The sequence below is a fragment of the Schistocerca cancellata genome, chromosome 6 (genome assembly GCF_023864275.1).
Source record: "Schistocerca cancellata isolate TAMUIC-IGC-003103 chromosome 6, iqSchCanc2.1, whole genome shotgun sequence".
NCBI lineage: Eukaryota > Metazoa > Arthropoda > Insecta > Orthoptera > Acrididae > Schistocerca > Schistocerca cancellata.
This window is the reverse complement of record NC_064631.1, coordinates 453567049-453639137: the sequence shown is the minus strand read 5'-3', so window position 1 is coordinate 453639137 and position 72089 is coordinate 453567049.

Sequence of the window (72089 nt, the reverse complement as noted above, 5' to 3'; positions counted from 1 at the left end):
TTCATCCCTGCTGTGAGTGTGCTGATAATTATGCCTGTTAAGGCTATGCAGGACAGTCTCTGCACCTTGCCAAGCTCCTTAGCAGCCACCTTCTGTTCTACTTTGTTCCATCATACTGTAGGCGAATAAATTTTCATAGGTCTTATTACAGTGGCGTATATCCACAACAAACACTTTTTCCTCAGGCCCCTCTTATGCTCGTATGAGCACCTCCCGCTTTGGAACATTTATTCTTTATTGAGAGGCCCATGATAATTTACCATCCAGAGTTAGCTCTAGGTACCTCGGTATGCCTTCTATTGGTAGAGTTTCATCGAGAAGCTTAAGATTCCAGTACGTGTGCTGGATATGCTTCCTTGTAAATGGTACTAAAACAGTTTTCTTTGAACTGACCCTTAGATACTTTTCCCTGCACCACTTTTGCACAATGTTCAAGGAAATTGTGTCATAGTTACAACAGTATTAGCAAATTTTTTAAGTACTATTATAACTAGGTCACATGCCAATCCTTGACAAAAAATCATACAGCATTAGGTTCACAGTAGTGGGAACAAAATTTCTTCTTGTGGTTATCCTCTGACAGTGTTTATCACCATTTTTTCATTCATCATGGTGGCTTCTACATTTCTTCTGCTCAATATGGTCTTAATCCAACTACATTTCGTGATCTGAGTGCCGTACTCTTCTGCAGCTTTTAGCACTACGATCTTCGAATCCATGGTTACCATGGATTCGAAGATCGTATTGCTAAAAGTCCCCCGCGCTTAGGAATGAAAACAACTCTCACTGTCTTCCAAGCATTCGGAATAATTCCTGCTAATAGGCTGACCCTAAACAGAATACATAAGATTCTAATTAAATTCACTCCTGCCTGTTGCAGTAGAGCTGGAAAAATGGCATCTGGGCCAGGTGACTTGCATGGTTGAAACGTAGTACTGCAGTCTCAGCTTTCAGGACTTCTTTTAATCAATACATTCTCTGGTAATTTCCCAGTTCGTCCTTTGATAAGCTGTAAACCAGTGCCTCTACGGAATTGAAACTTGGTCTGCGTTGTCTGCCAGAGTGCATTGAGGGAAATGAGTCCTGAGAAGCTCATCCAGTGTCTCATTCGCTGTCCTTGTGTAATTATCATCCTGCTTCCTTGGAGTACCTTGTGTATTGGTTGGTATTCTGGCGAGGATTTTGTGAAATAAGAGGTCGTAATGGCAGACTGCGTCCGACGTACTGGAGTCCTTATCGAACCATAATTTCAGGTCCTGTTCTCACACTGCCATCAGGGATTTCTCGCCAACTTCCAACGCAAGGGTTTGACCGTCCAGTACAACCTTGCAGTTGATTACCCTCTCTCTCTGCCGAGACCTTCTGGTCCAGTGCCCATACCTCCTCCAACAGTCTTAGGAGGAGTATCCAAACTGACATCTTTGCGTTCTTGATGACCTCAGCTGCTGCCTTGACCAGAAGCTTCACCTCCTCCCATGGCGATATCTTAGGCACCATCTCATTAAGCCGAGCGACTGTGTCCACCAGCCCCTTACAGGCAAATAACAGAGCACCCTTGTCCAGACGGACGCCCCTGAATTTTGTGCCTGGACTTGCATCCTCCCCAATCTTTTCAAAGAAGCCATCTCAGCAAGCTGCACTTGCCGCAACGCTATGTTGACCATTTCATGTCCCTAAATAACCGCTGTCCTGAAAGCTGAGACTAGAGTACTACTGTTTCCCCATTTTCTGCCTCAGTTTTTTCTGGATCTGTCTATCCTGAGAAGTGGTACTATTACACTCCTCCCTTGTTCTCTTATTTCCTCTCTTCGACGTAAAAGAGTCTTCTTTTGGAGTTCCTAGATTCAACACTTTTCAGTTCCCTCTGTTTATGTTTAAGATTCTATCCTTTACCTTCCTTTTCTTTTTGTTCTTTGAGGAGTCTCCTCCTCTGAGCTCCAGACAAACATTTGATCCTGACCTGGTCCAACTTCTCAGTAACAGTTCTCGGTTCTTGAACTAGTCCATCGCCAGATCCAGTTAAGGAAACAACTTCCATAGGTTCCAACCCAGAAGCTTAAGTGTTTGAGGTATCATTGAGTCACATAGTTTTTGTTTTCCTTTCTGTGTTCTCCCTTTTGGTACCACGAGAATTGTGGATCTATTCAGTTGAGACCACAGAACCCCACATGGTACAAGGCTAATCACTCAGGGAGGTCGCCCTGTATGCCTGAGACTCTATTAATAACAAATCTTCTCATGCGCCACACACCTCTAGACATGGGTTCCATCACACCTTGCGTTGAGTATCTAGGGAACTGGGGAAGGACTGTGGAAGGGGATAGGGGAGAGATGGGGCATTGTGGAACTCTCTTTGTCTGGTTCATCCACTGAGGCCTGTCCAGCACGGGTGACCCTGCCAACAGCTGTGCTACAGCCAGCGCAGCCTCAGCTTCTTGTGAACACGCAAGCCTCTCAGCACACACGGTCAGTACTTCTACAAGACAGTGTCCCCTGGAGAGTATTCATCAGATTAATCAACTTCCTTTCTGCAGTAAGGGTGTGATCCGTGTAACTTTCCAGTCTTTCGATATGTATCTTTTGTGAGGCAGGCTGTTTTATATCATTGTTAAGTATAGAGCTGTTATGTCAACATACTCTGAAAGGAATGTGATTGGTATACAGTCTGGACCGGAGGACTTCCTTTTATTAAGTTACTCATGTTGGCACAGTTTTTGGTGAAGGAATTTAAGAATTTTGTCATTTGTAAAATTAACATTGCTATTGCGCAGTGAATGTATCGATTGTGTCTCCCTACTGGAGTACTTGATATGCAACCAGAATCTTTTTGGATTTTCTGCGAGATTTTGAGACAGAGTTCCGTTATGGAAACTGTTAAAACATCTCGTAATGAAGTGCACGCTAAATTTCGAGCGTCTGTAAAACCTGTCCAATCTTAGGGATTTTGCGTTCTTTTAAATTTGGCGTGCATTTCCCATTGCTTCATCAACAGTTTTCTGACCTGTTTTGTGTGCCATTCCGGATCAGATACGTCTCGTATTAATTAACTTGGTATAAATCTACCCACTGTGTCGATATCATTTCTTTGATGCGAGCCACATCTGGTTTACGGTTATATACCTAGTTCAGAAGGAATGGCGGCCGTCTCTTAGGAAGGTGTCAAGCGAATTTTTATCTGCGTTCTTAAACAGACATATTTCCGGTTAATTTTGGTGGGCTTTACTGTTCCGGAATTCAGTCTCGCTACAACTTACTTGTGGTCACTAATCCCTGTATCCATCATATATTAGGATTATTTGTATCCGAATTATTTGTTGCTGAAAGGTCGCGTATGTTTCCGCAAGAATTTGCAGTTCGACGGGGGATTTCGGACGACGTTTTATGCCTACCATCAATTTCAGACGTATTTTTTAGAAAACATTGAGGGCAGAATTTTTTCTGTAGCAATCATCATCTTGAAATTCATTTTACCCACCATGACACAAACAGCATCCATTTCGTATCCGAGGTTCACCCTTGCGATGCGGAACGTTGCCTTCAAATGGACCATTGCACTCCGGGGATCGGTTAAGACGAGTATTTTGCTTTCAAATAATTATTTTTTATCTGATAAGGTATGCTTTCTGTTGCAGATAGCTGTTGCTACCGGTGCTATTGCTTTGACCTTGAATTGCCCCCTCTGTTTATTGATTGGATAAACACTGAATTGCTATTTATTTATTTAATGGGATAATAATAATTATTAAAAGGTGGCAATACTAGCTAAGCACCGGTTTTTACTCTTTCAATTTTTGCGAGTCAGCGATAGTGCAATGCTGCTCGCTTTGGAGAATACACATTTTATAAGAATTATTTGGTCCAGGAAACACTTTTGCGATCACGGTTGCGATTTAGACGGTATTCGCGTAATTGTACTAATTAAAAGTTATCGTTTCCGAAAGACGCAGGTTCGATTAAAGCTGTATGCACTTTTGCGCGTATAATGAAAATATTCATAACACGTCGCGTAACAAAAAGAAACACGCGAATCACAACCGTGATCAAACGAAGAAAATATATGATAACATAAATGTTCTTCGCTGTTATTCAGGACAGGCTCAGATTAGACCTTGCAATTTTTAGTTGTAGGAAATGACAAGGCGTTACACCTTCGAGATATTTGTTTTGAACAAATTGTATTTAGCTTCTCTCTCTCTCCTTTTTACAGCCTTTATACCTTCACATCGATTAAGGATCTTTTCCTTCTCTACCGACCAGTACGCGAACAAAATTCAGACTCAACAAAATGCCTTACATCGAATTATTATATGCTTAACCCTTAACAATCATATATAGTTGCGTAGTACAAACAATGCTAATTTATTCCGTGCACTAGAAAGTCTTTGATATACTGTGCACAAAATGAAAATAATAAAATTATAATTACATTTTTAATATCATGAATACTTCTTTAAATCATGAAAATAAGGTTTGACATCGTCGTAATATTAGTTTTCATCGTTGTAGCACTACAACCTGGATTTAATGTAGGCTCCTGTGAAAGATCGCATTCATGCACTCCTTCAGTCATAAATCTGAGTTACTTCGAGGCATTTTTTGAGGACCTTGTATCAAAACAATTTTCAGGTACTTTATCAAACATTCATTTCGTAGACAATTAAGTATTCTAATATGAAATATCTTCTGAGCAATTCCACCTTGCAAAAGACTTTTGTCCCAGCTCTGTTGCGCATTTATGAGTAACTAGGTGGTCTCTCAAACTAACTTCGAATTCATATTAGCATTGTCCAATTGTTATTTTGGGGCTGCATTTCAGGGCAGAATCATTAGCTTCGGACTTTTACACGCTTGCACAAAAACCGAGCTTAGTTTAAAATAGGTGTACACCAAAAACAAGCACTTGAGGCAAAATGTATATCGGAATGACAAGGCAATCCATTAACGCCAAGATCATGGAACATAAACGAAATTGTAGGCTGGGACAGATAGAAAAATTGGATGTGGTTGAGTATTCATTAGTTGGTGCGACGTTGTAGAAAATTCACAGTAACTCTAGTTCTACCCACGAAACGATTTACCGTACTGGTTTGTTCCGATAAGCCATTGAGATCGAGGAACATGGTATCATCTTGAAAAAGAACGAGGAAAGCCTCAGGCTAAGCGTATGTTGAAAATCCAGTCTTACAGAAAACAATGACCGCAGGCATTAGGTGGGAAGGCACGCCGGTAACAACCAGGTAATGGCACACAGAGACTTCTGCCGTGGTACACAATAACCTTCAGCAGCAATCTCAGCTTTAGTCCACTACGAACAGTGGAAGACAATTCTCTGAGAGCAACAGCCATTCATACTGGCGGTTCACCAACTTACCAGTCAATCACCACCTGAAGACTCCAGACCACGCGCCCCATGCAATATTTGAATTTAATATTGCCATCTCAAGTCTAGGCCAGTCAACTACAGGAGACCATAAGAACCTGCAGCCAGACAGTGAAAGCAGCTACAATTGCTAATTGAAGCGCCATTGCCTGACAAAAATGGCAATTGCGTACACAGCTCGTTCCGCCAATTACAAGGATGCAGATGATTTGGAGAATAAAGATGTGTACAGCAGAGGTGACAAATAGACACGTCTACTAGATGTGGAGCTTGCGGGTATTAGACAAAATAAAACTCTCGGCAATGAAGAAATGATGGATGGCATATTGTCACAATTCCTCATCTGTTTGAATGTTTTAAGAATATTTATTATAACAGTCTCAGTTGCAATAGTCACACTTGACAGTTAGTTTCAATCTCATTTATCACATTGAGATTTAAAAATAAACTAAAACATTAGTAAATAACTGTTTAGTTACATACACTCATCAACAAAAGTTTTGCTTCACCACTAATTGGAAATTCATGGCACAGAAAACAAAAACTGGTTCTGTGGCATTCATTTATATTCTTTTGTAATGTTCCCAGATTACCAAATCCAAAAAAAAAAAAGAAAAGAAAATCTGTGCAACGAAAGAATCGTCTGTTTTCCATGAGGGATATTTGATAGCATTCCCGAGCAGCGTTAATACATCCCCGTCCTCGAATGCAGACTTGAACCCGTCGTGGTCCAAATTGTCCCACTCTTCAACGTAAGTGCAGCGTAAGTCACGCAGAGTTCGTGGTCGCTGTCGACGTCCAAAACAGCTTGTATAAATCGATTCCACACATGTACCATGGGATTCATGTCCGAGAAACAAGCAAGCCACTTTTTCTGGTAATCCAAGCATGATGAAGGAATGTATTTATGAGAACAGCTCGCTGAGCACACGAGTTATCGTCCATCAAGATTAAATTGTCATTAAATGTTGGCGATACGGTCCCACTAATCGTTGCAGAACCCCGTCCCAGTACCACTGAGCAGTGAGGTTCGCCCTCTACAACCACGGGAGGAGGACGTTGGCCCCATGTAATGCCACCCCAGAACATCGATACACCATCACCTTGCTGCACCTGACGGACACAGTGTTGGATGCGTTCGATGTTACCAGACTGTTTCCAAGCACTTGGTCTGTGGTTAGAGGGCGACAAACAGATATGAGTTTTGTCCGTGAACGACGCCTCATGACAACCCAGGCGCGTCCATTCTTCATGATTACGTGCCCATCTGTAACGGACTCCACGGTGTTATGATGCAGGACAAGGTGATTGCTATGGTTGTCGGGAATAGAGAATAACACCATGTAATCGTCTCCTAACAGTTCGATGCAATACATGACTTCTGTAGTCACTTCTAACGCCGAATTCAGTTCTGGAGCACTTAGTCCACGGTTCCTTTCACTCAAGAGTTGTAGCTATTGATCGCCCTGTGCTCCGGTCGAACGTGGACGGCGTGTGTGGTGTAAGCCCTCAACACTACCTGACAATTGGAACCGATACCATGTCCGCATCTCATGACTGACTCTGGTGCACACATCGGCAGACTTCCCTCGTTGCCAAGCCTTGTGCTCTTAACGTGATGATGTAGACCTCTTCATTAGTCGCGACTGTCCTTGGTGGCATGATGGATGTTCAATCCACTGTTCGACCGATGTCACTAATGCGTCCCTACTTATGATTTACTTTCAACTGAAATGCTGCAGTCCGTTAAACTGTGGCGTACTAACCGTGGGTAACACTTCTGGTAACTGTGTGTCTATTCACAAACAACTTCGGCAATGACCTTCATGAAGGGACAATCACAGTAGCAACATATTTGCACGACATACTGAGGTGATGCTAAACTTTTGTTGATATTTTAACTTTTGTTGATATTTTAACTTTTGTTGATTTTATTTTATTTCGTTTTATTTTTAAATTTGAAGATGATCATTAAATGTGATAGAAATTAGGTATGAAGTGTGACTATTTGAAACTTAGGCGGCTACAATGAATATTTTTTTTTAAATGAAGTATTCTTTTCAGAGAGGACCTCTCAGTGCGTGTGTGTGTCTTTTTAGCGTGGGAAAAGACGACATTACTGACCAGTCATAAAAGTTGCTGTCCAGTAATTCAAGTGCCAATGTGGTGTATGGGCACACCCAATAAGATGGTTCCAGAATGATGAGAGAGAGATCATCCTTACGTGGTTAGCCTTCATGAGAGATACTTCATGAACACTTTTAAATCTGGTTTCGCAGGACAGAGCGGATAAGGTTGTGGAAAAGAGCCAAGGTCAATTACTGTTAGTTATACAAGAACACATAACTTTATTCCTCAAACCATGTGCGCAGTTTTCTCTTTAAAACAATAACGATCAGTTCACGGCTGAAGGCCGAAGTAACTTCTCAATAATAAGGTGTAAACAATTCCTTTTAAAACACAAGGTTTTAGAGGAACGGCTGAAGGCCCTAATTAAGAAAAATTAAAATATCCTTAAATAATTCCTTTTAAGGCACAAAAATTTAGACAATCGGCTGAAGGCCTTACTTAATTAAAATTGAAATATCTTCTCGGCTAAAGGTCCTAATAATATTTCAGATCAACAAAGGAAATCCTTGAAAGGCAAACATTTACCAATTTTGGCTAAACCCATATTAAGGAAAATTCGATTTAATTTCTCGGCTGAAAGCCCAATAATATTTCAACATAATAAAAGGCAACCTTTAACAATAATACAACAATACAACAGAAAACCATCTTAAGAAAACTGAAACATCTTAATGGCTGAAGGACCAAACAATTATCCAAAATAATTAAAGACAAACTTTAAGATAAGCATTTACACAGTACGGCTGAAGGCCATTTTAAGAATTCAAGATAATTAAAGAGAAACCATGCAGACAGGAATTTACACAAATTTTAAAACAAACGCAGCTGAAGGCCTAAATACAGAGCAAACAAGAATTTTAAATAAAGCGTGGTTGAAGCACTAATTTCAACCAATTAATACAGCATTAATACACTAAAGAAGGCCAGGCACAGTACTTAAAAATTAAAAAAAGGGAAAAAACACAAATTAAAACAATCACAAGTGGTGTTCAGAAAATACTCCAGGGTCGGCCTGAGAAGGTCCCTTAAGGGTGTAGTGAAGTGCAACAGGCATCCAAGGCTTAAGGTCAGATAAGAGAAGGTAACACAACCTACGGACGGTTCACGACCGACCGACAATCTGACAGATTTCCAACCGTCGGGACCAACTGCACAACTAATATCGGCCGATGACAAGTAAACCAAGATACCTATAATTTCGGACACAGCCTCACCAAGATCAAGGCATCAAACACCACTGAAGACAAGTTCAAAAGAATACAAAAAAACACAAGTCACAACTGTCAAATCACTACGGAAGAAGGCTGCGGGTTCCAGGCAACAACACACACCACTTGTTATCACACGCGTCAACGGCTGAGGAAAGAACAATCCACAGATACGAAGAAATCGTAACAGTCGAGTTTTAAGAACAGGCAACTAATTACTCAACTTGAGGATCCTGCTTCGGAGGAAAGCGAAAAGTCGCTCGCAGCTAGGGTCTCGAAATGCGACAGCGCGCGCCCGCCGCCAAAAGCCCCTGCCTGGCTTCGTGCTGTGGAGATTACCTCGCTGCTCAGTTCCAACGAACCAGCCAAGGTCTAACCACATCCCGACTCGGAAAATGGTGTTCCAAGACGTCGTCGAGAGAGACGACCGGCCGAGCAAACGACCAACGGCAGCCCACTTTCGCCAACAGCGGTCCCGGCAAATACTAATACCATACGGACCCGACCGCTGCTGGTTGCTAACTCTTCCCCGACTGATACTTCTGTCAGTGCTCAGCAGACCACATGTCGCCATACGAGGACCAGCTGACCGATCGACCAACGGCTTTCCGTCTGCGTCGACCGCGGTCCCAGCGCATATTTGCACCTTGCTGACCTGCCTGTTACGGACTGCCAACTCGTCCAACAGCCGAGTAGCGACGGACCCGGCTCAGTCCACAACTCAGAGCTGACTAACATGCGACTGTCTGCCTTCCGAGTGACTGCCGAATCATTGCACCGACTCACTCCACCGACTCCCTCACACTGCCTTATTCCTGTCAGAGTAGAACCCGGAAATATTCGCGGTCGATCCACAGATAGTTACAGGAACCTACTATCGATAACGCTGGTGCTGCCGGTCACAGACAGCGAAGGTGAGCAAGGATAGTGGCGCCAGAAGACATTGACAGAAAATTAACAAAATATTCTCGCCGTTTCAGAATTTCAGGAAGGGTAGGTCACAGTCGTGAGCCACTTACGGCTCACACTTCAATGGCAGTTTGATGAGAGGCACTTTGTGGCAGCTCAGAGGTTGTTCAAGAAGGTTTCCGAGCGCAATGACACTGGGAGTCTTCGGCGCTACCACAGGAGGTATACACTGCCCAGGCCGTAGCCGCGGTCTTCACGGTTGCTGCCACACGTCGTCTTGCCCGAGTTTCACGAGTATTCAGCTAACGCTGCCAACAGACCAATCACTGCCTCGTGATATCAAGCAGCCCGTTTGACATAAAGTAACCGTAAATGATAAAAGGAAAGGGACACTGAGATACAATTATTAATATTGTAGGTAACTTGAGAATTTTTTTCACACGTGATTTATTTGAAACTGTGCTTTAAATTATTTCTTATACATTTTCCATGTTTACAGTTTTTTATGAAGACGTTTTCATCAAGCAAGAAGGATAATAACAAGTTTTTATAGTCCTTTTACATCGTAAGATTTGGTTAGAAGGACATCCGCAAATTAGTTTCACAGTAGCGTCACATAATTAACGGCTTCAGTTGTAAATAGTTTTACGAAATCGGTATCTCGGCTTCACATGCGGCTGTCGTCTACCCCCACCCTAGGTGCGTTCACATCTGTGCGACTTGTCGTGCGCACAGGCGCAGGCAGCCGTTGCACGAAGAGGCGAGAGGCGCATGCACCGGTGCAAAGTCACGTGTGCCTCTGAACTGTGCGCACTGGAGCACAGCAGTCTCATCATACCGCAATGGGAGGCACATGCCTCTACTTGCGTGTGGGGCAAGCACAGCCGCATGGTGACTAGCCGCAAGGCGCAAATGTTCACAGTGTGCTGCGGTCACGCACCACACGGTTCTTGTGCACCTGAAGACGGGCTTATAATTGCCTGAAACCGATTATGAACACTGAACACTGTCAACTAAATTCAGTGCAACACATTCGTGAGGCTTAAACAGAGGCAGAATGTGGGAATGATAGTGTGTGTCACTGTGCACGTGGGAGGACCAATTTCGATGCTCAAATCAGACCTGTATCCACATCTTTTTTGTACAGAATAGTGTTACGTATGTGTACACGAGAATTACAAACTACAGATCGACTCAACTTAGATTTGAATTTAACTTTGAAAGTGAACAGTAATTTTTACATATTTTAAAGCACTATACAGAGTGGTCCATTGATCGCAACTAGGCCAAATATCTCACGAAAGAAGCGTCAAACGAAAAAACTACGAAGAACGAAACTTGTCTAGCTTGAAGGGGGAAACCAGATAGCGCTATGGTTGTCCCGCTAGATGGCGCTGCCATAAGCCAAACGGATATCAACTGCGTTTTTTTTTTAAATAGGAACCCCCATTCCTTATTACATATTCGTATAGTACGTAAAGAAATATGAATGTTTTAGTTGGACCACTTTTTTCGCTTTGTGATAGATGGCGCTGTAATAGTCACAAACACATGGCTCACAATTTTAGACCAACAGTTGGTAACAGGTAGGTTTTTTAAATTAAAATACAGAACGTAAGTACGTGTGAACATTTTATTTCGCTTGTTCCAATGTGATACATGGACCTTTGGGAACTTATCATTTCTGAGAATGCATGCTGTTACAGCGTGATTACCTGTAAATACCACATTAATGCAATAAATGCTCAAAATGTTGTCCGTCAACCTCAATGCATTTCGCAGTACGTGTAACGACATTCCTCTCAACAGCGAGTAGTTCGCCTTCCGTAATGTTCGCACATGCATTGACAATGCGCTGACGCATGTTGTCAGGCGTTGCCGGTGGATCATGATAGCAAATATCCTTCAACTTTCCCCACAGAAAGAAATCCGGGGACTTCAGATCCGGTAAACGTGCGGGCCATGCTATGGTGCTTCGGCGACCAATCCACCTGTCATGAAATATGCTATTCACTACCGCCTCAACTGCACGCGAGATATGTGCCGGAAATCCATCATGTTGGAAGTACATCGCCATTCTGTCATGCAGTGAAACACCTTGCAGTAAATTAAAAGGAAGGTCAGCGTTGGCCGTAATATTGATGTTTTATTGTTAGCAGAATCGATTTTCGATCGCATAGTGATCATCTTCAGTGCTGTACAAATTAAACTCAGACACTGGTATCAAGTTATCAATAACCAAAACTGAGGTTAACTCTGTTATTGTGATCGCTTCTCAGTTTTGGTTATTGATAACTTGATACCAGTGTCTCAGTTTAATTTGACAGCACTGAAGATCACTATGTGATCGAAAATCGATTCTGCTATCAATAAAACATCAATATTAAGGTCAACGCTGACCTTCCTTTTAATTTAACATATATGGTCATTGCGCACACAGCACTCAGTGGAATCGCACATCAATCAAAAAATGTTCAAATGTGTGTGAAATCTTATGGGACTTAACTGCTAAGGTCATCAGTCCCTAAGATTACACACTACTTAACCTAAATTATCTTAAGGACAAACATACACACGCATGCCCGAGGGAGGACTCGAACCTCCGCCGGGACCAGCCGGCCAATCAATCATCGGTAGAACATTACGTAGGAAATCAGCATGCATTGCACCATTTAGATTGCCATCTATAAAATGGGGGCCAATTATCCTTCCCCCCATAATGCCGCACCATACATTAATCCGCCAAGGTCGCTGATGTTCCATTTGTCGCAGCCATCGTCGATTTTCCGTTGCCCAATAGTGCATATTATGCCGGTTTACGTTATCGCTGTTGGTGAATGACGCTTCCTCGCTAAATAGAACGCGTGCAAAAAATCTGTCATCGTCCCGTAATTTCTCTTGAGCCCAGTGGCAGAACTGTACACGACGTTCGAAGTCGTCACCACGCAGTTCCTAGTGCATAGAAATGTGATAAGGGTGCAATCGATGTTGATGTAGCATTCTCAACACCGACGTTTTTGAGATTCCCGATTCTCGTGCAATTTGTCTGCTACTGATGTGCGGATTAGCCGCAACAACAGCGAGAAAACCTACTTGACATCATCATTTGTTGCAGGTCGTGGTTGACGTTTCAAATGTGGCTGAACACTTCCTATTTCCTTAAATAACGTAACTATCCGGCGAACGGTCCGGACACTTATGTCGTCCAGGATACCGAGCAGAATACACAGCACACGCCCGTTGGGCATTTTGATCACAATAGCCATACATCAACACGATATCGACTCTTTCCGCAATTGCTAAACGGTCCATTTTTACACGGGTAACGTATTACGAAGCAAATACCGTCAGCACTGGCGGAATGTTACGTGATACCACGTACTTATACGTTTGTGACTATTACAGCACCATCTATCACAAAGCGAAAAAAGTGGTCCAACTAAAATATTCATATTTCTTTACGTACTACACGAATATGTAATAAAAAATGGAGGCTCCTATTTAAAGAAACGCAGTTGATATCCGTTTGACCTATGGCAGCGCCATCTAGCGGGCCAACCATACCACCGTCTGGTTTCCCCCTTCAAGCTAGACGAGTTTCGTTCTTTGTAGTTTTTTCGTTCGACGCTTATTTCGTGAGATATTTGGCCCGGTCACTATCAATGGACCATTCTGTATAAGATGTGGCAGCTGAGGTATTAATTCATAAAAATAGCTGGTTTCTGAAATGCATTAATCTCATACTGACTTGTGTGTAAGAGAGTTTCATTTAGATTATGGCACAATGCTATACTTAGTCAATGTAACTTAACATACAAATTTTATGCATATATACCATGTCACGATGGTGTTCTTTTTTTTTCCTGCTCAGAAAACTACTTCCATGTCAACTTACCCTGGCCACAGAAGCCTACGCAGTTTTATATTACTGTAAGTTATTCATCAGACTCGAAGAGATAAGCTTGTTATTTTTTGTTGTTGTGGTGAAAAGCATGCACTATTTACGGGGTGTGATTGGAAAGTTTAAGGAATGAATCCGCTACTGCTTATTGGTTTGGCGGGCAGCTACATGGAGGGTAGGGAGTGAGTCATTACCTTGTCCTTGAACGCCCTCTGATAGGAAACTGCGTTTCCTATATTCAGTTCGTTGTAGCAGCTGGTTGAGTGCGGGTGTGTTAGGGGTTGTTGCTGTATTCTGTCTGCTTGGAAATGGACGTAAAAACAGAGCACCGAGTTTGTGTGAAATTTTGCTTTAAAACCGGGAAATCAGCTTCTGAGACTTATGAACTATTAAAAACAGCTTTTGGAGATAATTGTATGAGCCAGTCAAATGTTTTTGTCTGGTTCAACACATTCAAAAATGGCCGTGAATCATCTGAAGATGAACCACGTTCCGGCCGTCCTTCCACCTCAAAAACGAATGAAAATGTTGCGAAAGTTCGCGACTTAGTGCGCTCTGATCATACACTTACAGTTAGGGAGATGGCTGATGAACTTAAGTTTCTATGCAGTCCAGTCAATTTTAACCGAAGATCTGAACATGCATCGAGTGTCAGCAAAATTCATTTCAAAAGTGTTGCCAAGTGACCAGAGACAATACCGACTTGAAGTGTGCCAAGAACTGCTTAATCGCACTAAAAATAACCCAGATTTGTTAAATAGGGTAATTAAAGGTGGCGAATCGTGGGTATATGGATATGATCCTGAAACCAAAGTGCAGTATCCACAGTGGAAGACTCCAGGATGACCACAACCAAAAAAAAAAAAAAAAAAAACACGGCAAAGTCGGTTGAAGGTGAAGACAAAGTTGGTGACTTTTAGATTCTACCAGTATTGTGCATCATGAACGTATCCCTGGAGGACAGACAATTAAGCAGGAATACTACAAATGTGTCCTTGAGCGTTTGCGTGAAAAGGTGTTGAAGAAAAGGCCTGCATTGTGGAAAGACAGGAGTTGGGTGCTATACCATGACAATGCTCCAGCTCATTGTGCCTCTCCAACGTTGAATTTTTGAACAAATTCAATACTCCTGTGCTTCCATAACCACCATATTCCCTTGATTTGGCCCCTGCAGACTTCTACCTGTTTCCTAAACTGAAATTTTTACTGAAAGGAAAGTGATTTGACTCGACTGAAGGCATCCAGGCAATTACGGAGAGCATCCTTAACACACTTCAGGAAAAAAATTTCCAGGAATGTTTCCAAAAGTGAAAACACCGTTGCAGTCGGTGTTTTCAGTCAGGAGGGGACTATTTTGAAGGAGATGTATCACATTAGCATGTAAGTACCACCATTGTACAATTAGAAGCCCATTCTTCCAATCGCACCTCATAGGTGCACATGGGGCAATTTGCAGAGTGGTCATTCGATTTCTAATGCCCTTGACTGCCATGTTTTGTCTACTAGTGCTTCTCAGCGGGTGTCGATAGAAGTGCAACTAACTGAGAGAAAATTAATTGAAAGAGAATTAATGCAGAGAAAACAATATTTTCAGCCTGCCGTAGAAAAATGGGTAGTTATCAGAATATTTCGAAACGTGTGTGAGGGCTTGCATCGTGAATTATCGCAACTTACACTACATCATTTCATTGTTAGTTACACGGAATAGTGTTAAAAATTACAACTTTTGGACTTACATCGATTTTTATCCATACTGACCTGCCTACCGTCATATTGTGTGGCTTTGTAAACTTCTGTATCAAAATAATTGCAAATGTTCCAGTCCAGTTGGCTTACTATTAATAAAATCAATCGAGATTAGTTAATTGGCTTCACTGGCATAAGACGTTCAACTAAATAAATCCATGGTTACAATATTCGAGACTCTTATCCAATATTTCCACCTACATTGAATGTTTACATGATACTTGATTGGTCTTTACAATCGTTCTTCCCACCTAATAGTAAAGCGTTAACAGGTTTTCCAGTAAGAAAATAAAATAAGAAAGGAAAATTAGGTCCCCGTTTATCTTGAATGCGAGTCCACTGCCTTCATCAGTTCATCTCATCACTCGGTTTTTCCGGCAAAACAATGTTCTAGCAAGGCTGTCACTCAACATTAGTGAAGCAATGTGGTTTTAACACCATTGATTGCCAGTAAATTTTACTGCTCTCATCCGTTATTACACGTACACTGCACTCGAAGAAAGTGGAGGCAGCCCAAACGCTTGGCATCCCCACATTTGACTGCTGTATACTTGTCCCTGGTAGGCTACATGGGATGTTTTAATTCAAAGATCCCTGTTCATCTTATGTTATATTGCTGTGAAGATTTCGAATGCGATGGGAACGTTTTACCTTCTCAGCGGTATGTTTGAACGAATGTTACCAGTCATTTTCCATAGTTACATTTTGTGTTAAGTTTACGGTGATTGGTATATCGAGCAGATTATATATTGGGCATGAACCGAACATCAATGTTAACGCTATTTTTAAACGTTATTTTTTTCTTCTAACAAGGAGCTCAATTGGTTACGAATATATATTCCTAGGTGAAACTGCATCCACTCCCTCCACTGCCTCTGGAGCGTGTGATAAAAATTGCTGACACCCTGTAGAAATAATTTGTCGGACAGTGGGAGCAAAACACACAGGCACAGGTGCAATTTCTGTTTCTACATCGACCTTAGAGACTAGCAAACTAACTACACTTCAGAATTTTTGTATGCACATTTGCTGAAAGAACTTTTTATCTTACTTAATGTCTGCATATGAGAACCAACAAGCATAAAATAACTGTCGGACTATCACAAACTTGCAGAAATTCTGAAACCTCTGCAGGTAAATATTTTTCATGCAATCATTTGCCCTAGACATGAGTATCAACTAAAAGATTTAACATTTCATGTTTCCAGTTCCTTGGATACAATTATTAAGAAGTAAATATTAAGTATTAATTAGAATATTTGTGTTGTATGTGTCGACCTTTGGGTAAAAGAGAAAGAAAGGATTCTAAATGAAATTCTTCCGAAATAATGGCTATAACGACCTTTCAATATGTTATTGTGAAATGGTAACTAAAGTTAAAAAATACTAGAATCTAGGGTATTGCAATGGGTTTTTCAGATTTATTTAGCCGCCACAGTAAGAGTCAAGACATAATGTTGATATGGAGCAGCAACTGGAGTTTAGAAAAAGAGAATGCGTTACAGAAACAAAACATGGAAACATCTACATCAAGTCTGCAATGCCTCGCAGAAGGTTCATCGAACCACCTTCAGACTATTTCTCTACCGTTCCGCTCTAGAACAGCACGGAAGAAAAACGAACACTGCTCTGAAATCACTTATCTTATTTCGATTATCACTTCTGCCTATGTAGGTAGGCGTCAACAAAATATCTTCGCATTAGGAGGTGAAGACTGAAGATTGAAATTTCGTGAAAAGGTCTCTCCCAACGAAAACGCCTGTGTTTCAATGATGTCTACCTCAACTGGTGTATCATATCAGTGCCCCTTGACACTTTCTCCCCTATTTCGCGATAATACAAAACCAGCTGCCCTTCTTTGAACTTTTTCGATGGCGTACGTCAATCCTATCTGCTAAGGGTCCCACACCGCGCAGCGGAACCCCAGAGGAGGATGGAACAAGCGTAATGTAGGCATTCTCTTTTCTCAGCTTTCTGCCAATAAAACACTGTCTTCGGTTCGACTTTCCCCACAACATTACCTACGTAATTGTTCCAATGTAACTTGTTTGTAATTGTAATTCGCAGGTACAGGGTGACACAGAAAAGCGGGAACATTTCCACAATCCAATAAAACTGGAAGTTGTAGCGATGCAAGAGGTACCAAATTTGTGACAAAAGTCCATAAATTACTCAATTGATAATATTTTCCATCACAGGTAATTCATTCATTCCAAGCAAGTATCAATTCGTGACGTCATCGTCCAGACACGACTTGACAGTAATCTGAATCCGTTTTAGCAGACTAATAGTTTCTTTCACGGCATAAAATTTTATTGATTATGAAATACAAATTCTTGAAGTTTAATTACAATAGGAAATGTTTAATTAGTAATTGCATGTCATAATTTGATTAATATAAAGGTGTTTTGATTTTTGTATGCATGTAAGACGTGTGAATTTATGTGCGGCTTTTACTCTTAGACGGGTTACCACTTAGAGAGCTAAAAGTGTGCGTGTACAGTTCGCTGATCTGTGCGGTGAATTTCATTTTGTGATTTTGAGCCGAATAGAGACAAATCCAGTTTCATTTAGACTTTATGTGAGATACACATCATGTTATTACAAAATGTCGTTTAGCCCATCAAGGAAAATTGAAACCTGCGCGCTCGATTTGAAACATGTTACACGCTAGCGCGTGACTGAGTTTTCCATTAAAACACGTATAATAATTGCAAACGTGCTTGGACCTAATGCACGAAGTATGAAATTACTTTCCGAGACAAATACTGATTTTTGACAAAAACGAACCGAAAATTTATTCAAAATATCGAGGTTCTGTTTTAATTAGGGCACACATCCCCTTGTTGATCACGTTGATTAGCAACACTGTAATGCAAATCAATTCATTCATTAGAACGGATTGCGACGTAATACGTCCCATTACACATACAAACTGTTATGCGGAGTTTTCTGATCGAATAAGAGTATAAGAGTGTTCTTTACCAGAAATGCCAATAAACCAGCGGTTTCAAAAGTTAAATTACCATCTGTTGTGTCATTTCATTGATATTGCATTTCACTGGCGAACACTATTGTAATTGATAAATGAACATTAACTGCAAGTAGATTTTGAATACTCGCCAACACTGCCAAGCAGCAGTTCACATCACAACCAGCAATAAATGTCAATATAACTGAACGGACATTACTTCATTAAAACAGAGCAATCAGCTTCCAATTCTAGGATAAACTGTACCAGATGGAATTATTAAAATCTTGTGGAAGTGTAATATGGTTTATCTGAACACTTCTATCATACATTATTATTTCACATTAAATGGACATATTACTAGTCGGAAACGAATTCACCCACAACAGATTGTCCCACGCCACTAAAAAACTTTTATTGTGACTCTTCACAAGAGATCTCAAGAAGCCAGGATCAAGAAACAAGAAAAGAAGAGACATCGGTATAAAGTGATGAAGAAAAGAAATTGCATTCATGGTAATTGAAACCTTACAACTTGGCCATTTACGAAACGTAGATGGCATTTATCCTTTTTTTTTAATTATGTCCTTTAGATGGCTTCTTCCTGTACGAATACATTCGTGAAGTCTGCTATTGAGATTCCTTATTGACCGCTGCAACATCTCAGCTGGTGTACTGTGAATTGCATCCCGAATTCTCTGTTTTAACTCATACAGGGTTCTTGCTCCAGTCGCGTAGACTTCACTCTTGAGGTAGCCCCACAAGAAAAAAATCACAAACAGACAAATCTGGCGGTATAGGGAGTCAGGAAATGTTACCGAACGTCAGATCACACAGTTGCCAAACAATTCTCACACATATGCCATTGACTGCCGTGGTGTGTGTGATGTCACCCCGTCCTGTTGAAAGCGGGCTCCTTGAACGTTTGGAAAGTTGTCCAATGCAGGTGTAACGAAACTTCGTACCATATCTACGTAACGATCAGCATTGACAGTTATTGTTTCCCTGGTCATTTGCGAAAAAATACGGTCCGATCATCCCATGTGATGAACTACAACACCATAGTAGCGTGTAAAGGACGCTCATGAACGTCATTAGGATTTGTGTTTGCCTAGTAACGGTAGCTCTGTTTACTCACATAACCTGTGAGATGAAAATGTGCCTCATCTTGACATGCACAACTTGTTTAGAAAGTCATCGTCATTGTTTATTTTTGTTATCATTTGTTGATAGAATCCTAATCGTAACCGGTAATCGTCGTCCTTCAATTGTTTCTCCGTTTGTAGTTTGTACGGATGAAGAATTCTGTGAACACTCTCCCGTGACTTTCCAACCACTGCTGCTTGCTTACGAATTGAACGCCGTGGGCTCCGTAAGACAGACTCGCGTAACACATCAGTGTTCGCTGGAGAACGCACACTTCTTGGTCGTCCTGTTGGTTTCTTCTTGAGGGCAGATCCAGTCTCTTCAAAGTTATTAACCCAATACTTTATCGCGTGTTTCGACGGAACGGCATCATGACGTCGCAAATTATAAAAACGTTGAAACTCCCTTTGCGCCGCTACCAAACTATCATTGTTTTTGTAAAACATTTTTATGGCTAACGCTCGCCGTTGTCCGTTCCACTGATTCATGATTACTGAAATAGCGGACTGTTTCCTCGCTAACTATCACGAACATGCAGTGCTTTCACCTGCCCATGACTGCCACCACTCATTTCAAACATTCCAGTTATTCTGTGTCACCCTGTATTTAGTTGAACTGACAACTTTTAGATTTGTCCAATAATGGAAATTCAACGGATTCCTTGTAGTACTGATATGGATGACCTCACACTATTTATTATTTGGAGTCAATTTCCATTTTTCCTACCATAGAGATATCTCTTTTAAATCATTTTGCAATTGGTTTTGATCTTCTGATGACTTTACCAGACGGTAAATGACAGCATCATCTGCAGTTTAAGGGGGCTTTTCAGTTTGTCTCATAAATAGTTGAAGTAGATTAGGAACAGCAGAGGGCCTGTAACACTGCTTTGAGGTACGCCAGATACAGAATATGTTTCGATTACTCTATGACTTTCCATCAGTTACTACGAACTGTGAACCTTCTGTCAGAAAATCACAAATCCAGTCACACAGCTGAGACGATACTCCGTAGGCACGCACTCTGATTCGAAGCTGTTTGTGGGAAACTGTTTCAAAACCCTTCTGAAAATCTAGAAACATGGAATCAATTCGAGATCCCTTGTCGATAGTACACATTACCTCGTTTGAATAACCCTGATTCCGTGCTAACTATGTGTCAGTACACTGGTTTTTTTAAAGGTATTTCACAACGTTTGAACAAAGCATATGTTCCAAAATACTGCTGCACATCGACCTCAGTGATGTGGGTATGTAATTCAGCTGGTTGCCCCTATTTCCTTTCTTGATGGTTGTTGTGACCTGGCCAACTCTACAATCGTTCGGTTCGGGTCTTCCGTCAAGTGAGCAGGTTTACATATGATTGCTAAGTACGAAGCTATTGTGTCAGCATGCTCTCGAAGAAACGTAATTGGTATGCAGTATGGACCGGAAGACTTGCTTTTAGTAAATGATTTGAGCTGCTTCGCTACACCATAGATATCTACTTATAAGTTACGTTGGTAGCTGTTCTTGATTCCAGATCTGGAATATTTAGTTCGTCTTCATTGGTGAAGGATTTTCGGAAAAACGTGTTTAGTAACTCAGCTTTAGAGGTACTGTCATGGTAACGTTACGATTGCTATTGAGCAGTGAAGGTACTGATTGTGTCTTATCGCTGGTGTACTTTACATACGACTGGCATCTCTTTGGATTTTCTACCAGATTTCGAAACAGAGTTTCGTTGTGGAAACTGTTAAAAGTGTCTCGCATTAACGTGCGAGCTAAGTTTCGAGCTTCAGTATAACAAAACATCGGCAATCACAGAGAGTTTACGTTCTTTTACATCTGGCATGTTTTTTTCGTTGCTTATGCAACAGTGTTCTGAGCTGTTTTGTGTACCATGGGGGATAAGTTCCGTCTGTTATAAACTTAGTATAAATCTCTCAGGTGCCGTCGATATTATTTCTTTGCATCCAAGCCACATCTGGTTTACGCTTACATAGTTCGGAAGGAGATGAACTGGCAACAAATACAATTCTTCTAAATTATTGACAGACAAAAAGGTAAAAAAAAACATTGCATACACACTTAATAGTTCGTAAATGAAATTGTTAATTGATCATCTGGTTGTTCGATGGCGATGGCTTCCATAAGTTAAGGACTGGGTAATACGTACGCATAGCAAAAGTCAAGTGAATTTGATGAATCATTTGTCTCTTAAACTAGTGCTCCAAATCTCAGTGATCGTTAGAGCGGTGCGACCTAGAAAAATATTACTGCGCAGTCTCCTTGTTTGAGGCTATCCTTACACGTAAACAATCGCACACTAAAGGGATGGAAACCACATTGCGTTGTGGCTGACAGGTGCTCGTAACAGATCCTTTTCCTTTTGACAATATATATCGATTACTGAATCCATGCAGAAGTGCATGCGAAATATGAATCAGCACTCACCTTATATCCCGATTCAGGGGCAACAATTTAGCAGTTCCCGGACAAAGTATTAGGACATTTCGGGAGGCGTAAGAAACGCATCTTTCACTGACGCAGATGTGTGCAGTCGGACGAAATGTAAACATTTCGGTGCGTGATTTCTGCTGATTGCGAAAACGGCATTCGAAAGCTGGGGGGACAGATCAGCAGAATTTAGAGTTTCCAGTTGCGAGAAATATCTGCGTGCACCAAGGAGAGCATTCGCGCAGATATCGAGAATTTCAAGTAGGCAGAACCGCAAAATTTTCATCCATCGACAATTCTGCCTGCAATACACTAACCACGTAGTAAGTAAACAATATCGTGCTATTAATAGATTTATGCTGTGATTAGTTATTCAGATCACAGGCAAATAATCTTTAAAAGCGTGTATATGGATATATTTTCAAATTTTATTAAATTTACCCTTCCTTACAATTAAAATTAACGATCGGCTCAACTAACCTTTTGTAGTGGACTGCTACTTCCAGCCATATACCATAGCTTTGTATTCAGTATATTATTCAAATCCTAGGCGTAAAGCTAATTCGTTACACACGAAACGCACGTACCTGCAATGTCTGCTCAATCCATTTTGTTTCTTCTCTGGTATCCCGATACGACTTTATTGAACATTTCCAACTACCCCTAATTGTACATTAGATTAAATGCAGTTTTCAGCTGAGCGCAACCAGCAGAATAGATAATTTAAAAAAAAAACAACGACATGAAAAGCCTTCATCAGACATAGAAAAGGTACTAAATGGAACATTAAATGAGAGTACAGATTTTACACCCAGAGAAAAATATTATAGGAGCTGGAAGACAATACAGACTGTCTAGCTAGAAAAAAGTGGTGCTGGGAAGATAGAAAGAAATCAGCGAAAGCTAACACAGAAGAAAGGATAATAAAAAGACAACAAAGACGCTCTGAAGAAATTAAGGAAGTGTAATTCAATGTTGAAGACATACTTCCATCATAACACGTAAGAAAATGAAGAAAACTGTTCCGCACATACGTAAATTCTTCGCCTTCCATCAAGGATCCAAAGGCATGTTGTGCAACACACCCGAAGTCAAGGAAAAGTTTCGGAATAAGAAAGGTGGTGGAACTAGAGGAGAACAGATGGGAATCGGTAGGCAAGAATCACAGTCTCTGTGGGTGGGTGTCTGCTTCGAGTTTACACCCGGCGCTCAACGGCGAGGTTATCAGAGCCTCTATGCGCGAGAAAATAGTGTGAAACCCTGGAAGGTTCAGTAACCCGTATTTCCTTGGAGGAGAAAAGTTAGTTAACGAAGGCTTCTGTAGGGTTGTTTGGTTAATAATGTCAATTAACTTAAGAATACATATGAGAATTGTATACAAGATCAAAGGACTGAGGACAGGCAGGTTCCCAAGCTGCCACCATGGCAACTTTGGAGGGAAGAGTTTTCTGTAGAAAACACTATCAGACAAGATTAATAAGTCCGAAACGAACCGCACTGGGAAGGAGCCTTGCAACGCTGGTGCTGTATTTACTCCCTTATGAAGTTTTCTGTCAACAGTCAATCGCAGTTCGAAAACATAAATGTAGCATTATAATGATAAATGATATCATTTAGGCTTAGTTTGACTTTTGATTAATTATCCTGTGAAATGAAGACTGTAAAATTAACTTCAAACACAGACTGCATGATATAATTAGTTAAGAGCAACCCAGACACAGGTAGATATTGTTTGAAAACAGCATGTTATAGATAGTTTCATCAAAGTTTTCTTGCAGTCAAAGAATATTAGGATCAACACATCAGGTTCTGAATGTAATGGTTTTTAATGAATATACATGAACGAAATCACAAACTACAGTATTTCCTTTTATTGGTAACTGGGTTTCGGCTTATAAAAAATGGCTCTGAGCACTATGGGACTTAACATCTTAGGTGAACAGTCCCCTAGAACTTAGAACTACTTAAACCTAACTAACCTAAGCACATCACACACATCCATGCCCGAGGCAGGATTCGAACCTGCGACCGTAGCAGTCACGTGGTTCCGGACTGAAGGGCCTCGAACCGCACGGCCACCGCGGCCGGCTTCGGCTTATAGGGTCATAATACACCGACGGAGAAAAATTGCAGTACCAAAAATAATTACTGTAGAGTAATGAAATTTCAGGTAAGCAGTTGTCTAGGTAAAATATTTTAGTGATTAACATTGCTAGATCACAGGTTAATGTGAATGGGAGATGAGCCACTGAAAATGTAAAACGTTGCTACATTAAATAATCAGTGTAATCACCAGCATTGTGAATACAAGCGTGAGAACGTGCATGCATTGTGTTTCACAGGTGGCGGATGAACTTGTGTGATGGAGTTACATGCCTGTTGCACTTGGTCGGTCAATACAGGGACGGTTAATGATGATTGTAGACGACGCTGGAGTTGTCGTCCGGTGATGTCCCATACGTGCCCTGATTGGAGACAGATGTGGTGATCGTGTAGGCCAAGGCAACATGTCGACACAATGTAGCGCTTATTGGGTTACAACATTGGTATGTAGGCGAGTGTTATCCTGTTGGAAAACACCCCACGGAATTCTGTTAATGAATGGCAACGCAACAGGTTGACTCAAAAGACTGACGTACAAATCTGAGGCCAGGGTGCGTGGGATAAATAACCACGAGAGTATCCTGCTATCATACGAAATCGCATCCCAAATCGTAACTCCAGATGTAGGTCCAGTGTTTCTAGCACGCAGACAGCTTGGTTGCAGGCCCTCAACTGACCAGCTTCTAACTAACACATGGTCATCACTGGCACCGAGACAGAACTAGCTTTCGTCAGAAAACACAGCATACCTCCATCCTGCCATGCAATGAGCAATGATGAATGCAAGCATGCAAACATGCATGCTCTGTATTGTACAGTTGCCGGATGTCAGTTTGTGGGACAGAGTTCCATGCCTGTTGCACTTGATAGTTCAATAGAAGGACTGTTAAAGCTATCTGTGGATGACGCTGGAGTTTTCGTCCAGTAATATCACACATGCGCTCGACTGGAAGTGGATCTTGTGATCGAGCAGGCCAAGACAGCACGTCGACACTGTTGAGCATGTTGGGTTACAATAGCGGTATGGGGGGCGAGCGTTACCCTGTTCGAAAACGCCCCTTGGAATGCTGTTCATGAATGGCGGCACAACAGGTCGAATCGGTGGAGTGATGCACGGATTTACAGCTAGGGGGCGTGGGATAATCACGACGGTGCGCCTGCCGTTATACGAAATCGCACCCTAGACCACAACTACAGGTGTAGATCCAGTGTGTCTAGTACGCAGAGAGGTTGGTCGCAGCCCGTCTTCTGGCTCTTCCTAATACCGCAAGGCCATCACTGGCAACGAGGCAGAACCAGCTTTCATCAGACAACACAACAGACCACCACCTCCAATGAGCTCTCGCTTGACGCCACTGGAGCCACAAATGGTGGTAGTCTGGGGCCAGTGGAATGCACGCTACAGGGCATCTGGCTTGGAGATGTCCTTCAAGTAACAGATTTGTGCACTATGGTGCCAACTGCTGCTCAGGTTGCTGCTGTAAAAGCAGTACGACGCGCCATAGCCATACGCCGAACAAGATGGTCTACCCTCTTGATGGAGCCACGTGGCCGTCAGAAGCACGGTCTTCTTGTGGCGACCGTACATCCTCGTGAGCACCGCTGCCAGCAATCATGTACAGTGGCTACATTCCTGCCAAGTCCTTCTGCAGTATAGCGGAAGGAAAATTCAGTTTCTCTTAGCTCTATTGCACAACCTCGTGCAGACTCAGTGAGGTGCTGATAAGGACGGCTTTGTCGCCTTAAAGGCATTCTTGACTATCATCAACTCACCACGTCCAACCTCAAAGGTAACTAACGCTCACGATCGTTATAGCGTGCATTTAAAGCAAACCTAATTTGCATCTTCACAGTGGCGTTACTAACGTCACTTTTATGCATCTAGCACGAAATATGAAGAATCATCTTTCAGGTGTAGAAACACGAATACCAATTTTTGTTTGTATCGCACAACTCCTTCTGGTATTGTGACTTTTTTCGTATGAGCAGGATAAGTGTCTTCGTGAAGGAGAATGCACCCTGCATTCTGACAGATTAAAACTGTGTCTTGCATAATGATTCAAACTCACACTCTTGCCTTTCGTTGTCATTTTTCTGATGTAGATTAGGAGATGTCAGAGATGGCTTCTCTATCATTAACAGCGAATTAATTCTCCTTCTAAACTAAAACTTTCCTAAAGTATTCTTAGAAATTAATATTCTTCTTGAACTTCAAAAAATTTCTAATAATCTATTGTTACTCTTTAAAATAAAAACGACTGTAGGAAAGTCAACATCTTTTCGGAAACAAAAATCTTAGAGCTAACTAAAATTGTTATGGAAACTATAAACTTCTTTTCCTACGGGAAACTAAACGCTAAATTCTTTCTACAGTATAGTAACATTTTGGCAAAATAAAATATATACTTCTTTTGCTATGTGGAAACTAAAAGCTAAAAACTAAACGCTAAAAGTTCGAGTATTTTATTCGAATTGACGCGGCTGGAAAACCGAGACCGTTTTATCCATAAACGATAATTCTTCCTGCATACTAAAAATATTTTGGAAAAATAAAATCTTGACGTAGAAGGTATTTTTTTATCTCATGTTGGGACTGTGAAAGTATAATTAAAATGAACACCGGATCCCTAAAGTGAAAAAAAGTATAGTGTCCGCCCAAGAAGTTCCGAGAATGATTTTGTTCCTGGCGTGTAAGCGATAACAGTGCAGTATCTGCGATGGCAGTTTGAACTAACAATAATGTAAACAAATGTGTATTTGACCTGTCAGTTGTGAGCAGGCAGTATTAAGTAATGGACATGCAGGCGTAGTATGTCAACAACATTGTGTCACAAATCGCAATGGAACAATATTTCCGAATTAAATATTCAAGACGTTCTCCACAACGTTTTGAAAAAGACAGAAGTCTGTCCCGCACATCTTGTCTCCTGAACAAAAACAGCAAAACGTGAATGCCTGACACGACTTCATTGAAATTCAAAACATAGACAGTTCTTTTATGAAGAAAATCATATAGGATGATGAAACTTGGTGTTATTAATACAAACCTGCCACAAAAATAAAAAATGCAGGTATTCACATGAAAGGTCAACGCCTTGAAGACATAACCAACATTCAAGCCAATACGACGCGCGAATTGAAATACATCCCAAACAAGGACTTTTCTGACAGCTCTGCATGGTTGTACCAGCGTTGTGTGCGTAGCACTCGAGTGGCGAAAGATTATGCAGAACAACTGCGGCATTATACCCACCACGTTAACTTTTCTCCTTTTCTTAAATCCAGTTTAGAAATTTTTTGGACTTACGGGCCTGCAGAATATCTTTTTCTTCGTTCTAATTGAGCGAAACAGACGTGTCTGACGATGACCGTACAGATCGTAACAGGACATAATAAGAAAGAAAAAAATTCGTAATCAAAGACTGTTTTTTATTTCACATGTTCTATACATAGGGTCAATGTGTCCTTCTCTGTGATTATATCACATTTCATATTGTCCATCTGATCAGACTTCTGAATAAAAAGCCATCATGTAACCAAGCCTTCTATTACCGGCATCTCCGTCCTTCTTTTCTATCTCTACAGAAGCTCTCCTGTATACATCTCTGGCATAGCGCTCTTGGGAAGGAGGAAGGAGAATCCGCTGGCAACAGTACTGTTTCCAGAACCATTCTTCCAGTTTTTCAGTGGAGCGACCACTTTTATGCAACTGTGTTCCGTTGTGGAACTCAAACCCAGAACCTTACCATTTGATGATTCTATTGACTCAGATATCCAGGCACCTCTCGTTACCCGCCCGATGGCTTCAGGAAATTAAATAATAGCGCACACACCACTGCACAGTGAATTGTCCATTCCCGATACTTGCTGGTGATCAATTATGATAAGCAAGTGTTTCAAGCAACAAGAAGCTCAAAATAAGAGTGAATTTATGTACGCTGCGGCACCCGACAAAACAAAATTTATAATTTTTTGAGAAATTGGAAAACGTGATTCTTTTTTTGACAATAATGACCAACCATAAGAAACGAATATCGAAGTTTGTATGAAATCTTTGTTTCCAGAAATAACTCCAGCCAGTCGCCTTTTCTGATGCTTCAGTTTTTATTTAAAGTGACCGGTTACGAATCACGTATCGATTTGTCACTAGTATCGCTAGGCGCTTCGAAACCGATCATGCTAAACAAAAAAGTATCACAAAAGGCGACTGGTTTTAGTTATTTCTGGAAACTTTTATTTACCACAGTCGCAGTGTTCCGTACCCATAATGTATAGACGCTCTGCCTTTGTTTATTTAAAAAGATATTAAAACGAGCCCGCAGTAATAACTGCTGTGGATATACGTATCTTGTGGTGCAGGTCCACAGATTCACTTTTTTATGTACACTTTACAGATAACAAACAGAAACTCTGAGTAATCGTTGTTTATTATTGTTCATTAGGAAAAAACTAATGAAATACATTTAAATATCTGTTCCATCAGTGTTTACACTTTGGTATGAAGCAAAAACAGTACAGCAGCATCTTGAAAAATATGCTCACCTGCAGCTGACAAAGCGCCTGCTCGTTACATCCACGGCACGGGTATCGCGCCGGGACTCCCACCACGACTACCACTACTGGCCACCTTCAGCCGACCTTGCTTCTTTTATTCTGGTAGCTTGAGATGTCATTCCTACAATTATGACGTGTCTTATGAAGCAAACCAAGCTTCATATAATTTTACGTTATGCTAATTAGTACGAGGGTCACTCCAAAAGAAATGCACACTATTTTTGTAAAAATACAGTTTTCATTCTGCATGTGTTTAAGTTTTGCAGTGTGTAGATACATCCTTCCCGCTTGTATTCAAACTTAGTTCAACCTGTTCCCGTGAGTGGCGCCCTCACAGCATGTTTTCAAGATGGCTGCTACAATTGACATTCGTCAGAAGCAACGTGCTGTCATAAAATTCCTTTGCTGTGAAAACGAGACAGTGGGAAACATCCACAAGAGGTTGAAAAAGGTGTTTGGAGATGCTGCTGTCGATCGCAGTACAGTTAATCTGTGGGCAAGCAGGTTACGTGATGAAAGCGGGCACGGCAATATTGACGATTGTCCTCGCAGCGGCAGGCTTCGTACTGCACACACTCCAGACAATTTGTAGAGAGTTAACGAATTGGTGACTGCTGACAGACGCATCACAGTGAACGAACTGTCACGCTACGGTGGGATAGGGAAAGGAAGTGTTTGTAGAATACTGAAAGTGTTGGCGTTAAAAAAGGTTTGTGCCAGGTGGGCTCCCAGGATGTTGACAGTGGCTCACAAAGAAACAAGAAAAACGGTATGCAGCGAACTTTTGGAACAGTACGAGAATGGTGGAGATGAATTTCTTGGAATAATTATGACAGGTGATGAAACATGATTCCATCATTTTTCACCAGAGATGAAGAGGCAATCAATGGAGTGGCATCATGCAAATTCAGCCAAGAAAAAAAATTTCAAAATCACACCCTTTGTTGGAAGAGTTATGGGTACGGTGTTTTTCGATTCCATAGGATTCTTGTTTGTAGACATCATGCCAAGTGGAACCACCATAAATTCTGATGCTTATGTGACGACACTGAAAAAACTTCAAGCTCGACTGAGTCGTGTTCGACCACGTCGGTAAAAGCAGGATGTTTTGCTGTTGCACGACAATGCATGGCCACATGTCAGTCAAAAAACCATGGAAGCGATCACAAAACTCGGATGGACAACACTGAAACACCCGCACTACAGTCCTTACCTGGCTCCGTGTGACTATCATCTCTTTGGGAAACAGAAAGACTCTCTTTGTGGAACAAGGTTTGAAGATGATGACGCTGCCAAACGATGGCTCCAACAGGTTGTCCAGAATTTTACCGTGCCGTTATACAGGCGCTGGTTCCAAGATGGCGTAAGGCAGTTGAGAGGGATGGAAATTATGTGGAGAAATGAAAATGTTGTTCCTAAACGATGTATCTACACACTGTAAAACTTTCAAACATGTGGAATAAAACATAGATTTTTTTAAAAAAATAGTGTGCATTTCTTTTGGAGTGACCCTCGTAGCTACGTGGATAATTCGGTGTATCCAAATGACATTTGGTGTCCTCACAAACTTCCAGTTGTATTCGCCAGCAAATAGTATTCATTGTATATATTCTACCGGTGCCAAAGGAGGATGGAAGAGCTGAAAACATACAAAAACTAAAATCACTAGAAAAAATGCCAAGGAAAAAGAGTTACGAGAGTTATCGATATATCTTTATCGGTATTGTAATTAATTAACAGTAATCAAAACAGTCTTTCAAGTAAAACTAGTTATCAGAGGCAAGGTACTTGCACCTCGCGCTTCGACGGAAACAGTTTAGTCGTTTCAATAGCCTTTTCTACAAAAAGTATCAAAATTAAACTGAACAGTGCTGTGTCAGGTTTTGGTGGAACATTTTGTTGAAGTTCTTCCCCACATAACGCACTGAGTCACTGTGACTAACAGACGGTTCTGACGTTCACTGTCTGCCTGTGTGGCCGAGCGGTTCTAGGCGCTTCAGTCTCGACCCGCGCGACCTCTACGGTCGCAGGTTCGAATCCTGCCTTGGTCATGGATGTGTGTGATGTCCTTAGGTTAGTTAGGTTTAAGTAGTTCTAAGTTCTACAAGACTGATGACCTCAGATGTTAAGTCCCATAGTGCTCAGAGCCATTTTGACTTTCACTACATGTTAGTAAAGTTGAGAGTAATTTCTAAATGAGAAACAAAATAAAAAATTTGAGCTACACGAAGCACGTAAATTCAGTACAAGTAGAAAGATAGATATCCTAACCAAACTGCGTGCCTATGGAATATCTCCTCAGTTGTGCGACTGGATTCGTGGTTTCCTGTCACAAACGTCACAGTTTGTAGTAATAGACGGAAAGTCATCGAGTAAAACAGAAGTAATGTCTGGCGTTCCCAAAGGAAGTGTTATAAGCCCTATATTGTTCCTGATCTATATTAACGACATAGGGAACAATCTGAGTACCCGTCTTATATTGTTTGCAGATGCTCCTGTCACTTACCGTCTTGCAAAGTCATCAGATGACCAAAACGAATAAGAAAATGATTTAGATATCTGTGTGGTGCGAAAAGTGGCAGTTGACCCTGAATAAAGGAACGTGTGACGTTATTCACATGATTACTAAAAGAAATCCGCTAAATTTCGATTACGCGATAAGTCACACAAATCTGAAGGCTGTAAATTCAACTAAATACTTAGGGATTACAATTACAAATAACCTAAATTGGAACGACCACATAAATAGTGTTGCGGGTAGAGCAAACCAAAGACTGCGATTCGCTAGCAGAACAATTAGAAGGTGCAGCAGGTATACTAAAGAGACTGCTTACACCCCGCTTGTTCGTTCTATTCTGGAGTATTGCTGTGCGGTGTGGGATCCGTATCAGGTGGAACTGACGGATGACATCCAAAAAGTACAACGAAGGACAGCTCGTTTTGTATTATCGCGAAATAGGGGAGATAGTGCCACAGACATGACCTGTGAATTAGAGTGGCAATCATTAAAACAAAGGCGTTTTTCGTTGCGACGGGATCTTCTCATGAAATTTCAATCACCAGTTTTCGCCTCCGATTGCGAATATTTTGTTGGCACGCACTTGCACTGGGAGAAATTATCCTCGCGATAAAATTAGAGAAATCAGGGCTCCCATAGAAAAAATTTAAGTGCTCGTTTTCCCCGCGCGCCGCTCGAGAGTGGAGCGGTAGAGAGACAGCGTGGGGAAGGTGGTTCATTGAACCCCCTATCAGGAATAGCAGAGTAGTCACGTAGATGTAGATGTAGATGCAGATATCGAAACGGATGGACGACTTCGAGCAATTTTATGTAGTGGGGTAAAGTGGCTCTTACATTACATCAGAACTAACTTTTAACACGTAACATTTTAGGTTATACTTTACAAAGGAGCTTTCGTCTGAACTAATGGATATGGAATATATCGAGTGGTCGCAATTAATCTCAGATTCATGAAAAGACAGGCGAATTTTCACTTAATTGCATCACAACTTTTCTGTCGTGATTTTCAGTCTGAAAAGTGATTCAATACGGCTATACATGGTGGACTGTTCCGTGCAAGCTTCATCATGTCTGCATAACTACGGCCTTTTCAACGTGCTTACTCGGACCTGTTCCGTTTTTGGACGCTATGGAATACGGAAATACGCTGCGGCTGTGTTCATCGGAGCACTTGTTTACTGTGGAGAATTCGTATGTGCTCAATGATAGTGTCTTCCTAAAGGATGGAACCCTTGAATTTAATTTTGAAAGGGACATCGACAAGCCTACTTCCCCCCACCCCCTTAAGCTATTTCGAATTGGCTGGAAAAATTATGCGCAGTTGCTTTATGAGGAAGTGATAGGTATTCAAAGAAACAACGCTGTCAATTATGTACTGCTGAACACATAAATAACGAGGTTTGTGAGTGAATAGTCAGGATCTCTGACAGTGGCATAAAATTTAACTACAATTATGTTCTGTAAGCACAGTGTCAAAAACAAACACACGGCTCGGCTTCCGATCTGTGAGAGTCTCTGATTTACCGTTCGAAATGCCACTCGAAAAGATCAGACAAGTGTACAGGACAATTTACGGTACCAGGAAACAAGTGTGGTCCGTAAAGCTCAGTGGTAGTCGAATCGCCGAGGTAGAATTACAAAAGCGCATACCCTCTTATGTGACTGTAGGCGGTAATAGGACGTACGATGTGTATAAAAACCAACCTCACCCTTTTTCCTCCATACACAATCCACCTTCACACTTGGGAAAAGGGAGGCTGAATGGATTTGACGGTAGACGCCCCGCACAATCACCTAACGGAATGAGTCAACCAGAAGTAATTACATAAATTACGCAACTATTCTGTTGGCGCGGACTGATCCCACTATGGATACATCAGTCCCTGGAAGTGGGAGAAACGTGAGTGAATAAGTTACAGAAGATAGCGATAGAGCTGGCAGTGAAGGTAAATCAATCAATAAGGGTACGATCAGCATCACTGATCACAAACATGATGAGCAAAAACAGAATGCTCCTGTGGAAGTGGAAGAATATGTGGAGATAGCCGCAGGTGATAGTGAAAACCATCGCTGCATAGCAAGAGGACGGAATGGAAAGCCGCATGACAGACACTGAAAGTAAATCAACCGACAAAGATGTTATCAGCGTAACTGTCTACGCACGGGATGAGGAGCATCAAAATGCACCCACTGAAGTGGAAGAGGATAAGGAGATGACAGCAAGCGTTAGTTAAGGCACTGTGAAAATAGCTATTCTGAATATTCTGAAAACAAAAGTGACGGCGAATCTATGACTGACGTATGCATCATGCTGAAAAAATCATTGGAAAATGGACGGAGTAACAAAACCTCTTCTGCATTGCGTCTGTTTTCAAAATCTTCATCGCGGGAATACAAACCAACAACAGTATCCTGCAGAAAAAGGGCAAAGCAAGCAGCGAAGAAACTGGGAGCTGGGAGCATTTTGTCTACAGCTGACCATCCACCGGACCCACAGAATAAACCCAAACTTCGACTCTGCGACAAGAAGTAAGGACGATGTGACACAGAATGATGCAGGCGATGTAGAAAGCCGTGCAACACGAGGAATCATTACACATAGTGAAACAACAAACAACGGTTCTCAGGGCCACGTAAGGAAAGGAACATGAGAAACATATCCGGAACTGGAAACAAAATATAAACCATACCTATTTGCAGTCATATCGAACAAAGAATCAAGACAAAATATCAATGGTAATCCTAACATTCTAAGGAAACGTTACTTCCATTAATTTCCAAAATACATGCTTAAAGCTCACCTAACAACAAAAGGCGTCAACAAAAGGGCATTTTAGGTTAACAACGTAAAGACATAAAAAGAGCTAACTGAGATTTGTAATTACGCTAAAAGACTCAGTTATTTCCAGTTTACATTCTTCAAATGTTTTAATCAATTGTAGTGATTTATCGAACAAAAAGTTGAGACATAAAACTCAGCTCAACAAGAGGACGTTAATTTTACATTTTCTTTATGTTTTACTGCTTTAGTGAGTGTTACTTATTTTAATTGGAGAAGAAACGTATTCATCTCTTCGCTATGAAGGACGAAAAAGGAAGATTAGAATTTTAGCAGGGTACTTTATGTTTAATTCACTTCGCGAAGTAGTACTCCTTTTCTTCACAATTCCCATTTCTAAAGGAGCACAGTCAATTGAAAAGAAATGTACTGAAAGCATATACCAGAAATTTTATTTTTGGGAATATACAGAACAGAAGCTCGCCGATAAAGGTAAAACTGGAGAAAAACTGGAGGAAAAAGACTGCGTAGTCGGTAGAGCACTTTCCCACCAAAGGCAAAGGAAAAACTAACATAAAAGAAGATGGCTCAGTAGTAAAGTGACAGCCTATGGATCCAACAGTTTTGATATCGATTTCCAGTCAGTCTTACTATTTTTATCAGTGACATTTCACTTCTTTCACCTCTGGCAATGCTTGTTAACGTGAAAAATGACGACTACGCCTCGTTCAGAGATCCACGTTAAACTATAGAGCACCTCCCCCTATGCCCTCCCCCCACCCACCCAGCACATAACTGGATGAGGGAATCAATTGAAGGTCAGAGGAAGGCAACGGCATACTACCTATACCTACAGAAGGACTGCTTTGGTTGATGACACATTTACCATTTAGTATAGTCAAGCTGTCAATGCCCGTGCCGAAGAGGATACACCGATTCCCGTCAGATTACCAAAGTTAGGTATCGTTGAGCGTGGCCAGTACTAGGGTCACGACCGTACAGGTACACCGCCCGCTCTTGACATTCTTCTTTGCCTTTAAGGCAGAGGAGACAAGAGGGGTGGTGGCGTGGAGTCCCTGATCACCAATCTTTGCGCCAAATGTCCTGGATTCGATTCCAGACCTCTCCGTAGTGCCTCATGGAGTGAGGGCATGCGAAACTGTTGATGGTAATCTGTCCGTTCATGCGAACGTTAACCCTTTCACGACCCTCTGCCTACAATTGTGTACATAACTTTTACTGTGTCTTATCTGCAACAGAAGTATTTATTCTCAATATAAACCTGAGGTATACATTAGTGCACGTGAAACTTCTAAATATGATTTTAATTTCACTGCTGAATGCTTACTCAGTGTTCTCAAACTGCTGAGTGAAACTCAACCTTCTATCTCTTCATTTGTTTTTATTATTTCAACACTGACTTACAGAATTTGCCCTGATAAACACAACTCAAACTTCTCCTATTCGTTAACTACCCACAATATTCAAGGATAACACGATCTGACTGCTTTAAAATCTTCATTGTACGAACTACAGCAATAAAGAAACCACCAATACAGCCAAAAGATTCTAACTACTGAAAGCTCTAACTACTAATAGACAAGTTGTTAGCAAAGGAAAGATTTTGTTGCAGAGCAAACAATGTATGTAGCAGATTTTACCTTAATCGTGTAACAACCAGTTGGAAAAATTATATAATCATCAGTAATCCCACTATCATTTTACATTAAATCTCCATGATGGACATACGTCCAGACCGTCCAATCACGTTAATACTGCAAACCTCCAACACTGCTAATTATTAACCTCTAAGCTCCATCACTACTGACTATTCACTTCTAACTTCCACCACTGCTAGCTATTAACTTCCAACTGCCACCACTGATGGCTGTAGAATTCCAACTGCGAGTCCGACCAGCCACAGAGTCTCTTACACAGGGCACACAGTGCTGTCAATGATATTAATGCAGAGCGCTGCAGAGCGCTGCCAACATACAAACACATAAACAGGCTAGTTACATAGCCCCCGTGCTCCTCTCAAAAAATTTTATGCAGTATTTTGGGTAGTTGCCAACACTAAATGGCTCATATGGCTCTGAGCACTACGGGACAACATCATCAGTCCCCTAGAACTCAGAACTACTTAAACCTAAATAACCTAAGGACATCATGCACATCCATGCCCGAGGCAGGATTCGAACCTAGTACCATAGCGGTCGCGCGGTTCCAGACTGAAGCGCCTAGAACCGCTCGGCCACAACGGCCGGATTGCCATGACTAGTTTGTTGAAAAAAAATTATATTAACAATATCAAATAGATCAGATGCACACAATTAGTAATATACTGTTGGTCAATAAAGCAAAAAATGTCCTCACAGTCACTAAAGACAGTCCTAATCATTCATCAGAAGAGTAGCCTATGCACAAAGTCTGAGCAGTAAAAGAAAATGCACACCTAAGTAGTGGACCTCCATGTAGGCTTGAAGAAGTAGTGTTGCCTTCCCAACGGAAACACAGCGTTGATTCTTGACATGAAGACATGAAGATTGGTAATGGGCCATAACCGGGCAGATCCAAAGTATTCCTTGTACAGATATGGTAGTATTGGGCCACCAAAGGTGCACACCCACTGAAGTCCTTGTACAGATGGCCAGCAGCCATCAGTCGCGTCTGTGTGGTTGCACAATCACAACTGAAGAGTCTTGATGACAAAGTAGCGAGTCCATGAACCACCACTTGTGCATTCACTAACGTTGTTTTTATTTTCAGTATCCTTAGAACCAGTAATGCCGTTAACCAGTCCCCTGCTGAATTATCAACACACGTGCAAGCACTAACACAGTCATATAACCTCTGAGATTTTATACATAGAGCATGACCAACAGACAAATGTGTGTAGTAATATGAATCCCTACTATTTACTTCACTTAGAGAACTGGTGTCTACACATTTGCAATTTTACATCATAAGAATACAATTACAAGGGTACAGAAAATGATAATACAGATAACATTTGTGGTGACACAGGCTTTACACAAGAATAGAAATAAGCATATACATGAGTATTGCAGGAAATGTGACATAAGTAAAAAAATAAAAAATGAGAATATCCTTGGAAACATTAACTTTACACATGAGCATTAAAAGAAAACACGACAGAATAAATAATGTCTAAACATCTTCCCAGAGTAAGGAATATGTTACAAAGTCCGATTATATTGGAGGATAACAGTATTCCTCATCACAGTGAATGCAGCTTAGTATTAGAAGAAAAAAAATTCTACCAAATTTATCTTATCATGTAAACACACAGAGACAGGAAAAACACAGACACACAATGGTACACACAAATATAGCAGAATAACACAAAAGGAAAGGACAGGGTTTGTTTTCAGTGTAACATTTAATACTGCAATACTTATGGTGAGCATTTTATACCTTTTTTTCATTTTTTTCTTTCAATAACATCCTTTATACTTATCCCTCTATAACTTTCAGCTGAAACTACTTCATTTCCAACTAAAACTTCATTTATCTGTCTTCCTTCAACATTTGTTCCCACAAAAAATCCTATTTATCTGTATTTATACTTTCGAATCTTTCTTACCTCATCATTTGTTTCCAAGAAAATCCTACCTAACAAAACCTTTTTCTTATAGCTTCTCAATGCATTTCTTACCAACTTGTGGCGTTCGCTGTGTTATTCGGTGGTTTGGTATTTTATTAATTTGTAAATGAAAATGATAATCTTATTTTATTACATTGAGTAATTAGTAAATAATTTTTCTCCCGGCTAAAGATTTGGTCAAGTTGCTAAAGAACTCCAAGTTGTTGTTGCTGTGGTCTTTAGTCCTGAGACTGGTTTGATGCAGCTCTCCATGCTACTCTATCCTGTGCAAGCTTCTTCATTTCCCAGTACCTACTGCAGCCTACATCCTTCTGAATCTGTTTAGTGTATTCATCTCTTGGTCTCCCTCTCGATTTTTACCCTCCACGCTGCCCTCCAATACTAAATTGGTGATCCCTTGATGCCTCAGAACATGTCCTACCAACCGATCCCTTCTTCTAGTCAAGTTGTGCCACAAACTCCTTTTCTCCCCAATTCTATTCAATACCTCCTCATTAATTATGTGATCTACCCATCTAATCTTCAGCATTCTTCTGTAGCACCACTTTGAAAGCTTCTATTCTCTTCTTGTCTAAACCATTTATCATCCACGTTTCACTTCCATACATGGCTACACTCCATACAAATACTTTCAGAAACGACTTCCTGACACTTAAATCAATACTCGATGTTAAATTTCTCTTCTTCAGAAACGCTTTCCTTGCCTTGTCAGTCTACATTTTATATCCTCTCTACTTCGACCATCATCAGTTATTTTGTTCCCTTCCTTTCATGACACTGTCCATTCCGTTCAACTGCTCCTCCAAGTCCTTTGCTGTCTCTGACAGAATTACAATGTCATCGGCGAACCTCAAAGTTTTTATTTCTTCTCCATGGATTTTAATACCTACTCCGAATTTTTCTTTTGCTTCCTTCACTACTTGCTCAATATACAGATTGAATAACATCGGGGATAGGCTACAACCCTGTCTCACTCCCTTCCCAACCACTGCTTCCCTTTCGTGACCCTCGACTCTTATAACTGCCATCTGGTTTCTGTACAAATTGTAAATAGCATTTCGCTTCCTGTATTTTACCCCTGCCACCTTCAGAATTTGAAAGAGAGTATTCCAGTCAACATTGTCACAAGTTTTCTGTAAGTCTACAAATGCTAGAAACGTAGGTTTGCCTTTCCCTAATCTAGCTTCTAAGATAAGTCGTAGGGTCAGTATTACCTCACGCGTTCCAACACTTCTACGGAATCCAAAAACTGATCTTCCCCGAGGTCAGCTTCTACCAGTTTTTCCATTCGACTGTAGAGAATACGCATTATTATTTTGCATCCGTGACTTATTAAACTGATTGTTCGGTAATTTTCACATCTGTCAGCGCCTGCTTTCTTTGGGATCGGGATTATTATATTCTTCTTGAAGTCTGAGGGTGTTTCGCCTGTCTCATACATCTTTCTCACCAGATGGTAGAGTTTTGTCAGGACTGGCTCTCCCAAGGCCGTCAGTAGTTCTAATGGAATGTTGTCTACTCCCGGGGCCTTCTTTCGACTCAGGTCTTTCAGTGCTCTGTCAAACTCTTCACGCAGTATCGTATCTCCCATTTCATCTTCATCTACATCCTCTTCCATGTCCATAATATTGTCCTCAAGCACATTGCCCTTGAATAGGCCCTCTATATACTCCCTCCACCTTTCTGCTTTCCCTTCTTTGCTTAGAACTGGGTTTCCATCTGAGCTCTTGATATTCACACAAGTGGTTCTCTTATCTCCAAAGGTCTCTTTAATTTTCCTGTAGGCAGTATCTATCTTACCCCTAGTGAGATAACCCTCTACATCCTTACATTTGTCCTCTAGCCATCCCTGCTTAGCCATTTTGCACTTCCTGTCGATCTTGTTTTTGAGACGTTTGTATTCCTTTTTGCCTGCTTCATTTACTGCGTTTTTATATTTTCTCCTTTCATCAATTAAATTCAGTATTTCTTCTGTTACCCAAGGATTTCTACTAGCCCTCGTTTTTTTACCTACTAGGTCCTCTGCTGCCTTCACTACTTCATCTCTCAAAGCTACCCATTCTTCTTCTACTGTATTTCTTTCCACCATTCCTGTCAATTGTTCCCTTATGCTCTCCCTGAAACTCTGTACAACCTCTGTTTCTTTCAGTTTATCCAGGTCCAATCTCCTTAAATTCCCACCTTTTTGCAGTTTCTTCGGTTTTAATCTACAGTTCATAACCAATTGATTGTGATCAGAGTCCACATCTGCCCCTGGAAATGTCTTACAATTTAAAACCTGGTTCCTAAATCTCTGTCTTACCATTATGTAATCTATCTGAAACCTGTCAGTATCTCCAGGCTCCTTCCATGTATACAACCTTCTTTTATGGTTCTTGAACCAAGTGTTAACGTCGTGTTAAAGTGTTGTCTGTAAGTTGTGTAAGTGTCACTGAAACACAGTTCATACAACAGATTCTGTACAACTATTGATTATGATGGAAACAGTTATCTTCAGCAAAATGATCATTAAAACCACCGAATATCAGCCGCGCACAACACTGACGTATGTTACCTGAAACAATATTCTTTGAAATTCGTGCTTAATTTCGGCTTCATACATCAGCTAGAAAAGTTTGTTATAACGATCGTGCTACGAGCACTGTTTTTAAAGAACCAATCTGATTCGAATTATTTTCATTAAAATGAGTTCAGAACCACCGGTGCACATTTATTTTTACACATTTGTATTACCTTCGGCATTTATGTCTGCAGAGTTGCGTAATTTGAATTTGCCGCTGAGGTAATTGTTAAGATGGCGGCAGACAATTGATAGAGATTTTTTATTGTTAGAACAAATAGGATAAGTATTTGAAATGCTTATTGAACTTTACTTTCGTATTGCGCACTATTTAGATTTCATCAAGCAAACGTTTGATTTTTTTCTAAGGAAAACATAGACAAAAAACGCGATACAAATCACTATCATCAATGGCTGCCCTCCTTGCAGCGGAAAGAAATAATTAACACAGATAATGCTTACTGAGAGATGAATTAAAGTTGCGAATAATTATTCACTCATATTTATAATAATGAACTCTATTCTCAAGTAATAAATGACAATTAATTACAATTTCTTAACAGACCTCAGTTTGATATGCGTGTTGCGTCCTAAACCTACAAAAGGCAACCAACAAAAGGTAAAAACAAAAAAAGACAAACGCATATCATAAAAGGAATTTACACTTATCGTTGTCTTTGTATGATACACATCGATATGTCCAATCACATCATAAAATATTAAATAAGTAATTAATATTTATTTCACTGTTTTTTATATGTCGGATAGATAATGTTTATAACTGTTAGAGGCATAATTTCCTCTCGTCGCACTGTAGCTAAAATTTATTTCGTGGATGTTATATTAGTATTACAAGAAAAAAAATCTACCAAATTTATCTTATCATGTAAACACACAGAGACAGGAAAAACACAGACACACAACGGTACACACAAATATAGCAGAATAACACAAAAGGAAAGGACAGGGTTTGTTTTCAGCGTAACAGTTCATACTGCTATACTTATGGTGAGCATTTTATACCTCTTTTTAATTTTTTCTTTCAATAATATCCTTTATACCGATCCCTCTATAACTTCCAGCTAAAACCACTTCATTTCCAACTAAAACTTCATTTATCTGTCTTCCTTCAACATCTGTTCCCACAAAAAAATCCTATTTATGTGTATTTATACTTTCGTATCTTTCTTACCTCATCATTTGTTTCCAAGAAAATCCTACCTAACAAAACCTTTTTCTTATAGCTTCTCAATGCATTTCTTACCAACTCCCCATAACTCATTTTTTTGTATAGCATACCCCCTCTTAAACTAACCTAAATCTACTGAGCTCAGATACATAAACTAGAGAACGAGGCAATTCAGCATCACAAAACATTAGCACAAACAACAACGACAAAAATGGAAATTGGTAAAGCAAGCAGCAGCATACCTAAATTAGCAAAGAAAAAAATGCAACATTACAACTAATGTAACGCAATATGCAGCAAACAAGAAAAATAAATCAGTAGTAAAACTGACTTAACACAGTAACACAAAGTGAAATACAGTAAGACAATGCCTGACAAATAGCAGTAGCAAATGCAATAACTTATACCTAAACATGAGAAAGAAAAAGAAGAAAAAATATTGCAGTAAAGACAACAATGTAGATAAGGTAAATGTCTATACACATCTTAATGTCCTTGTCACATCTTAAAGCTAGAGTGGTGCACCACAACTTATTCTACCAAAAATTACCAAGACCTTGAAAAGAAAATTGTGTATGCAGTTCCTGTTACTAGTCACTTCTCCTTCTTGTTGTACTTTCCTTTCCTAGTGCTCTTTTTTTAAGAATGTGGATCATAAAATTACTATTTAATGGATCTGTAGACAGACAGTGTTTACATTAGCACATATATCGAATTTTATTTTATAAACCCAATGCTACAGAACAGCTAGAAACCAGATATCAAATAAAATAAGCAAATATGTACAAAGTAAAGCATAAAAACATCATTCATTAGCCATATGCCATTTCATAAGCCAGTAAAAAGCCTCTCAGCTCTCGTAGGAAGACACTTGTCATAATCAGGTGTGTACACATATTTCTCATCATTTCATAAGCATTTCTGTAAGTAGCATAAGGTACGAGCTCCAAAGTGAAATCACATGTTTCCAGGTAATAGTGTGTCATGTTTGTGGTGTGTTCTGCAGTCAATGGCCTCTCTTTTCTATAGCTATGCTAGCGCTTGCGGGAGTCCGGCGAGCTTCAGAGCAGCACAAATAAAGTTGAAAGTCCACACAACAATGGGTATATTTCAAAGTGGCTAGCGTGCAGCTGGGTGCAGCGTTACACCAAGGTCACATTCACACTTTACTGAAATATTTATGACAGCAGTTTGAGCTACAAGAACAGTTCTATACCAACAAAAAAAATTTCACAGGTTGAAAATTTACAGGAAAAGTGATTAGAAACATCAATAACAGTGTCCAAAAATTTCCCTCAGCATTGTGGTACTCACATTCACATATATACTCACATCTCACAACTCTTAAAGTACGATTCTTGGTTTCAAACATGCTTTGTCACAAACCAGAGTCCTTATCCCCTATTCATTATTCATATACATATATATCGCTACTGCTTCAATACTTCATCAAAATAAACACATAGCATAATCATATTCCTCATATAGTATCGCCTTATTGATCATAAACATATCTCAACATCATCATACACAATGTCGTCATAATAATGTCATCATAACACATCAATCAAATCTCAAAATCGTCATAGCAGCCTCCAATAATCTCAAAACCTTAAAAAAATGCTCTCTGCTCGTTTCAGTAGTGTCACCTACCTCAAACGTACCTCGAAAATCATGGTCCCATCAATATACATCTCTCTATACTCTCGCAGTTTCACAATGGTTCCGAAGGTAAATGTGAACATTTCCCAAAATGCAGACGAAATACAATATCATAAGCGCAAAGTGATCCAACTGCATAATTACTCAGACATGTGTCATTGCCGTAGTAGTTCATCCCCTCTGTTAAATGACCAGATATCTGTGTAATTCTGTGTTAGAGAAATATAGTACCGATGTGCAAAACTGAATAACCAAATACTATATTAGCTAGGGCTCCTTGGTAGCCCTCCACAAGGCCGCACGTACGGAGACAGAGCTCTCGTGAAAGATAAGTAATTTAGGTTGTAATTAATTGTAGTGGAACACTTTTAGCTGATTAAATACGTTCTTTAGTGTACTCTTCAAGCTCACCATTAAAAGTTTTTCTTTTATTTGCGTAGTGTTCCAGTAATCGCGGAAAGTTCGTTTGTTTACTTACGGCTGCTTAGGCCTAATTTTTCGAGTGTGCATATTTAGCGTTATACCGCAATTGTACGTGAATTTTCTGTAGTTTAACTGATTAAATAGGTTCATTAGGGTGCTTTTCAAGCTCACCATTAAAGGTTTTTCTTTTATTTGCGTATTGTTCCAGTAATCGCGAAAAGTTTGTTTTGTTTATATTTCGCGGCTTTGCCTTACTTTCCGAGTGTGCATACTTAGAGTTATACTGCAATCTTAAGTGTATTTGGTATAGATTAACTAATTAAATACGTTCATTAGTGTGCTCTTCAAGCTTGCCATTAAAGGTTTTTCTTTTATTTACGTATGCTTCCATTTCTCGCAAAAAGTTCGTTTTGCTTACATTCGGCTGTTTAGGCCTAATTTTTGATCGTGCATATTTAGCGTTATACCACAAATTTAAGTGCATTTGGTAATAGCTTACTTACATATTAGTTTCCAAAACATATTTAGTGTCCTTTTGCATCCATATTTAATATATTATCGTTATCACTTACTAAATCTCTTAACTACTTTCCAAACTACCATGGCTACTAAGTGTGTGAGTTGCGGTAGAAAAGTTAGTTCAGGGGTTTTTTGCAGCTGTTGTGACAGGTGGTTTCATTGGGGAAATTGTAGCGGCGTGGGAATTGGGGAAGCAAACGAGACTCTTCCATTCCTTTGCAGGGTTTGTTCAAGAGATAGTATTATAGCTGAACAGGAGGAGAAAATTAGAGCCCTTCAGGCTGATTTGGACAGAGCGAGAGAGAAACTGAAGAGGTTAAGGGAGGAGGAAGGTAAACGCAGTGGAATGTGGTAGCTGGGAACAGGCGGCACAGAAAGAGGACAATGTCTGACAGTTTCCCAATTGGCACAACCAATAGATTTGCCTTGCTACTACCGTTAAGTAAGGAAGAGGCTGCAGTAGAAGTCGATGCAGTTAAGATGCAACAGAATCTCACTAGGAAACCAAATGTTTCAAAAAAAGTAGAAAGTAAGAGGAAAGTTCTGTTGCTAGGTAGCAGCCATGGAAGAGGTGTGGGTCAGATTTTGCAGGAAAAATTAGGTGACAGGTACCAGGCCACAAACTTGTTCAAGCCAAGTATATGTCTTAGGCCGGTGGTAGAGGTTCCTTGTGCAAGGGTTTCACAAAGCAGGATCGTGTGATGATAGTAGGTGGATTGGGAAACAGTATTGATAGGGATCAGGGCTACAGTATTGAGTGTGACCTGGTGAAAATAGCCTCGGAAACGACCCATACCAATGTTGGGCTGGTGCCTGATTTCAAGCGGCACGATCAGCCCTAGTTGAACCGCTCTGTCAGGAGGGTAAATATGGAATTGGATCAGTTGTGTAGGGCAGCCACTCTGTCAGACATTGGACTGGTTCCTGTTGAGGCTATTGACAGGGTGGATTTCACAAGGCATGGACTACACCTCAGTAGGAAAGGGAAGGGTAAACTGGAATGGTTGTTAGCGAAATCCATAAGGGGGGACACTATTACTCATGGATGTACCTCTTTTTTAGAGTAATATCAGTGTCCAATGAGACGTTCAGGCAGGCAGGTGCTAAACAGGTCCAAAACTCACAAAATCCTCACAACGGGAAAGTAAATGATAATGTTACCATATTTAACCAAAATATTGGTGGATTAAGGGAAAAAGTAGATTCTCACAAAGTAAAGTAAAAAATAACAGTACTATTTTTCACCAAAATATCCTGGGATTGAAGAGTAAAGTAGATGAGCTCCTGGTTTGTTTAGATGATATTGAATCTTATAATGTAATAGAATACTATGCCTGTCTGAGCCTCACATTGTGTCTGATATGGAAAACGTAAATATCAGTGGTTATAAACTAGCTGCACATATGAGTAGAGAGAATAGTGTGAGAGAAGGAGTTGCCATATGTGTCAAAAGTTATCACTGTGTAGAAAGCTTAGATACAAAAAAGTTTTGTGTAGAGCAACATATAGAAGCATGTGCCTGTCAACTTAAACTGAAGGAGGGCTCTTTTATAGCTGTAACAGTATATAGGTTCCCTTCAGGAAGCTTTCATTTATTCCTGGAAAACTTGGATGCCTTGTTGTGCTATCTGTCAGATATGAGAAAGCAAATTATTATTTGTGGGGACTTCAGTGTTGATTCACTGAAAGAGTGTAGTAGGAAGAATGATCTGGAAGTCTTGCTTGGTTCTTTCAATTTGACATCTGTCATTAATTTTCCTACTCGGGTAGTAAAGGACAGCAGCACATTGATAGATAACACTTTTATAGTCCAAGGTAGGTTTAAAAACATAAATTCTTATCCTGTTGAGAATGACCTTTCTGATCACGATGCTCAGCTAGTTACAGTATATGACATTGCTCCATTCAGTAATTCAATACTTCCCTCCAAAGTTGTGTATTCAATGAATGAGTCAACAGTTAGAAATTTCAGAGAAAATCTTCAGCAGTTAGAATGGGATGAGGTGTACAAGGAACCCAATGCTAATTTAAAATATAACTTATTTCATGACACACTTGTAAGAGAATTTTAAAACTATTTCCACAAGAAAATAGTTAAATCTAATTATAAGAAATCATGCAAAAAACCTTGGCTTAGTAAAGGAATAAAAATATCTTGTAACCACAAAAGGGAACTGTATCTAACAACAGGAAAGAGTAATGACCCAGAAACAGCCAAATATTATAAAAACTACTCTGCTACATTAATAAAGGTTATTAAAAAGTCCAGAAGCATGTGCATCATGTCTGAGATTAATACCTCTGATAACAAAATCAAAACAATTAGGAATATCAATACAAGGGAGAGAGGGCAACCAAGAGTACAGGATGACAGCATCACCATCAAAGCGAATGGAAACTTGATACACAACAAGCTGGAAGTCTAAACCATTTTGAATAATCATTTTTTAAATGTTTTAGAGAAAATAGGATCTAAATGTTCATTAGATGAAGCAAGGCAGTTAATGGAAGAGGCCTTACCCACACCAGTTGATACAACTGAAATTCCACCCACCTCTCCTTCTGAAATTAGGAAGATAATAAACTCTCTCAGGAATAAAAGCTAACATGGAATTGATGGCATATCCAGCAGGATAATAAAAGCTTGTTCCCAAGAAATAAGTGGGATTCTTAGCCACATATGTAATAGCTCTCTGAAGCAGGGTATTTTCCCAGATAGACTGAAGTATGCCATTGTTAAACCACTGCACAAAAAAGGGGATACGTTTGATGTCGACAACTACTGCCCAATCTCTCTTCTGACTGCCTTATCCAAAATTCTTGAAAAACTAATGTATTGTAGAGTAGCTTCACACTTTTGTAAAAATAAAGTTTTAACAAAATGTCAGTTTGGATTCCAGAAGGGTTATTCAACGGAAAATGCTATATGTACTTTCACTAATGAAATATTAAATGCTCTGAAAAACCAGAAGTCACCTGTTGGGATATTTTGTGATTTATCAAAGGCTTTTGATTATGTAAATCATGGAATACTTCTAGATAAGCTCAAGTGCTGTGGTATGAATGGGACAGTGCTCAAATGGTTTAAATCATACCCAACTGGAAGAGTGCAGAAAGTTGAAATAAGCAGTTCACATAATATGCAAAACAACTGGTGATTTCTCAAACTGGGGAACAATCAAGAATGGGGTGCCACAAGGTTCGGTCTTGGTCCTCTACTGTTCTTAATATATATTAATGACTTGCCATTCTATATTCACGAGGATGCAAAGCTGGTACTTTTTGCCGATGATACAAGTATAGCTATCACACCCAACAGACAAGAATTAACTGGTGAAATTGTAAACGATGTTTTTCAGAAAATCACTAAGTGGTTCTCTGCAAATTTGCTCTCATTAAACTTTGACAAAACACAGTATATACAGTTCCACACAGTAAATGGAATGACATTATTAATAAATATAGACTTCGATCAGAAATCGGTAGCTAAGGTAGAATATTCAAAATTTCAAGGTGTTTGCATTGACGAGGGCTTGAACTGGAAAAAACACACTGAGGATCTGCTGAAACGTTTGAGTCATTGTAAATTTTGGCGATATACATCTCAGTAAATTAGCTTACCATGCCTGTTTTTATTCTCTGCTTTCGCATGGCATTATATTCTGGGGTACTCATCATTGAGTAAAACAGTGTTCATTGCGCAAAAACGTTTAATCACAATAATTGCTGGAGCTCATCCAAGATCATCCTGCAGACATTTAAAGAGCTAGAGATCTTCACTGTAGCCTCACAATATAATATTCACTTACGAATTTGTTGTTAACAATCCGAACGAATTCAAAAGTGATAGCAGTGTACATGGCTACAACACTAGGAGAAAGGATGATCTTCACTACTCAAGGTTAAATCTAACTTTGGCTCAGAAGGGGGTAAATTATGCTGCCACAAAAGTCTTTGGTCACTTACCTAACAGCATCAAAAGTCTGACAGATAGCCATACAGCATTTAAAAGGAAATTAAAAGAATTTGTTAATGGCAACTCTACTCATTAGATGAATTTTTGGATATAGTTAGTGAGTAATTTCCCCAATTTCCACAAAAAAATTAAAAACATTAAGTCTCATGTAATATTTTGTGTAATGTAATATCTTGTATAGACACCTTTTATTAACCTGACACGTTCCACATCATTACAAAGTTTCGTATTCATGATCTATGGAACAAGTACTAATCTAATCTAATCTGCACTTGCCACACGCATGGTACATAAAGTAGGAGTATCCCCATGAGGGATAATGTAATGATACCTCAGATCTTACAGACTAAAACTGTGGAATGAAATGTATCACCGAAAACCTTCTCTGTATCATTGTAGTTAAAAATATTTTCAATAATGTTTCAGTTACAAAAAGTAATTACAAAAAAGCATGTCATATAGCACTAAACTGTACTTCTTACTGTAAGAAAATTTCTGTCATCGCTTAACGGTAAAAAATGTGCCAAGTGTCGAAGTTATCGTCGTTCATAGGTAAAGTTCTCTATAAATCGATGTACTTACCTTCTGATATACAAAAGTAAAGTGCTATACTTGTAAATGTCATAGTTATTACGTTCATTGCTGTGACCTTAAAAGTACTGTACTGTAACGTATTGTTCTGTTACGAGAAATACCTGTCTCACTGTAGCTATGCCACATAAGTCATTAACAAAACATTTTTTACTTTTCAGGAGAACGCAGAAAAACTGTGCAGACATAAAGCAGATACCGCGCAAAAGCAATAATGAGAATTGTGTCACTCATAAGAAGCATCTTAGCATAATCGTGTAGCTGTCAAAAAAACCAAATATGGACTCATCTGCGATCCCCCAGAAAGTACTTTAATTAAAAAATATCTTTTCACATAAACCAAAATGTTGCAGTGAAACCTCATCAGCAGAATATGTTCCAAGAGTGCGAGCACTGTAGTCGTGACATAATCGTGCAACTAAAAGCAAGATGTACACTCAATGAGACTGTGTCGTCTGTTCCTTATAAAACTGGACTCGTAAAATTTCCATATTAATACAGTAATTTGGTATTCTTGCCAGCTACGTCGTCAGTTTCATAGGTACATTGTATGGTGCCTACGGTGTGAGTCACTGTCTATTATCTCTTTGTTGCCGCGCGTCATTCTGGGATTTGGAGAGCTAACTTCTACAATATCAGCTCGTCGAGAGGGCCCTGCCCTATTTGAATCACACCAGTTCAGATTAAATTCAGGTCTGTCGTCATAATTATAGCGTCTGTCATCATGTCAGAAATTTCTGTAATTTCTTTCTTGTCGGTTACGTCTTGGAGAATTTCTCCTTGAGTCCTAACTGTGAGGTGGACCATTGCGTGTGAAGTTGTCTCCCTTGATCATAATTATTCTGGTTCTTATACTGTCTCTTTCTACGGATACCTCTGTCATATTCATTTACACGGAAATATGATCTTTCTCTGTAACTATTATTGTTCTGCCAATGGTTGTCATATGGGTGGTGTCTGTTGTGATCACGATTTTCGTTATAAGAGTAGCCTCGTCGTGTCCGGTTATTATTTCTGTCATCACGAAATTGTGATGGATGTGATCTGTAATTTTTGTTGTGTTCCTGTTTTTTGTGCCTATTTCCAATTCTTGTAAAAGTCTCTGAAAAGCTTCAATATCACCTTTACAACATCCTGCCAAAATAATATGTCTTAAATGTTTAGGGAACTTAATTAAGCAAATGCGGATAAGTTCCGAGGGACTGTACGGGTTTGACAAGTACTGATTTTTGTGCAACATATCTTGAAATATTTTAGTGGGCTGGAAAATTCAACTGTTCGAAATTTTTCGTCATTATAATTACATGTTTTACTCCATCTTTAGTAGCCTGAGACCAATATGCATAGAGGAAGGCGTGATAAAAACCTCCTTCACTGAGACAGTCGCAAATAACCGATTGCATTCTATCAACCGGTTGATTCTCTAGATAGCCACACATAAATTCTAATCTGTGCTGTAATGACCAATTGGAAGGAAAACAATGAGAAAACTGATTAAGCCAAGCTTGTGGATGTATGTCATTACTGGAATTCTTGAATTTTTAAATTTACGCATAGTGATGAAAAGCTTATGGTCAAAGTCATCGTGATGCCGAATCACAAATCGGTCATTCTTATGTCGTGTCGGTGGCTCCATCTCAAGATTCGGTGCACCCTGCCGATTGCTTTCAAAATCTCCAAAATACCCAGTGTTATTACTTTGTGACTCTTCCGAATTTCTAAATCCCACTTCCCGTGTCGCTGCGCGAGTATCCTCTGAAATATGTCATTCTTGTATCACGTGCGCCAACTGATCTTGCACTTACTGCATTTCTTTTTTGTACTGCGTATTAATTTGATTCCGATTTTGTTTGAATTTCTTAATTTCCTTGTACTCCTCTGTCTCAGTAAGGGCTACCGGTCTCGTATCATTCAAAATCACCTACCTTCGTAGATAAATTTGTTAGCTGGTGCGAAAGTTCAGATCAGTTTTTCCGATAATGAGCTAATTTCCTACGTGTGTTTTTCTGAACCCAATTTTTTAATGTCCATTTGTGTCGAAATCGTATCTACTGTGTCCTTTAAGTTTTCCTGATTTTTTGCAAGTTGCGTAACCGTATCGGGAGATGCAACTGAGTCAATTTTAGCCTGCAAGGTGTCGTGATTTTCGTGAAAAATGATCTGCAGTTCTTTTATGGCTGCTTCATGATTCTGTAACGCGTTTTCATGTCACTAACAAAACAGGCTGGAAATGCTCACAAATATGTGTTTTTACATCTTTACAAATTTTTTGACATTTAGATTCGATTTTAAGTATCTCAGTAGTCAAATCTTTACGTGTCTGTTCAAGCATTGTGTCTAAAGTTTGAAGTTGTCGCTGTGTTTGTCTCTTATTTTGTTCCATTGTGTCTAACTTTTGAAGCTGTTGCTGAGTTTGATCAATTTTTTGAATTAATTGCAATAATAAAGTATTAGTGTTGCTTTGTGCTTTTTGGCAGTGCATTTGCAACGGCAATATTCGGATCTTGAAGAGCAAAGAATGAATCTTGACTTAACTGAGGAAAGGGTAATGACGCAAAACCTGAATATGGTATTTGCAAGATTTTGTTCTGTTGTTTCATGTTCCTGAGGCGAACTGTTACCGACCGATCCATCGACAATACTTTCCTGCTCACCAACTGCTTCAATGTCTACATCATTATTTACTACTTGGTCTATGTCCCTATGCCGAACATTTGTCACTTCATCATAAGGTGGTGCTGACACGCTACGTTCGGCTTCACTGTCATTTCCCACTTTGCTTTGCAGCCTGTTTTTACGTTTTTCACACGCCATGATTGTCACATAATTTCATACGATAACACATAAAAAACACAATTTGAAGATCAAAAATAGGAAGACACACTAAAATAGCACTGAAAATAATCAATATCTAATCAGTTGCAAACGCGACTGTGAATACTTAGTACAAATCCACGTGCATTCCACAACTGCTTTCCTCACTACAATGTAGTACAACAATAAGAAACTATAACTACAAAGGAAAAATGGTTCAAATGGCTCTGAGCACAATGGGACTTAACTTCTGAGATCATCAGTCCCCTAGAACTTAGAGCTACTTAAACCTAATTAACCTAAGGACATCACACACATCCATGCCCGAGGCAGGATTCTAACCTGCGACCGTAGCGGTCTCGCGGTTCCAGACTGTAGCGCCTAGAACCGCTCGGACACTCAGGCCGGCTACAAAGGAAATTCTCCACACAATTACGCGCTATCAGTAAACAATAACTAATTTCTAATCATGCACTAATTCAAAATTGTTAAGGCTTTCGTGGCCACTTGTTGACAAACTGCCTATTGGCTTCTGTCTCGGGTTCTTCGGCCGACGTTCATCTAATGATTTTTCTGACGTTTCGCCAGCACGAGTGGCTGGCATTGTCAAAGCTTCACCCTCCATTGCCGGTTCACCACCGGCAATGGAGGGTGAAGCTTTGACAATGCCAGCCACTCGTGCTGGCGAAACGTCAGAAAAATCATTAGATGAACGTCGGCCGAAGAACCCGAGACAGAAGCCAATAGGCAGTTTGTCATGCACTAATTACTTAAATTACAAGAAAATCAGAAGATTCCAGTGAGGTATCCTCAGCTAAGTGTCGACAGGTGAAACTTCTAAATATGATTTTACTTAAACTGCTGAATGCTTACTCAATGTTCTTAAACTGCTGACTGAAATTGAATCTACTATCTATTTACTTGTTTTTATCATTTCAACACTGACCTACAGAATTTTCTCTGATAAACACAACTCAAACTTCCCCTATTCATTAATTACCCACAATATTCAAGGATAACGCTATCTGACTGCTTTAAAATTAACTCAAAAGAATGGCCCTGAATTAGAAGAAATCGTAAAAATAATCCATACATTTATAAGCCACTTACCTCACAGAAAATCTTCATTACACGAACTACAGCAATACAGCAAGCATCAATACAGCCAGATAAATAAAAATATTCTAACTACTGTAGGCTCTAACTACTAATAGGCATGTGGTTAGCAGAGGAAAGCTTTTGTTGCAGAGCAAACAATGTAATTAGCAGATTTTACCATAATCTTGTGACAACCAGTTCGAAAAATTATATAAATGTCAATAATACCATTATCATTTTACATTAAAACTCCATGACGGACATACGTCCAGACCGTCCACTCACGCTAATACTGAAAACCTCAAACACTGCTAATTATCAGCCTCTAACCTCCATCACTGCTGACAATTCACTTCCAGACGATCCGCTCGCGCTAATACTGCAAAACTCCAACACTGCCAATTATCAACAGCTAACCTCCATCACTGCTGACTATTCACTTCCAACTGTCATCACTGCTGGCTATTAACTTCCAACTACCATCACTATTGGCTGTACATTTCCAACTGCGAGTCTGACCAGTCACAGAGTCTCTTATAGAGGGTACACAGCGCTGTCAGTGATATTAATGCAGAGCGCTGCATAGCGCTGCCAACATACAAACACATAAACAGGCTACTTAACAAATGTTCAGCCTTTTCATCATGCGCAAGTGGTGTCAACTGTTTGGCCTAACTATGAAAATATCAGCAAGTCAGTGCAGTAGTGCGCAGCAGCCCGTGACCACCAGAATACACGGATGTGGTTGACTCGCTACATTCCATTGTATAATTGAATACTGTTGTCGTTATATTGTATTGTAATTACTGAATGATCATTTTACTATTTCTTACATCAGAGAATATTTTGTAATTAGTTATTTTAGTCCATAAAATGACGTCTCTTGTACAAAGCATGTTTTGAAAAGGGTACATATTTTTGAATAAATCTTGCATTTAAAATCATTAAAAAAATCGCCTGAGAGAATTACTACACAAAGAAAAATTCTCTGTCCATCAGAAGAAATTCAGACCTGAAAGGGTTCAGCTCGGCTATCCCCATGGTGCTTTTTGAGAGAAGTAGGCTATCTGCCGGCACAGGCTTTCAGCCTCTCTCTTCACTCATCAGCTTCAACACGAACATAACACTATACTACACACACACACACACACACACACACACACACACACATCAGAATCACCTGCACTTAAGAGATACGCTTATGCGCACAGCTCTCATACTTTGCGAAGGAAAGGCTTCTACAAGTGTGAAAGTTAGGGAAAATTCTTCCAATTTGGAGGCGGAGCCTGCCCTCGGATCTCCCACTCATTCATACCATACGACTTTGTTTTACTTTTCTAAAGTCAAGTGTGGCCTCCAGTATTTTATCCTTCCTCAGCAACTGTAGTCGTATATAACGAAATAATAAGCAACCAATTGCATAAACGAAATTTAATTTGTTTAACCGGTTTCGGGCATTTAGTGCCCTTCTTCGCATTCTTTGCTGTGTGCATCTTATTGTTGACACTCTCAGATAATGCAATACGTGTAACCTTCTGAAGAACGGCACTAAGTATCCGAAACTAATCGTATCCGTAGCTAATTATTCCGTTATATCACAAATTCCATTACAAAAATGACGACTCGTTCATGCTTCAGATTGTGCTCAATCAACCGATTCCTTCTTTCAGTCAATTTGTGTCATAAATCGTACAGTAGCATATCGGCAATCATTTTTCCCCTAGCCTTACACGCTAATGCAATGAGACATAAGATATATAACATTGTTATGACGTGGCCTGCGTTCACATGGTTCAAATGGCTCTGAGCACTATGGGACTTAACATCTGAGGTCATCAATCCCCTAGAACTTAGAACTACTTAAACCTAACTAACCTAAGGGCATCACACACAACCATGTCCGAGGCAGGATTCGAACCTGCGACTGTGGCGGTCGCGCGGTTCCAGTCTGAAGCGCCTAGAACCGTTCGGCCACAACGGCCGGCTAGCCCACGTCTAGAAGCCTCCACGGATAGGGTACAGCTGAGCTTTTCCACTCCTGGAGATAATCCGCCTGAAATAAGAAATGTTACTTATAACAGCGCGCTATTTCCTCATAGAGTTATGGCCGTTTTGCCCTCTGTATGCGCCAGTATCGCTGTGTCGCCGCACGTATTTATAGTAAGGATGTTTTCTGCTACATTATTGACAGGTCATAAGAACAACTGTAGAAATAAGCGAAATGTGATGGATTAAGGCCAAAGTTAAAGAATACAACCTAACCATTAACCCTAGCATTACCAACGGGGGGGCCTCGTAGGCCCACTGACTCAGTTTTTCTATGTTGTATCCACACCCTTTGATATATGAACTTGAAAGCAAAATTGTTCGTTATTGAATGTACTATTGAGTCATTACAGAATTTCGGAATAAAAATGTAATTAAAATTCATTTACTTGATTTAATTCTCTGTGGGCCTTAGAAGCCCACCCGTTGGTAATAGCAAGGAAAGATTTACGAGGTTGAGTCTCTCGTTTCAAATTCTTACCATGAAACGAATTTTGGCATTGTTGCCTTCAGACATATTATTATGAAGCGGACCATTGTTATTTTCAGTGTTTCTGCTGCTGTTGAACCAGCAACATGAGTAGACATCGTTTACGTGATAGTTCCATTGAAAGAGTGCTAGAAGAAGTTTTGAACGAATCAGATTTAGAGGAAAGTGAAGTGGATGATGATGTGGAAGAAATTAGAACTGATTCATCGTCTGAGAATGAAGATGAGGTTGAAGCCAATCCACCAGATGATAATGATACGGAATGTGATAAATTCATTGCAAAAAGTGGACGAGAGTATATTACGAAGCCATCTCGACAATATCGGCGTTCTGTACAAAATGTAGTGCGAGAAAGAATGGGGCTAGGACAACAAGGAAGAATTGCGTCTCCGAAAGAGGCTATAGAGCTCTTTTTTACACCTCAAATTATGAATCTAATAAAACTACACTCAAATGAAGAGGCTTCTCGACTAGGTATTCAGCACACAGATGAAGATGAGTTATTTTGTTATATAGGACTCTTGCTAATCATGGGTTCAAATCATGACAATAAGATACCTGTCCAAGATTTATGGTCTTTGCTTCAGGGCCGACAAGTGTACTATGGATCAATGAGTCGGACCCGATTTTTCGAATTGACTAAAATATTGAGGTTTGATGATAAGAACACAAGAGAAATTCGTCGCCAGACTGACAAGTTTGCTCCAATGAGGGAAATTTTTGAAAGCTTCAATTCTTCACTTCCATTGTATTTCATTCCTGGTCTACATACAACAGTGGATGAGATGTTGGCTTTGTTCCGTGGTCGCTGTCCATTCAAGGTGTTTCTAAAAGAAAAACCTGGAAAATACGGCATTCTAATTCGAATGCTGTCTGATTCTGAGACTAGATATGTGATCAGCATGGACATCTATACAGGCAAGTCAGGAAATACACAGCATTCAAATGGACCGATGGAAATTGTAAAGAGACTAATAAAACCTATTGAAAAATCAGGCCGTAATGTTACCACAGATCGGTACTATACTTCAGTGGAGCTTGCTGAGACTCTATGGAATGATTTTCACCTCACACTTGTTGGCACCCTACAGTCTAACAGACGACACATACCTGAAGAGCTGAAGACTACAACTGGCCGCAGTTTAGACTCTTCCATCTTTGCTTATACTGACCCTCAGACACAGAGGCCACCAGTTACTCTTGCATCAACGCTAGTCCGCGAGAAGCCAAAACGACTGCTGTTGATGCTTTCAACTTATCACTCAGAAGGGGTGTTGGATGAAGACTCAAAAAAGACTAACATAAATCTTTTTTATAATTCTACAAAGGGAGGCGTGGACACCATAGACCAGATGGCAAGACACTACAGCACAAAGAGAGGAACAAGAAGATGGCCTTTGTCCCTCTTCTACACACTCATTGACATAGCAGCAATAAATGCATATTCACTCTTCTTCCTCAACTTTCCGAATTGGAAAAAGAATTTGCTAAACCGCAGAAGAGTTTTTATCACTAACTTGGGTCTCGAACTAATAAGATCTCAAGTAGATAAACGGACACAAAATTTGTATGGACTTCAGAAGCCAGTAATAATGGCAATGGAAAGCATCACACAACGGAAGCTCAGCTGCTCTGTAGAACCATCATCCTCAACAGCAGAACCAGGAACACGTGGACGGTGCCACCTATGCTGCCAAGAAGCTGCATCTAAAAAGATCAAGTACAACAAGCTGGGAAAGTCAACTGTTACCTGCTCTCAGTGCCACAAACACGTCTGTGGGAAACACTGCAGGAAGACAGTGTTGTGTGAAAAATGCGTTGCAGAATGAGACAGTAAATTTTGTTTGCTTCATGTAGTGTATCGAATTAAAAAAGTCGTTTTTATAAGAAAACACTATTTTGAAACATTATTCCAAAACATATATAAACTGAATCTCGTGATTTGTTCATTTTATTCCTATTATAATAACATCTTTTATTATCCAGTATACAAAAACAATGTCTAAGCATTTTGAATTGTTATTAGAGGTATCAGAAGTAAATAAACTTGATTTATGATAAAATAAATTGTGGTATTCTTTATGGGCCTTTGAGCCCCCCCCCCCCCCCCCCCCGTTGGTATTACATGTAACAAAAAATACGTTGGTAATGCTAGGGTTAAGGTGAACATGCACAATAAAGTGAAATTTTGAAATCTCATTGTTACTTGTATACGAACGCAGGTTATGGAGTGTGTGATTCAACGATATTGCTGGGTTTTTCCACAAAGGTCTGATTTCCCGCGTCTTTCGAAATGTCTGCAAATGGGGCTGTTCGCCCAATATACGTGGGGCTATTTTCATTCTGTCAGGTTATTAGTTTAATTGATGTTTTACTGCGTGATTCTAGAAAACACTTTTCTTGCCTTTTTCAGATGGTCCGTACATACAAAAGCGAAAAACGAAGTGCTTCACTGTCCGAGGAAGATACGAAACAAGCAGTAGAGAGTGTTACAGGTGGTTCCTCTGGATGAAGTGCCAGCAATGTGCTGCGTTGTTTCACGAAGTCTGTGTGGGTGCAAAAGGACGAAGAACGTTTACTTGTGGTAAATGCTTGTAATTTTGACACTGAAATACGGTGGGTGGAACAGCCCCACCTACGAACGTGCATAAATTTTTATACATGCTTTAAATGCGATCGCAATGAGAATGTGGACAACCATCAGCTGGAGAATAACGTCCGTGAAAATTTGTGCTGGACCGGGAAATGAACCTGGATTTCCTGTTTGCAGCGAGCGGTCGCCTTACCATTTGGCCAGCCGTTGTGGCCGAGCGGTTCTAAGCGCTTCAGTCTGGAACCGCGCGACCGCTACGGTCACAGGTTCGAATCTTGCCTCGGGCGTGGATGTGTGTGATGTCCTTAGGTTCGTTAGGTTTAAGTAGTTCTAAGTTCTAGGGGACTGATGACCTCAGCTGTTAAGTCCCATAGTGCTCAGAGCCATTTGAACCACTTGAACCTTACCATTTGGCTATTTATTTATATATCGTATGGCAACGCAGACACATAAGAAAGAAACAGACAAATCACTAATATAACAAACGTTAATAATTGCAAACAAACATTACTAATACAACAAAGTTTAAGGATTACAAACAAACATCAAGTCTATTAATATAATCTATCGGAGGGGATAGTAATTTACCCCATTTGTACAGGGAGTAAGCACATCTGCCATGAGTTCTAATCCTGTTTATAGTGGACCACGTTTTGCGTGGTAGGTAAAACCTGGTGGCTTTTGTGTGATGCAAGGCATGTTATGATTTTGCCATGCGTTCCATTTTTCAGACCATGCGTTTGTGATACTGAAACCTTCTTGTACACAGTTCCTTGCTGTTCTTGTTGGCGGGTTCCTAGATCGTAGCCTATTCGTGTCTGCAGCCTCAATGTCTTGGTGGATTGGCAGGCTCCGATTTCCCGTGATGTTTTTGTATTCACGTACAAGGGCGTCAGTACGTCGCAGGTGTGGCGGCGGGATGTGGCTTAATATTGGGAGCCATTGCGTTGGAGTGGCTTTAATTACTAAATAAATCATCCTTAGAGTGTTATGCAACTGACATCCACCTTTTTTACATGTGGGTTGTTTAGCCAAATCGGAGCACAGTATTCGGCAATACAATTGCTAAAGCAGAGGTGCGGAGAGTGGAGGCCGTTGCTCCCCAGGTAGTACCACAGAGCTTCTGAATAATGTTGTTTCTTGTCTCTAATTTTTCGGCACTCTTTGTTAGGTGCTCTTTAAAAGATAGTGTTCTGTCCAGCGTCATGCCCAAGTACTTCGGAGTTTTATTCTACCTGAGAACGGTGTTTTCAAATCGAATGTTGAGTTCCTTTCCAGCGAATTTGTTGTTGAGATGGAAGCAACTAGCCTCTGTTTTGGAAGCATTTGGTTGAACTTTCCACTTACGGAAATATCCACCCATTATCTTCAGGTCTTTCGTTAGGATATCCTCAGATGTTTCAATTGTGCTACATCTTGTAGCGAGGGCCCAATCGTCAACATACCCGAACTTTCGTGATTGTGTTTCCGGCAGGTCTGCAATCTAGAGGCTAAACAGCAGTGGTGCGAGCACTGACCCTTGTGGTAAGCCATTCTTTAGTTTTTTGATGGAGCTGTAGTCAGTGTCCATAGTTATTTGGAACACCCTATCATGGAGCATGCTGTCTATTAAGCGTGCTATAGATTTGCAAGGAATTACTCGAAGAATTTTGTACATGATGCCTTCTCTCCACACATTTGGCTACCCGTGCATGACTCACGGCCACGCCAAAACTGCCCGCAGCTCGTGGTCCTGCGGTAGCGTTCTCGTTTCCCACGCCCCGGTTCCCGGGTTCGATTCCCGGCGGGGCCAGGGATTTTCTCTGCCTCGTGATGGCTGGGTGTTGTGTGATGTCCTTAGGTTAGCTAAGTTTAAGTAGTTCTAAGTTCTAGGGGACTGATGACCATAGATGTTGAGTCCCATAGTGCTCAGAGCCAGCCACGCCAAAACTTCTATATGTCGTCAGCCACGCGTCAACAGCCTGTACGCGTACATCAGTTATGTATATTCCCGTACGACTGAGACATTTTACTGAAAAATCACTTGTCAGGTGTCGACGGATACATACGATATTGCAGTGCGTGTTATTCTGAATTACAATGCAAAGCTCCTTTGGACACGCACGCATATCCAAAGGAACTTTGCATCGTAATTCAGAATAACACAGACACTGCTATACCGTATTTTTATATATTGTAATTTCGGCCTACTTCTGATGTTTGTTTAATACTTTGTTTAAATTTCGTGGTTTTGTGCAGTGGAATTTATTCACAATCAAAATAAATATTTGTTTCACACTAACATATTTCTTTTTTTTGTTTTAATTTTCGTATGATAGACCTATTACAAAGGGCCTACAATTGGAATGATCGGAAGAGGTCCACTGTTGCCTAAAAGGAATGGTACATCCGGAGATATCAGCGTCGTGTGTGGATGTTTCCTCGGGTTGTTCTAACCATCATGCGACCGGAGCGTAGCGACATCCCCCTGCTCCGGGGGCCGCTCCTGACCTGGAAGGGTGCCTTTCAGATCGGTAAGCGGACACGTGGGCTGATCGCAGCAGACAGACCGGCCGGGCGAGTGCGCGGACGCACGTGTCCGACCTGACTCTGGGAGGATAATGACGGCGGAGCGCGATTACCATCAGCCCGGCGCGGCGCGGCGCCAGCTGCGGACTCGCAGAATGGGCCGGCGGCCACCCCCCGCGGCGCGGATCGGCCGCCAGCGCGCCGCGGCACGGCACGGCCCACTGCACGCTGCACCCTGCACTGGGCGGCCGGCATCGATCGCGGCTCGGAAATCGGCTTTGGCGGCCGCCCCTGCTCCCAGCTGCGACTGCCCGCGGCAGGGGCAGCGGCTTAGGCCGCGGCCGCCCGCGATGGCCGAGCGGATAAGGCCCCCCGACACCCTTCCGTCGTCCCCTTTGAGTTCCGCCGTTTTAAGCGGATTCCGCGAAATAATAACGGCTCCCGCGTATTCTGAGTAGCGAATGTGGATTCTCAATGGCGCACTTACGACTGACAAAATCTCGCCATCTACAAGCAAGTAGGCAGCGGTAAAAGGAATGTTCGACACCTGAATTAATCTATCGGTGTAAATATTTTATTACGTCTCCATGCTCATCCTGAAATATTACGTCCAGCCTCCTTCTTCTTGCGTTACGGCCTCAGTAGGACCACGGTTAGCCCCTTCGTGGACTGCATTTTCCTCTTCTTCTCCCAGAAGCTCTTCATTCTTTCTCTTTCTGCACTTGAGAACCAAACGGTCTGTAGTACCACGAAGTTTCGTTAGATGCTAATTTTTGTTTTATATGAATAATACTACTGTATTTCTATTATGTAATTTTGTGATGTGATTTATCCTTTTTTAGTAATCGACTATGATTTATGGTGACTGTGCTCTCATAGTCTTCTATCATATGCGTTCCCATGGGCCTGAAAATGACACCTTCGGTATCTAAACTGGGAGCGTGTTTCAAAAAGAATAAACGACGTTGGGTTCAAATACAACCGCTGGTTTTGGTATCAATACTCAGGTACTCTATGGTGTCAAGCGGCGCGGTCGACCGTGGAATGGAGGTCGTAGTGTTGTAGGATATAATTTGCTGTCGATTGGCGTACTACTGCCAGTGCAGGTTGTTGCTGGATTATCTTTGTGAAATGTTTAATAAGTCTCACAGAAGAGGAGTTATCAGCGGTCATCTGTACCGTAGTATTGTCCATACAATGTACACGTCACTGACAGGCCAGATTGGTGGTGGTATCGAGGAGGCAACAACGTCGAAGGTCTGGTAACATGCCATAAAATGACAGAAAGTCGACTCCAAATATAGGATACGTTACATTTGCTATAATAAACTACCATTCAAGCTTACGGCGTAGACCTAGGTTTAGTGAACTTGTCACATCATCATACATCTGCACTGTAAGATCCACTGGCGCTGAGGAGATGACAGTCACCACTAGTATGGCGAGCCAGATGGGAAAACGGGTATACAGACAGGGCCGCACATGTGTCTACCAAGACCTGACGCTTTATGAAGAGGTCAGTGACGAAAGTCGACAGCTGCTGTTCGAAAAGGCAATCGCTGCCATTACTGACTTACTATTGCGCTTCCCTTTTCACATGGAGGACTACATTTCAGCACTTGAGAACCAAACGGCCTGTACTACCACGAAGTTTCGTCGACGAAGGCGATCGGCCGCATTTTCTCGGTGAGCGGTTTCGTTGAGGTCGGGGACTGGAAAGACGTGTTTGTAGGGCAGCAACCCGCGCAAAGAGCTACGCGGTCTGCGCCTGTAGTGATGGAAAAGCACAGTCCGACTGTGAGCCAACAGCTGCTACCACTGCAGGCGGATACATCACTGCAGCGCGGTTCTTGGTTTGCGTTCGAGCGCCTAGGTCTCCGGAGCATGCTGTGAGAACCTTCCGTACGTGTGGAGGAAGAAGTGACGATCAGATTTTTCCCAGAGTATCCTCGTTAACGCCAATACCTGATAACGTCCGTAGCCGGCGCAGCAACTGCGAGAGGCTGTGGTATTCTATCTCCTCTGCTCGCAGCAGTTTGTCAAGACGCTTTGCTTCGGATTTCGAAAGGTTAGTGAGCGAGACATTCTGAAGAGTGGTGTAACGGTCAGTGCTCGGTTGTAAGGCCAAAATAACTTTCACTGTCATTTATTGCGGTGACAACGTAGCTACACTTGTTTTCGTCAGTCGTGCCGTTGGCGAGCACAAATTGACCCTGAGCTGCGTGAACCATACAACTGGGTTCTATTGTCAGAAAAGCTGTGATTTAGCTGTGACTCGGTTAATTGAAGCATTCAGGGGCACGTCGACGATGGTGTCGGCCCTGACGCTACTGCCACTCGCGGCGTAGCTGGCGCGGTTGGTTTGCATATCATGTTCGGAACGGAACATTTTGGACATAACGTCAGTTGCCTGAGATTACGTAAATTGGCGCGTAATATCACGTCAGCGCCACCAAAAACGTTGCAGTTCGAGATAAATTAACGTTTGTGCAACATTTAATTGCATACGTGCATGTACACTACGATCTGAGAACTCAGTAAAGAGAAAAATGAATGACAGAGTAATTATCTAAAGGCAAAGAATAAAACAATTTCAGCGATATTACTGCTAAGTGTAAACACTTTACGTCTGGTGCACTATCGCACATCCTTGTATAATCACTACACAGCGATTTATTGTGGCACAAACATATGAAATTGTGGCTTGTTGTTAAAAGTTACCCAAGTCATGTATTATAATATTTTTTTGCCCTTGATAAACATTGCAGAGATCATGGAGCCGTGTGCCCCACAACCCATTCCCTGATAACTATTTCTTCAGAAAAAGTTCTACTTGTTTGGTACAGAATCCAGAGGATGCGATAGTTTTTGGAGTTTTTCTCAAAACTGCTCAAAAGTGACTTAGTTTCCTTTTAACAATAAACCTTTCAGATACATGTTACATAAACTGAATAATGTTGAAAAAACTCGTCAACGTCATATAAACAGAATAACAACGTAAATTTGTATGAAATCTTTTACACTCTATGAAATCGATGTATCTAACATTAACGTACATGTCCAGCTCTCTGGAAGAATACAGAACGACTGGTTGAGATGCGCGAAGAGGTGGCGGTTAACGGGGAGGGCTGAGTTCCGGAGAGGGCCTGTACAAGGCACGGAAGTAAGCAGGGAGAAAAAAGTAATGAAACGAAAATTGATAAAATGCTTTAAAGATAAGATTAAATACAGAACAATACCGTATTTAAAAGATTGGCAGAGATACATTAGAAAAAGACACGAAAAAAGAATTGTTACTAGTAGAGAAAAGACGACGCTCACAGACTTTCATGCAAACGAAAAGTGGATCTGAGAAACCAGCGATGGCAAAAATGTGGCATCAGCAAAAATATCTCTGCTTAAAAACATGATATTTATACGACATGCAGCCTGAGGAACTGAGCGTGGTCTTTCGTTTACAGTAAATGGACGTACCTTACAATGTATGCAAAAGCGACAGAGTTGAATTACAAATTATACATCAAGCACATCCTAAAAGTCATCCAGCAAATCACTGTTCAGTCGTTTTTGTTCATTAGGGATATCAGCTTATCGTAGTGAACATGGTTGTAAATTTCAATATGTTCCAAGACGGCCATGTGGGTACCTTTCTCCACTTAACGCAAAATTTTAAGGTTATTGGCAACATTAGTGACATTGTGTCCTTTTGAAATTAAGTGAAAAGCAAAGATCTATTTGTCTTTTGCATTTTTCCTTCCGTTTCTCTGTATGGTTAGAACCTCGTTTTAAAGTTTCTGTCTCCTCGCTCGATATGCAAGGTTTTGTAGTCAGCGCAGGAGATTTCATAAATGCCAGCAGTGGCGAATTTTCTTTTAGTTTTGACACTGTCTAAAGGTAGCTGACCTAGTGTATTATTGGTTTTGAGAGGAGTTCTGAATTCTGCTGAACAATGCACTGAGTTAATAAAAAATCTTCCCATAAAACGGAAAAGAAATTAATTTTATTAATCTTTCTGAAGAATCGTCATTAAGTTTGTTCCCGGTATTCTGAAAAACATCAGTAAATATGTAGGTTAATTTTCTGGTTTTCTGCGTTACTAACGTCAATCAAACCCAATCGTTAGGCATTTACTGTAACACGACAGCAAATGATCGCATTATTTCTCAGAATTCCTACCATCCGCCTCAAAATAAAACAGTCTTTTTTTCAAGCTATTACAAGATTACTTAAACTACACCTTAATAATATAGAAACTAGCAAATAGCTGAATAGATTGCTTCATACTGCGTAGAAAAACGGCTATTATTATTCTGTAGCTGATGAGATATACAACTGCAAACTCAAGGTTCTTCATATTTCAGTTTTTAATAGTATCTAATGCCAAAGTAACGAATATGTTGCAATGTATATTTGAGAACAGTATGCACAACAGATTTTACTTATATTTCGGATCGTCGCTCTCGAAAGTCCTGTGTAATCTCGATTTCATTTCAGTTTTTGTATACAGCAAGAGAAATGATGATTGTGTGTTAACTTATTTTTGAGTAAACACAGTTTATTCATTTTTAGTTACAATTTTTTCCTTTAGGTCACAAAACGGGTTACTCACAAGGGTGCATCATCAACTTGACCTAATATTTTAAGGAGAAAAGAAATGCACTTCCAAGGTATCAGCCGTAGCAATTGACGCCAACCAAAAATTTGGGCAGCAGTTCTGACAGTACTCAGTTATGGCCTTCTGGAAGTGTAGCTTTCAAACTTCCGCTCAGACCGTTACTCGTTTCAGCCCACTGCATCCGCATAGTGGTCGAACCCAAAATACGGTACAGTGGAGTGAAATACTGTCTCGACGTTGGTAACATGCATTGTTCATTGCCGCGCGGGATTAGCCGAGCGGTCTTGGGCGCTGCAGTCATGGACTGTGCGGCTGTCCCGGCGGAGGTTCGAGTCCTCCCTCGGACATGGGTGTGTGTGTTTGTCTTTAGGATAATTTAGGTTAAGTAGTGTGTAAGCTTAGGGACTGATGATCTTAGCAGTTAAGTCCCATAAGATTTCACACACATTTGAACATTTTTTTCATTGTTCATTGTTTCAAAGTGCGCGGTTTCTAATCTATAGCTGGCGCCAAAGATATCTTTGTTGTGAACTTTTTTAAGCTGTGATTCACAAATGCCGTGTAAATGAGTGTGATACAAAGTAAGTAGCGTAGGCTGTTCAATTATTACCATCGATGTTGTGTGTTATTTTCTTTGGATTTTAAAGCTGGCGCTGTTAACGTGAAGTAAATTTGCAAGAAATGCTCTATTTGTGCGTGACAAATGGTTCAAATGGCTCTGAGCACTATGAGACTTAACTTCTGAGGTCATCAGTCCCCTAGAACTTAGAACTACTTAAACCTAACTAACCTAAGGACATCACACACATTCATGACCGAGGTACGATTCTAACCTGCGACCGTAGCGGTCGCGCGGTTCCAGAGTGAAGCGCCTAGAACCACTCGGCCACGCCGGCCGGCTATGCGTGACATTGGCATATTACGTATTCATATTACTTACTATTCTTCATATACAATAACGTGTGTTCTCGAACAAGATTTCGAAACACATTGGACAGACGTGTCCACCTCTCCCTTCTCTTCCCTTGCCTTCAGCATCCATCGAAGAGGAGGGCTCTGATTGTCACCCCACTCTACCGTACTTCGCGGTTGCACTGGGGCAGAGTGAGTGACAAATATCACGTGCGCACCAAAGTTTAAAAACTGTACTTTCAGAAGATCATAACTGGGTACTTTAAAATTGTGGCCCAAATTTTCGCACGGAAAAGATTGCTGCGTCTGAAATCTTGCAAGTGTGCTTTTTTCTCCTTATGAGATCAAGTCTTATATTTCGCTGTCACTCAAACTCCAGCTTGAAGCTTTAATAAGTGCACTGGTACAACTCCATACTTGTACTATGTCGCCTTCACGACATTGTATTCGACCCAAAATTGGTCACAGACGTTCACATACTTCGAATATTATACTCTGAGTGCTGTTAGTGTTAATCTTTGAATAATTTATTTACAATTTGTAGTTTTGAAGCTTCTTATTATGTATTTACGGGTACATAAATGAAATGAAAGCATTAGTCGAAGCATTATAATCTTATATTGGAGTCAGAAGCAAAATTATGCGGTCTGAGACTTTCCTGACGTATTAACTGCTTCAGTGTTTCACGGGCAACGCGTCGGATAATGTTGTGTAAGGTGCAGAATACATCGACGAGACCGCTGCTCGTCTTCTTCAGGTGCTCAGTGACGTGTTGCTGCAGCAGCTGGGCAGTATACGCACTAGCTCGCTAGGAAACCGCAGGCGCCAAGGGGTGAAGCCATAACATCATCGTTGATGAATCGTAGAGGACGTCGAAATCTAGTGCAGGAGAAACGGGTAACGGTCTTCGCATGCGCGACGTGGGAAAAGATCGGTGGCTAGTCGGGGCCCTGTGTGGCGTGGACGGAATGTTGTTTCTCAGTTTGAGCGCCGTATCCTTCATTTTCCGTCTATGTTGACTCATTGGATTCGTTCGCCTGCAGCGGACGACGCCTTAGTATCGGCTTGATTTGTTAAAATCCCGTATATTTATTAATCATGTCGTTACTTATGCACTATGTGATCAAAAGTATCCGGACACCTGGCTGAAAATGATCTATAAGTTCGTGGCGTCCTCCATCGGGAATGCTGGAATACAATATGGCATTGGCCCACCGTTAGCCTTGATGACGGCTTCCACTCTCGCAGGCATACATTCAATCAGGTACTGGAAGGTTTCTTGGGGAATGGCAGCCCATTCTTCACGGAGTGCTGCGCTGAAGAGAGGTATCGATGTCTGTCGGTGAGACCTGGCACCAAGTCGGCGTTCCAAAACATTCCAAAGGTGTTCTATAGGATTCTGGACAGGACTCGGTGCAGGCCAATCCATTACAGGGTTGTTATTGTAGTGTAACCACTCCGGCACAGGCCGTGCATAATGAACAGGTGCTCGATCGTGTTGAAAGATACAATCACCATCCCCGAATTGCTCTTCAACAGTGGGAAGCAAGGTGCTTAAAATATCAATGTAGGCCTGTGCTGTGATAATGCCACGCAAAACAACAAGGGGTGCAAGCCCCCTCCATGAAAAACGCACTACACCAAAACACCACCGCCTCCGAATTTTACTGTTGGTACTACACACGCTGGCAGATGACGTTCACCGGGCATTCGCCAAACCCACACCCTGCCATCGGATCACCACATTGTGTACCGTGATTCGCCAGTCCGCACAACGTTTTTCCACTGTTCAATCGTCCAATGTTTACGCTCCTTACACCAGGCGAGGATTTGTTTGGCATTTATGGGCGTGATGTGTGGCTTATGAACAGCCGCTCGACCATGAAATCCAAGTTTTCTCACTTCCCGCTTAACTATCATCTTACTTGCGGTGGATCCTGATGCAGTTTGGAATCCTGTGTGACGGCCTGGGTAGATGTCTACTACACATTACAACCCTCTTCAGCCGTGGACGGTCTCTGTTAGTAAATAGCCGAGGTCAGCGTGCACTCTTTTGTGCTGTACGTGTCCCTTCACGTTTCCACATCACTATCACATCGTAAACAGTGGACCTAGGGATGTTTATAAGCGTGGAAATCTCGCATACAGACGTATGACGCAAGTGACACCTAGTCACCTGAGCGTGTTCGAAGTCCATGAGTTCCGGGGAGCGACCCATTCTGCTCTCTCACGATGTCTAATGGCTACTAAGGTCGCTGATATGGCGTACCTTGCAGTAGGTGGCAGCACAATGCAACTAATATAAAAAACTAATGTTTTTGGGAATGACCGGATACTTTTGAGCACACAGTGTACGTATTTCGACTGTTTTTTTTTAACGGTGCAGTCCCTGTACGTTGGATACTGACTAAAGGATCTCTTCCTCCTCGTAATTCGTGCTTTGGCCATGTCAAGACAGGCTTCAGCAACAACAGACTTCTCTGACTGGCCAAGTCTGGCGTGACGTCTGTGTTCAGAGCGTCTGTCTTAATAGTTTAACACGTCTGGCCAATGTATGATCTCTCACAATGGCTGGAGATTTTCTATATTTCTCGTCTCTTTAGACCTAGGTTGTCTTTAACTGAATCCACCATCGTTTGCACTCGCGCTGGAGGGCAGAAGATGCACTTTATTTGATGTTTCTTGAATAGCTTGCTCATATTAAAGGTGACGTCACCAACATAAACTATAAAAACCACCCTCATGGAGTTCTCTGTTTCTTCTAGTTGTTCATGAGATTTAGTTCCTGCCGGTTGAAATGTGTTTCGATTCTGCTTGTCAGTGTACTCGTTCTGGACAAACACAAACCGAAGATGACTAACTCCTGCTGGTAAGCCATCTGAATGTGACGTAACTCTAGCCCTATGAACTGTGTTGGGGTGGATAATAGAAGATCGCAGCTCGTAAATATAGTTCAGTGTGAGTTGGTTTACGGAACACACTGTGATCCTTGGAACTGCAACTTGCATCTGCGCTTTTCCCCCATGGCGCACGCGAAGACCTTGACCATTTCCTCGGCAAGGGTTCTGCATGTCGAAATCCTCTGTGATTCGTCTATGATGATGTTATGGACCCACCTGTTGGCGCCTGCACTTTTCTTGTGATCCAGCGCATATATTGGCGAGCCACAGGAGCAACACATCAGGTCGGAATTTCCCATGCCTCGGTCTTGTCACCACTCTTGTTTGCGATCTACATCAACGACACGCCTACGATTGCAAATATTCAACTGGCACAGTTCGCTAATGACAATGTGTAGAATACGAGAGGACGCCAACATCAGAAGACAACATGCGCAATTGAACATCATCACAGAGTGGTGCAGACATTACAAGACTAAAATTAACCCGGCTAAAACAACGGCAATACACTTCAGCGAAAAACGTCCACAACTAGCCAATACCTTACTATCCAGGGGGAAGAAGAACCATGGATTTCAAATATCTGGTGATCACAATGGACCGGCACTTTTTCCCATAGGCACATCCAAGACCTAAGTCCTAAAGCCCCTGGCACAGAGAAGGAACTGATGCCACTACTCCACACTAAGGAGCTCAACATATTAACAGAAGTTAAATTCTACAACTGTAATCCTTTATGGGAGCACATTTGAAGCCTCGCTAGCAAGACCCAAATAATGCACATCCAGTTTTAACAAAATACTGTTCTTTGGTGGATACTTAGGGATTCACGATACACGCGCATCCAAACACTATATGAGGAGCTCGTTGTGGACCCTCTTGCAGAAACAGTCAAACTCAGGTCCAAAAAAATTCATGAGAAATTAGACCAACTCCGACAAGTCACACCCAAGAAGTAGGGACGACCAAAGCAGAACACTGGTATCGGTACAGAATCCCCAAAACGTTAGTTAAATAGGAAATTACAGGGCTATTACAAATGATTGAAGCGATTTCATAAATTCACTGTAGCTCCATTGATTGACATATGGTCACGACACACTACAGATACGTAGAAAAACTCATAAAGTTTTGTTCGGCTGAAGCCGCACTTCAGGTTTCTGCCGCCAGAGCGCTCGAGAGCGCAGTGAGACAAAATTGGCGACAGGAGCCGAGAAAGCGTATGTCGTGTTTGAAATGCACTCACATCAGTCAGTCACAACAGTGCAACGACACTTCAGGACGAAGTTCAACAAAGATCCACCAACTGCTAACTCCATTCGGCGATGGTATGCGCAGTTTAAAGCTTCTGGATGCCTCTGTAAGGGGAAATCAACGGGTCGGCCTGCAGTGAGCGAAGAAACGGTTGAACGCGTGCGGGCAAGTTTCACGCGTAGCCCGCGGAAGTCGACGAATAAAGCAAGCAGGGAGCTAAACGTAGCACAGCCGACGGTTTGGAAAATCTTACGGAAAAGGCTAAAGCAGAAGCCTTACCGTTTACAATTGCTACAAGCCCTGACACCCGATGACAAAGTCAAACGCTTTGAATTTTCGGCGCGGTTGCAACAGCTCACGGAAGAGGATGCGTTCAGTGCGAAACTTGTTTTCATTGATGAAGCAACATTTTTTTTTAATGGTGAAGTGAACAGACACAATGTGCGAATCTGGGCGGTAGAGAATCATCACGCATTCGTGCAGCAAATTCGCAATTCACCAAAAGTTAACGTGTTTTGTGCAATCTCACGGTTTAAAGTTTACGGCCCCTTTTTCTTCTGCGAAAAAAACGTTACAGGACACGTATATCTGGACATGCTGGAAAATTGGCTCAAGCCACAACTGGAGACCGACAGCGCCGACTTCATCTTTCAACAGGATGGTGCTCCACCGCACTTCCATCGTGATGTTCGGCATTTCTTAAACAGGAGATTGGAAAACCGATGGATCGGTCGTGGTGGAGATCATGATCAGCAATTCATGTCACGGCCTCCACGCTCTCCCGACTTAACCCCATGCGATTTCTTTCTGTGGGGTTATGTGAAAGATTCAGTGTTTAAACCTCCTCTACCAAGAAACGTGCCAGAACTGCGAGCTCGCATCAACGATGCTTTCGAACTCATTGATGGGGACATGCTGCGCCGAGTGTGGGAGGAACTTGATTATCGGATTGATGTCTGCCGAATCACTAAAGGGGCATTTATCGAACATTTGTGAATGCCTAAAAGAACTTTTTGAGTTTTTGTATGTGTGTGTGCAAAGCATTGTGAAAATATCTCAAATAATAAAGTTATTGTAGAGCTGTGAAATCGCTTCAATCATTTGTAATAATCCTGTAGAAATGAGGCACTACAGATTAAGAAATGCACACTCGGAGGAGAGACGTACGGACCTTTGACCCTTATAAATCCTCCTCAGGGGCGATAAAATGGTGAAAATTAAATCTTACCCCGTCACCTGGAAGCAGAGATCGCTTAATAAGAGACGGGGCTTAAAAAATTTAAGAAAACCATCATTAACAGTCTGAAGATAATGAGCAGCCGTCTCGTTGAGATGTTGAGCAGCTTTCATCACGTTAACCGACGCGACATCCATGATCCACTGAAGCTGAGAAAAGAATTATTAATAGCTGGTGGAATGTGACAAACGCAGAAGCATTATTTATACAAACTTTCCTTCAAAAGGAGAGCTATAATGATTTAACTGAAATTTATGTACAGAAATGAGAAGAAGAACTCATCAACACCACGTCACGATATCAAATAAAAAGGATCAGTACCTGATAAAACGAACTCCCATCCTCCAAAAAACATTACAGCGGGCATGGATTGCGTGCGAGTAAGAGACTTACTCTGATCATTTCTCTCGGTAATCAAAATGTTTCTAACCGTACATCTCAACGTTTTGCTGGAAAACTGATTTGTTGGAAGATGTCCGTGAAACACTCGTCTTATGCTCACGTTTGCTCCAGATTAGCGGAACGAAAGACTCCATTGCAGCCCGCTGCTGACGGTCGTGCTGGCTGAGCCACCTGGGAAGTCCTCTCACCAGCAAGCAGTACTCCGCGTGAAGCGAGTTGCAGGCCGCACTATGCTACACTTCTTTATTCATGAGCAGCAAAACGTTTCCTCTCTCGCGTAACAGGCGCTAGTGCTTTCCGCCCGCCATTTGAAACAGAGTCGTTTGCGGCGCGGTTCTATTAGCTAGAATGCTGCCACAATCCTGACGTAAATTATTCTCTTGGCCGCTAATGTAACACAGGCTAAGATATTTTGTAAACAGAATTTCATTTTCGCCGGCTATCGCTGAAATAACTTAAGTACTTTCCATTGCGGGGGGCTGTTTTGAATTTCAGTATGCTAATTCGAGCTGCAGAAAATTCTCATTTCCTTTCCGGAGGTAAGCGCTCACGTACGCCCTCTTTCTTTTCCATCTCTGCAGGTCGTTATTATCACAGAGAAATTAGTGAAATACGTATGTATCACGACAATGGGCCTATCAAATATCTCGGCACACGCGGAACCTACATAAAGATACGTATCACGAACGTACCAGCAAAATTTACAAGCAGTATTAAGCGCGATCAAAGACATTGTTAATTATCACATATTAGGTAAAAACACTGTCAGCGGTCACCGCCAATAATATTTTTCTGGGACAGGACGCGTTTTCGAGATCTAGCTCCAGCCTCAGCCGACAGAATGAACTTACATCATTAATTTGTAATCAATTGTTCAAAAAAAGATCTG